A 72,089-nucleotide genomic window follows, 5' to 3' on the forward strand; every position below is an offset into this window, starting at 1 on the left:
TAGAAACATATGGACCCTTAGGTAATAGCACATGTGACTATCTCAATCTTAGCCTTTCTCTTTACCATTTGGTCAACCAAGTTGACTATGGCCAATCCCTTTCCATTGGGGAGAGAATGCATTTCTGGATTTCCTGTGTCACTATTTTCCCTGTCCAAAAAGTTCTGGGAAGTTGATCTCCTAATCAAATTTGATTTACTAGTACACTAAATCATTTCTGATTTAGCAGCACCAAGCAAATAGATAAGATCATTAAGGGTCTTGTCATAGTCTGTTTCACAGGAGTTCTAAAGAAACTCACTATGTGACTAGAAAGTGATTGAGCCACCAACTTTTGCAAAACTTTGACACCTAACTCTCCCGGATTGTCAATATGTGACTACATATCCAATATGTGATCACACCTAGACCTTGCCTTGCCAATAGGGCTTGAGTGTCTTTGAACTTGTGGGTTAGGGAGAATAATTGGAGGAGGTGGAGAAAGTGAAGTTCGAAGATATTAGGGAAGATCATAGATGTCTGGACTTGACATCTCTTGGGAGATATTCAAGATAGTTGATTTAAAGTCCTTAATATAACACCCAATATGAAATATTAAGGCTAGGACCCAACAAACTATTTTATAACTTGGAAGAGAGATGCCGTAATCCAAGCTATAGAATATTTGAAGGTAGGTGAATGATGATTCACCAATTTCCACCAAGATAAACGAAATGTATAAATAGGTTTTAATTGGATTTGAAACTCCTAGATCTTTTGAGATTCACTGAACTGTTTAATGGCATGTTTCAATCTCGAGTGTGGCCTTCAGGTTTTGTGACTGGGATGCCGAGGATCACAAAACAAGTTGTGAAGTAACCATGCAAATTACTTGGTACCCTTAAGTGTTCACCCCTCAATCGATGTGCCGGTTAACCACGCACGCTCCATTGATAATATGATAAACATTAAGTTACCCTTTATCTACCTTGTTAAATACGAGTTAGTGTGCCGGTTAACCACACACGCTCCACTAATCGACTTAAACAAAGTGCAAAGTGTAATTTCATGGATTAGCACCTTATTCACATTTTCCTAAGTAACAAAAATTGGGTATTATTAAGAGTTTAGTTACTTAGTATTTATCATTAATACTTTTAATAAAGGGAGAATTATAGTCGTGTCAAACCCGTTCGGCTAACGACCATCCACCAGTCAAGGAAGCGGTGGGTGAGAGTGGACACCCATTAAACTGCCATTTTATAGGCAGTAACCTTATACCCCCCTTATAGACCGACTTCGTGAATGAGGCCTACTAACGGTAAGATTGACTTTACTCTTTATATATATATATATATATATATATATATATATATATATATATATATATATATATATATATATATATATATATATATAACTTATAATATAATAACATATAAGGGTTGAATTTTAACTTTTAAAATTCTAAGGGCTAACTTGGAATTAAAATATTCATAAGTGAAAACTTTTCAAATTCCAAAACTTGAGGGTAAGTTTTGAAACTATTCAAAACTAATTAATTCCATAACTTATGTGTTTAAAGTAGTTTTAATCCAAAAACTCTTCAAGTTCCATAACTTGAGGACAAGTTATGGAAGACTTTAAACTAATAAAAGAATTAATTTTTCTTTATTTTTATAACTTATGGAATTAATTAAGGTTACACCTTTTTTTATCTATTTATTTATTATTTAATTAAGAGACTCTTGGTCCTCCATAACTTGAGGACAAGTTATGGAGTCATAAAACCATTTAATTAGAACTAGACTCTTTATTTTGTAACCTTTGCCAACTTTTATGTGTTTTATGAAACTTAAATGTGACTTTTCATATAAGTTGAGGGCAAGTTACAAAAACACATTTTAGAATCAACTCTTAGATTAATTTGGATTGAAAACAACTATTTCACTCAAGTTTTCTATTAATCTAAGCAAGTTATAAGAACAAGATAATTCAAATCAAACTTTTTCATGTAATTAGTCTAAACCTTAAACTAATACAAAGCATGAATCTATTGACAAATATCTTTGAAATTGGATTAGCATGAACATTACCACATCAAAAACTAGTTTATAAGTCCAAAAACATTTTAGGGTAATGTTCCTAGTCCAATTCCAGCCAAAAAAGTCGAATTTATGTTGTCTGGGGTTCCAACTTGTCGAGTGCACGAACGAACTCGGCGAGTTGGATGCATTTTGCCTTGGACTCAGCGATTCCATTCATGGACTCGGCGAGTCTGCTGGGCAGACAACATCAAAACTCGATTTTTCAGCTACTTTTGCAAGTATAACAAGAAAACAAGTCTAGGCTCTGATACCACTGTTGGGTCTTGAGCATTTTAACACTCCTATGGTGTACACTCAACCCTATAAATCTTGGATCTATGTTTTCTCTATTATACATGCAAATAAGAACTTTCGAAGGCTTAACTCGTAACTAGCATATTATGACGTTCTTATACTACAAAGTTATAGTTAGATGACATACCTTTTGATGTAGCTTGATGTCTTCAAGCTTTAATAGCTTAGCCCCAATAGTGTGGAAGCCTCAAGTGGAATCACAAATCACCAAAACACCTTGGAAAACTTTAGAGAATATGGATACTTGGTTCTCTCTAGTGAAATCGGCTAGCCCTTCTTAGTGTACCACACTACTGCCAATTTCACCAACCAATGACATCTTTATATAGTATGGAGACTAGGGTTAAACCCATGACCTTTCATTTCATATGATCCATGGGTTAAACACTCCATGGACTATCCATGAAAGCTTAGCCCAACCTAAATGAACTTGGCCCATTTCATATATATATATATATATATATATATATATATATATATATATATATATATATATATATATATATATATATATATATATATATATATATAAGAGTCCATATTTAATTAGTTCATTTTGATCACTTAATTAATTCTTGATCAATACTAATTAAATAATATGATTCCATATTAATATATTACAACTTATAATATATTAATATTAATCATAAATATACTATTCTCAAAATACTATCCATATAAATTGTGTTGGTGAAGTGCAACCCAAATGGACCATGCCTGGTCGGGTCAAGTACATACCAAATACAGTTATGGACTTAGACATTAATCCAACACAAAGATCAAAAAATGACCTCTTCTTCCTCACAAATGCTCTGGATCTCTTATGGTTCCTCTCAGGGGTCTGTTAGCCGCAAATGGTTGCTATAAGCCCCTTTAAATAGGTCCCAAACCCCATGAATTAGGGTTTCATTAAACAACATGGACTCACCGAGTCCACAAATGGACTCGCTAAGTCCGCCATTAAATCAATCCGATCATCCGCGATCCTACTCGGCGAGTATGAGTGCCTACTCATCGAGTCTCTCTCCAAAAACTCAATGTAAAAGCGTAAAATAAGATACATGGGAATCCGGATGTTACAATTCTCCCCCACTAGAATCATACTTCATCCTCGAAGTCTCATTCTGCAAACAACTCTGGATGCTACTCATGCATCTCTCGCTCCGGCTCCCAAGTCAGCTCGGACCCCCTCTGATGTTGCCACAGGACATGCACCAGGGGCACTTCCTTGTGCCTCAAAATCTTGATCTTCCGATCCATAATCGCAACCGGTCTCTCAACGTAGTTCAGACTCGCATCCACCTGGATATCCTCTAATGGTACCACTGCCGACTCATCGGCCACACACTTCCTCAACTGCGATGCGTGGAAGGTGTCGTGAATCTAACCTAACTTCGCAGGTAGCTCCAACCTGTAAGCTAATCAACCCACTCTTGAGATCACCCTAAACGGCCCGATATACTGGTGCCCCATCTTGCCCCTCTTCCTGAAACGGATCACTCCTTTCCAAGGAGACACCTTCAGGAGCACAAGATCCCCGACCTGAAACTCGAGTTCCGATCGACGCCTATCCGTGTAACTCTTCTAGCGACTCTGAGCGGTCAATAACCTCTATCTGACCCGATGTATTTGCTCTGTCTCCTAAAGCACTATCTCTGTACTACCCATCACGCATTGCCATACCTCACCCCAGCAAATGGGGGTCCAACACCTCCTTCCATACAACAGCTCAAAGGGGGGCATACCAATGCTCGAATCATGGCTGTTGTTATAAGAAAACTCGGACAAGGGCAAATATGTGTCCCAACTCCCGCCGAAATCTAGTAAACATGCCCGAAGCATGTCCTCGAGCGTCTGAATCGTCCGCTCGCTCTGTCCATCAATCTGTGGGTGGTATGCGGTACTAAAATGCAGCCTTGTGCCCAACTCCTCATGGAATTTCTTCTAGAATCTGGAAGTGAAACACAAATCTCGATCTGAGATGATCGAGATCGCTACTCCATGCCGCGATACCACCTCCCCAATGTACAACGCTGCCAGTCTTTCCGTAGAAGAGCTCTCACTGATGGCAAGGAAATGAGCGCTCTTCGTCAACCTGTCCACAATCACCCAAATTGCATCGACATCCCTAGCCGTCCTCGGCAATTCGGTGATGAAATCCATGGTAATCTGTTCCCACTTCCACACGGGAATCTCTAACAGCTGCAACATATCATGTGGACACTGGTGCTCGGCCTTAACCATCCGACAAGTCAATCACCTCTCTACGAACCATGCAACATCTCTCTTCGTACACGACCACCAATACTCCCTCTTCAGGTCCAAATACATCTTAGTGGCCCCGGGGTGTATCGAGAACTTCGATCTATGCGCCTCCTCCATGAAGATGGTATGCGTTCCGCCCACACACGGTACCCAAACCCGACCCTGGAAGGTCATAAGCCCCTCGAATGGTGTCCCACACCGGAGTCATCAATTTCAATCTCATGCAAACATCTCGTATTAGGGTGCCCTCCGCTCTACGGCTCAGCGCATCAGGTACAACATTAGCCTTGCCCGGGTGGTACAGGAACTCGCAGTCGTAATCCTTTACCACATCTAACCATCTCCTCTGGCTCATGTTCAGGTTGGGATGATCCATTAGGTACTTCAAGCTTTTGTGGTCCGTGTATATGGTACACCGAACCCCATACAGATAGTGACACCAGATCTTGAGGGCGAACACCATTTCCCCCAACTCCAGATCGTGGGTGGGATACCGTGACTCATGAGGTTTCAGCTGCCTCGATGCATATGCTATCACATGCCCCCTCTGCATAAGCACCGCTCCCAACCCTGATATCGATGCATCATAGTACACCACAAAATCCTCCATCCCTTCTGGGAGTGCGAGCACCGGAGCTTCGCACAATCTCTGGCGAAGTGTCTCAAATGACGTCTGCTGCTCCGGACCCCATGAAAAAGCAACACCCTTCCGGGTCAACTTGGTGAGTGGTACGACGATCTTAGAGAAATCCATGATAAATCTCTGATAATAACCAACCAACCTTAGGAAACTCCTGATCTCGGTAGGTGACCACAACACCTCCCAACTCATCACCGCCTCGATCTTTGGCAGATCGACCAATATCCCCTTTTGGTTAACGAGGTGCCCTAGGAACTGGATCTCCTGTAACCAAAAATGACACTTGGAGAATTTGGCATAAAGCCACTCTGATCTCAGAACTCCGAGGATCTCCCTCAAATGCTCCTGATGCCTCCGCCTAAGCCCCTCGAATGGTGTCCCACACCGGAGTCATCAATTTCAATCTCATGCAAACATCTCGTATTAGGGTGCCCTCCGCTCTACAGCTCAGCGCATCAGGTACAACATTAGCCTTGCCCGGGTGGTACAGGAACTCGCAGTCGTAATCCTTTACCACATCCAACCATCTCCTCTGGCTCATATTCAGGTTGGGGTGATCCATTAGGTACTTCAAGCTTTTGTGGTCCGTGTATATGGTACACCGAACCCCATACAGATAGTGACGCCAGATCTTGAGGGCGAACACCATTTCCCCCAACTCCAGATCGTGGGTGGGATACCGTGACTCATGAGGTTTCAGCTGCCTCGATGCATATGCTATCACATGCCCCCTCTGCATAAGCACCGCTCCCAACCCTGATATCGATGCATCATAGTACACCACAAAATCCTCCATCCCTTCTGGGAGTGCGAGCACCGGAGCTTCGCACAATCTCTGGCGAAGTGTCTTAATGACGTCTGCTGCTCCGGACCCCATGAAAAAGCAACACCCTTCCGGGTCAACTTGGTGAGTGGTACGACGATCTTAGAGAAATCCATGATAAATCTCTGATAATAACCAACCAACCTTAGGAAAATCCTGATCTCGGTAGGTGACCACAACACCTCCCAACTCATCACCGCCTCGATCTTTGGCAGATCGACCAATATCCCCTTCTGGTTAACGAGGTGCCCTAGGAACTGGACCTCCTGTAACCAAAAATGACACTTGGAGAATTTGGCATAAAGCCACTCCGATCTCAGAACTCCGAGGATCTCCCTCAAATGCTCCTGATGCTGCTCTCTGGATCTCGAATACACCAAGATATCATCGATGAATACGATCATGGAACGATCCAACATCGGCCTGCACACCCTGTTCATGAGATCCATGAACGATGTTGGTGCGTTGGTGAGCCTGAAAGGCATCACCACGAACTCGTAATGCCCGTAACGAGTCCTGAACGCTGTCTTATGGATATCTTCATCCTGATCCCTCATATGGTGATATCCCGACCTCAAGTCTATCTTGGAGAACAAGGATGCTCCCTGCAACTGATCGAACAGATCGCCGATCCTCGGTAACGGATAAAGGTTCTTAACCGTCAACTTGTTCAACTCCCAGTAATCAATACACATCCGGTGTGAACCATCCTTCTTGACAAAAAGTATTGGTGCTCCCCAAGGTGAGCTACTCGGTCTGATAAACCCCTTTCCCAGTAGATCCTGAAGCTGTGAGGATAACTCCTCCATCTCGGGCATCACAAGGCGATAGGGTGCCTTGGTAATAGCTGTCGCCCCCGATACCAAGTCGATATGAAACTCCACCTGCCTCTCGGGAGGCACACCCGACAACTCCACATGGAAAACATCAGGGAATTCCCTCACAATTGGGACATCATCAATCGAACTTAGCCTCCCAACGGCCACTCGCGTGTCCATCACATAGGCCACAAATCCCCTACATCCTTGCCGTAAACTCTGCCTCGTCCTATCAACCGAACAAAATGCTGACTTAGGATGGGTACCCTCACTGTATACCATAAGTTCTCCCCCACTAGGGTCTCGAATTGTCACTAAGTGATGCTCGTAGTATATAATAGCTCCAAATTGGCTCAACCAATCCATGCCCACTATGACACATACATCCCCCATCGCAATCGGGATTAGATCGATCGGGAACCCCATACCGAAGATCTCAAGTCTACATCCTCGAATCACCTCCATGGCATACACTGCTTGCTCGTTAGCTATAGAAACTCGCAGAGGTCAACTCAAAGCCTGTCGACAAATACTGATATGATGGCTAAAAGCTAACGACACAAAAGATCGACTCGCTCCCGAGTCAAATAGCACTAAGGTAGGTACAAAATTCACAAGAAAGGTACCTACACATAACATAATATAAGCCTAATATCTCAGACTCAAATAAATAGAGAGAAGAATACATACCGGCCACAACGTCGGGTGCTGTGCGGACCTCCTACGCTGTCAACTGGAAGGCTCTCCAGCGAGCCTTCGGCGCCTCGACCTTTGCTAGCCAAACCTTGGTAGCGCTAGCAGCAGGCACATATCCATGCGTTGATCCCTAATGTAGCTGAGGGCACTCGATCTTCCGATGGTCGGTCTGGTTGCAATGGAAGTAAATAGAAAATCCCTTGGGGTAATCCCCCGTGATATGCCCCTCCTTCCCGCACTTGTAGCATACTCCCGCTCTATACGTCCCCTCGTGACTCTTACCGCACATCCCATAAGTACGGCCCTTCGCGCTCCCAGATCTCGAATCAGCGGGCCTGGCCCGCTTGGCTGCCAGCTGAGACTGTGTCGGCTGCCGATCTTTCCCCTGAGACTCCGCCTCCTCCCTGGCCTGAGTCTCCAACTTTATCTCCCTCTTCCGGGCATTTACGTAGAGCTCGGAAAATGTCAGGTAAGTCGAGTTCGCCATGAACTCCCAAATATCTCTCCTCAGAAAACTCAGATACCAACTCATGCAAGCCCGCTCGGTAGACACCTGCTCAGGGCAAAACACCACCCTCTCATGAAACTTCCTGGTAACAACTGTAACAGAATCCGTACCCTGCTTGAGGGTCAAGAACTCTTGAATCAACCGTTCACTCTCTACCGGGGGAACATACTCGTCTCTGAACATGGCGGTGAACTTCTCCCAGGCCATCTCATAAATCTTTGCTAGAATGAAGCCCACCGTCACGAACTTCCACCAATCCTTTGCTCCGGGGCGGAGCTGGTTCATGGCGAACCATACCCTCAAGTGCTCTGGAAAAGAACACATGTAGAAATATCCATCGATATCAGAGATCCACCTCATCACAGCAATCAGGTCCTATGTCCCATCGAACTCTTGTGGCTTCGTGTTGTTGAACTCCCGAAATAACAACGAATCACCTCCTTGAGGTTTGGCAGTAGCAACAGCAGCAGTAGCTGCAGCAGCCTCATCCTTAGTCACTGTTGCATACCGCTCATCAAAGGTCTCAATCAATGTGTCCTTGATGTCCCCGAACATCTCTGGAATCTCGGCCTGGATGGCAGCAGCCACCTCCTCATGAATCAATCGACGGATCTCCTCGTCACTAACACCTTTGCTCCCAGCTTTGTGTCGTGTCCCAACCATGACGTCTCTGAAATACAACATAAAAATATCAAAGACTCGATCGAGCATACTCGCGCTCGATAATGAAACCCTACTCGTTCTCCAATATCCAAAGGATTCTTACTTGGACTGCTCACTGATCCGGTGTCTTCAGTAGTACGGGCCCTATACTACCGACCACACCGCATCAGTATTCACCCCAAGTCTTCCTCCTTGGATCCCGGATTGCAAGTACTTTTACTCTCGCTATGCATTGGCTACCCTCCGATAGACCTCTCATGAGTTCCTAACTGCTACCTACTCACTCTTAAGGCATCTCATAGCATCAGTAATTTTCTTAGGCTAAGGCATCACAAATCAGGCCACTCTAGTCCTAATATGAATACCTAGCCTACTCTAGCATGCATAACATAACATATTATATCTCATAACACATAATGTAAGGGTATTTTGGGGATTCACCGTTCGGGTGCTGGCTGACCGTACACATTGCTCCGCTCTAGTTGTTTCAAAACCTATTGCTCTTCTTAGAAAAATCAGTTTTTATTTGTTTAAAATTTCTCACATCCTCAGTTTGAGTTCAGATACGCCCAAAGGTGCATCTGAGTCCCTCAAACCAAGGCTCTGATACCAACTTGTAACGATGAGATTTTCAAAACAAAATTTTCATTTTTCAACAACCAAATATACATACATATATATATATATATATATATATATATATATATATATATATATATAATATTCTCAAAAAGTATTCCACAATAGTCATCAAATCAAAACATATCCCAAGATCACAAATCAAATCTCCTATCTGTGTGTACGGGTCACGTTGGTGCCTTTCCACGGTCCTCGCTAGTACCTGAAATACATAACACAACAATGAATAGTAGTAAACAAGCAACAACATCATCCATTGCATTAATATTATAATTTCATACATGTGTGTTCTGTCAAAGTTATAAAAACCAAAAATATACATGTGACATCCCCAAAATCTCAGCCAGAAAAGACCGATTTTCATTTATGCTTTTAAAATAATTTCAGAGTAAATCCATTTGATTTGAAAGAATTGCGGAATTTGTTCCCAAAAACAAAACATGATAAAACAATGTTTACCAAAGCATTTCATAAAAGAAATGTATTTTTTTCATTATATAATCAAAACTCGGGGTGTCATGTTCCGATATAGACCAATAAGCATAAACGATAACATCACAAGTCATTCAACAAATATATACATATACAGACTTGTAAACAAAACAACTTGATGGTTCATCCATCTTACGCCCTTGCGCCACTTCCTGTAATACAAATAAAACTGAGTGGGTCAGGCTTGGGAGCCTGGTGAGCATATAGGGTTTTCAACCCACAATAAATAATTAAATTAATTATTATCAACCAACAATAACCCAGTTACCCATTCCCGTTATTCTCACTTTACGTCCCTAAAATAAATAACACAAGGGACCTAATCTAAGAATATTTTCATCGGGGTGACAACACATGCTGCGGGGTTTCCTCAGCAATATAAGTCAAATAAGGCAACCATGAGGGGGATGGAATACAGCGAATGAACACCCAATTTCATTAACACCTACTGGTTATGAGCCTGCTAGCGTTCCACTAGACTGTCTAGAAAAGTCCGTGGTAGTCATCTAAATTCCGCTAGATGACTGGATCAAAACAACAACGAGGCCTCTCATCTGTTTATTACACACCAACTATCTACCCATGTTCTACCCAACATATTAGTAGATAAAAACATACATTTTTATACATATTTTCAAAACCTGTATAGCATGCTTCATCAATACATTTTCCATATAACAGATGAGGCACACACACATAACACGTATTTCATATAGAAATAATCAGATCTGTAAGATAGAAGAAAGTGAATATACATTCACACACATAACAACAAAATATACACATAACACGTATCTCGTATAAAATACTTCATAATTATACGTTAGGAGAAAGTAACAACGCACTCACACGTATAAACAACAATATACTTAATACACTCAAACCATACTTGTATTATTATTGCGTTTATGAAAGGTAGTATACACTCACTTGATCAGAAGATGATCGGACAGCACTACGACTTGCAAAAGTAGGAATCCTCAGCAGATCTGGAAGATCTCTACAAAAATCGAACTTCTCGCGGACAGAGCTTCGGCTCGGAAACCGCACTTCTCGGGATCTTCGGGATCTCGGGACTTGCTTCGGGACTCGGGAATATTACCGGGGGTTCGGGGTACTTCTGGCACGCAAATCGATGCAAAACGGGAGAGAGAAGAGAGAAAATAGCAACCCTAAACGGCTGGCCCTTCAAATGTATTTAAAGGGCAAATTTGGCCCTTGCCACGTCGTGGCAACCTTTTACCACGTCGTGGGCTTGGTCGTCACTGCATGCGTCATCCCAACTTGCATCTGGGGGCATCCCGGAGGTGTCAGGACACTTTCCACGTTGTAGCACTGCTTTCCACGTCATGGTCTCTGACAGTTTTGGGGTTTCGCGCCCCGAACTTCAGAAATTCATAACTTTCGCATACGAACTCCGTTTTCGATGTTCTTTATATCGCCGTGAAGGTGAGATTATTCTCTACAACTCTCGTTTAGACTCCATTGGCTAATTTTGACTTTATTTTTAATACATTATAAGTATATTACTTATATATTATTTTTAGTAGGCCAGGACAGGAAAACTCCGTTCGAAATTCATAACTCCTTTATCTGAACTCCGATTCCGTCCGTCTTTCCGTCGTTGCACTACTATCGATGAGATCTTCAATTCTCATTTAGATCACTAAGGATAGATATCTATCTACCTTAAATTCACTATTTACATCGCGCTGGGTCACGCTGGGTTGTGCCGGTTCTGTCGCGAAATTTTGACAGGTCATAACTTCTTCGTTATAATTCGGATTTCGGCATTCTTTATATATTCAGAAACCTCGTTTCAACTACTACAACATTATCCATAAATATAGGCTTTATCTAACATTTCATTTTGACGCTTATTTGTATTCTTAATTAAATTAAGACACACAATTTATCACATAACACATAGTACTCAAATAATACACTTCTATCATTTCAAAACGGGTTACAAAGGTTAACCTAGACCATTACATTGCTAAAAATGGCAAGCCCAGAAACACAGGCGTTACAATTCTCCCCACCTTAGAATGATTCTGTCCCCGGAATCACACCTCAACAAACAAATGCGGATAGCGACCCATCATGTCAGTCTCCATCTCCCAGGTGAGATTCGGCCCATTCGTGTGTTTCCATCGGACAAGCACTAACTCGACCATCTTGCGTCGCAACTTGTTAGTCTTTCGGTCAAAAATTGCCTCTGGTTCTTCAATCAACCTTTTGTTCTCATCGATTCTCAACTCCGAAAGTGGAATCATGTCTGGAACTTCCCCCGTGAACGTTCGTAAATAACACACATGAAAAGTGTTATGAATTCCATTCAGTTCTTCCGGTAGTTCGACTTTTTAAGCTTGGTTCCCAATCCTCTGAAGAACTTTAAACGGTCCAATAAACCTTGGAATCAACTTTCCCCTTTTACCAAATCTTATAAGTCCCTTCCACGGCGAGACCTTAAGCAAAATCAAATCCCCAACTTCAAGGAACGGATTACAAATCCTATTCATTAAATCCATGAATGCCGCCGGAGCATCGGTTAGTCCAAACGACATAACCAATAACTCGTAGTGTCCATATCTAGTTCTGAATGCGGTCTTCTCGATATCTTGCTCTCTTACTTTTAGTTGATGATATCCTGACCTTAGATCGATCTTCGAGAAATAGCTCGAACCTTGCAATTGATCAAATAGGTCATCAATCCTCGGCAACGGATATCTATTCTTTATTGTTGCCTTATTCAGCTCTCTGTAATCAATGCACATTCTCATACTTCCATCTTTCTTCTTCGCGAATAACACTGGAGCTCCCCAGGGTGATGAACTAGGTCTAATGAAACCTTTGTCCAACAACTCCTGAAGTTGCATCATCAGCTCCTTCATCTCCGTCGGTGCTAATCGATAAGGTGCTTTTGCTATTGGCGTGGTTCCTGGTAACAAGTCAATTCTGAACTCCACTTGTCTATCAGGCGGTAATCCAGGAAGATCTTCAGGAAATACTTCCGGATAATCACACACCACTAGAATACTCTGCATCACCTTCTTTTCCTTCTTAGCATCAATCACGAATGCTAAATATGATGTACATCCCTTGGTCAAACACTTTCTGGCTTTCATTAGGGAAATGATTCCAGAATTCACTCGACGTTTGTCCCCATACACCATAAACGAATCTTTTCCAGGCGGGTTCACTTTAACTATCTTCTTCTTGCATAAAATTTCGGCATCATTGGCGCTGAGCCAATCCATTCCCAACACGATGTCGAAACCATTAAGTTCGATAGGCAATAATTCCTCACGGAACTTATTCCCATTCAAGTCAATTAAGATGTTTTTCATACGATGGCTAACAGGTACAAACTTCCCATTAGCAACTTCGACTAATAAAGCATCATCCAGTCTATCAACAGGCAAAGCTAGTTTTCTACCAAATCCATGCGATATAAAGGAGTAGTTGGCTCCAGAATCAAATAAAATTTGGGCAGGCAATGTGTTTACGAGAAAGGTACCTGAAGCGACATCAGCTTCATCCTTAGCAGTTTCCAGTGTCATCTGGAATGCTCTCGCCTTTGGCTTTGGTGGAATGTTGGGCTTAGCTACCTCCTTCTTCTTCGGACAGTCTTTCAAAATGCACCCCTCTTCATTACAACCAAAACACATCCTTTTGTTGTTCGGACATTCATTGGCAAAATGTCCAGCCTTTCCACACTTGTAGCAAGTTACATCCTCGCTACATTTACCAAAGTGCTTTTTCTTACACTTTTCACACCACTTCGCTTCGCCTCCTTTTCCCCCACCAAACCTTTTCAAATCAGATTTCGAAAATTTGTTTTTCTTACCGGAACCAGATGTTCCCTCAAACTTCCTCTTCTCACCAACCTCAACCTTGTTGGTGGTTCTCCCCTTTATCATGTTCTCAACAGACTTGGCAGCCCAGATAGCTGCCTCTAAAGTATGTGCCTGACGTACTGGCACCTCGTACTCCCATGGGAGTCCCTTCGCATACCGGTCCACCTTTGTCAGCTCATCTGGAACGATACGCAAGGCAAACTCCATCTTAACGGTGAAGTTATTGGTGTATTCATCAACTAACATGTTGCCTTTCGTTAGTGTCAGAATCTTGTTCTCTAGCTCCAATAGATTTTGAGCCGAGCAGAACTTGCGCTTGAACTGCACCAAGAACTCTGCCCATGACAATTGCAGTGGCTCGTTTGGGCTTACGGTCTTCCCTAAAGTGTTCCACCAATGAACGGCTCCACCTCAGAATGGACGTACTGCATAGATAGTCTGCAACTTGCCTCTGCAGCCACAAGTCATGAAGGCTAACTCCATTTCATAGATCCAATCCATCACTCCTATCGGATCCTCCTTTCCATTGAAGGTCGATGGTTTGAAAGTTAGAAATTCCTTGTACTTGCATCCCATTCCATCATTCCTTCCATCATGGTTGTCTCGCCTAACTATCGGTGGGTTGGATTGACCAACAGACCCACTAAAGTTTCCACCTTCCGAGTGCCCTTCATTTAATTCAGGCTCTTCCACATGAATTGATAGTTGTTCACGATTTTGCTGAAGCAACCGTCTAGTTTCATCCATCTTACGATCCAACATTGTTTGAATCATCATTTGCACACTAGCCATGGTTATTGGCTCAGGTGCTGCTGTTACGACAGGTCTTTGTTCAATCACTGGTGGTTGATTCCTGTTTTCATCAGCATTTCCAACTCCACTTCTTGTTCTCACCATTTTTGATCTACACACCGAATAAGGTGAAATTAGATCCTCATTCACGATAGATATTCAAATCATCCTTATCACTCCGAAACGTTTACATGCTAGTTCTAATATCGTAGACGTACGCTTAGAATCCTAGACACATAAAGTTTCTAGATCCGGTCGGCAACAGACCATAGATCCGAACAAATAATATCATATATGGCAACATATAACATTTAGCACATAAAGCATTTTAGGCAACTCTCCTAAAATAAACTAGTGCTCGTGTCTAAAATATAACAGGCACACATCTCAAAATTTCACTTAGCATTCTAAGTTTAAGTCTAGAAATCCTAAAAATTCCTAGTTCGCTTAAACTAATGCTCTGATACCAACTGTGACATCCCCAAAATCTCGGCCAGAAAAGACCGATTTTCATTTATGCTTTTAATATAATTTCAGAGTAAATCCATTTGATTTGAAAGAATTGCGGAATTTGTTCCCAAAAACAAAACATGACAAAACAATGTTTACCAAAGCATTTCATAAAAGAAATGTATTTTTTTCATTATATAATCAAAAATCGGGGTGTCATGTTCCGATATAGACCAATAAGCATAAACGATAACCTTACAAGTTATTCAACAAATATATACATATAAAGACTTGTAAACAAAACAACTTGATGGTTCATCCATCTTACGCCCTTGCGCCACTTCCTGTAACACAAATAAAACTGAGTGGGTCAGGCTTGGGAGCCTGGTGAGCATATAGGGTTTTCAACCCACAATAAATAATTAAATTAATTATTATCAACCAACAATAACCCAGTTACCCATTCCCGTTATTCTCACTTTACGTCCCTAAAATAAATAACACAAGCGACCTAATCTAAGAATATTTTCATCGGGGCAACAACACATGTTGCGGGGGTTCCTCAGCAATATAAGTCAAATAAGGCAACCATGAGGGGGATGGAATACAACGAATGAACACCCAAGTTCATTAACACCTATAGGTTATGAGCCTCCTAGCGTTCCAGTAGAATGTCTAGAAAAGTCCGTGGTTGTCATCTAAATTCCGCTAGATGACTGGATCAAAACAACAACGAGGCCTCTCATCTGTTTATTACACACCAACTATCTACCCATGTTCTACCCAACATATTAGTAGATAAAAACATACATTTTTATACATATTTTCAAAACCTGTATAGCATGCTTGATCAATACATTTTCCATATAAAAGATGAGGCACACACACATAACACGCATTTCATATAGAAATAATCAGATCTATAAGATAGAAGAAAGTGAATATACATTCACACACATAACAACAAAATACACACATAACACATATCTCGTATAAAATACTTCATAATTATACGTTAGGAGAAAGTAACAACGCACTCACACGTATAAACAACAATATACTTAATACACTCAAACCATACTTGTATTATTATTGCGTTTATGAAAGGTAGTATACATTCACTTGATCAGAAGATGATCGGACAGCACTACGACTTGCAAAAGTAGTAATCCTCAGCAGATCTGGAAGATCTCTACAAAAATCGAACTTCTCGCGGGCAGAGCTTCGGCTCGGAAACCGCACTTCTCGGGATCTTCGGGATCTCGGGACTTGCTTCGGGACTCGGGAATATTACCGGGGGTTCAGGGTACTTCTGGCACGCAAATCGATGCAAAATGGGAGAGAGAAGAGAGAAAATAGCAACCCTAAATGGCTGGCCCTTCAAATCTATTTATAGGGCAAATTTGGCCCTTGCCACGTCGTGGCAACCTTTTTCCACGTTGTGGGCTTGGTCGTCACTGCATGCGTCATCCCAAGTTGCATCTGGGGGCCTCCCGGAGGTGTCAGGACACTTTCCATGTCGTGGTCTCTGACAGTTTTGGGGTTTCACGCCCCGAACTTCAGAAATTCATAACTTTCGCATACGAACTCCGTTTTCGACGTTCTTTATATCGCCGCGAAGGTGAGATTATGCTCTACAACTCTCGTTTAGACTCCAGTGGCTAATTTTGAATTTATTTTTAATATATTATAAGTATATTACTTATATATTATTTTTAGTAGGCCGGGACAGGAAAACTCCGTTCGAAATTCATAACTCCTTTATTTGAACTCGATTCCGTCCGTCTTTCCGTCGTTGCACTACTATCGATGAGATCTTCAATTCTCATTTAGATCACTAAGGATAGATATCTATCTACCTTAAATTCACTATTTACATCGTGTTGGGTCACGTTGGGTCGTGTCGTGCTGTCGCGAAAATTTTGACAGGTCATAACTTCTTTGTTATAACTCGGATTTCGTCATTCTTTATATATTCGGAAACCTCATTTCAACTACTACAACATTATCTATAAATATAGGCTTTATCTAACATTTCATTTTGATGCTTATTTTTATTCTTAATTAAATTAGGACACACAATTTAGCACATAACACATAATACTCAAATAATACACTTCTATTATTTCAAAACGGGTTACAAAGGTTAACCTAGACCATTACATTGCTAAAACTAGCAAGCCCAGAAACACAGGCATTACAATGCATATCAAAATAAAAGATGAGTCTTGAACGAACTCCATCTTCTCAAAAGCCTAGCACCTGTACCTGTCTAGTGGTGACCTGAGAATACAAGTTATTTTGAAAGCGAGTATTAGCTTAATGCTGGTGAGATCATAAGTATATTAATGTCTGAGTTTGCATGAAAACGTTTGAAAGTTGTTTCTGTAAAATGTTTTGTACAATGTTTTGAATAATGTTTGAACTCTCCTAGAAAACCCTATGTTTTCTACTAACTGTAGCCTTCTACCAAGGCATCTCGTGTTCATGTATATGTCTCTTGTTAGAGTGTGTGTTTCTCAAATTCTGACTATTATTAACCAAAAATATAGTTACTACATTACCGTGCATTGTGTGAATATTCACGAAGTGAATGTAATGAGGAAATATTATCGTACCGTAGTATTTGTAATAAGTGACTACCGTGGTACTAACTACCTTAATACAAAAAGGTGTTTCCAAATAACATGTGATCGACCTGCATCCTGCTACCGAATCTAGTAAAACGACGATGTAAGATGTCGTAAGAAATGACATTTGGCACCCGTAGACTTGCAAGTCCCACTGTAGCGAGCAGCAAGGTGTAGGATAGTCAATCCAATATAGATCTATACGCAAACTCATACACTCTCCAATTAAGGAGATTCGGGATACAAGAACGATCGTGGCAGGAAGTGCCATGACCCGCTCAATGGTTCACATAACTGCATAAACGTATATGTAATAAATGTGCTAACTGAAAGTGTAATCTTCCTCTATCTAGCATGTGTGTACTGAAATGTTCTACATGTGCTAGCTGTAATGTACATTCTCTCTATCTAGCATGTATAGTAATGTACTGTGTGTACTACTCCAACTGACTCATGAATGAACTGACTCATTGTATGTTTCTTTGTTCTAGTTATAGTATAAGTATTCTCCTGTGCTAGGCCTATGGTAAGTTACTAATGATGTAACTGGTATGTATGAACCTGGAAGTATACCCTTGCTACCCAAGGGTACTGAATGAACTGGAAGGACATTTATGACTATATATGTACACATGATATATAATTAATATTTAAATGACCTTCGGACGGATACCCGATATCCCACCAGACTACATCTCAAGCGCGAAAAGGAAAATAGGGTGGATAGCCTTCCTAAGTGTGTTAAACATTTCTCATATAAATATACATATATAGGCATGCAACTTATATTATAAAAGCATAAATTAAGTTTTGTAAAACCTTTTGAACATGATTACTATGTAAGAAAAGATCGACTTGATGTCAATCTATAAAACAGGTTGGAGGTATTTATCTAACAAAATAGTTTTAAATACAAAGAAACATTTGTTTGAAACACAATTGTAAATGAGTTTGAAATGAAACATACATTGTATAATGAACAATTAAATCAGGAGTTTTAAACATATAAAACGTATATGAAGATACTTTGAATAACAACTATTTGGTAAAACAGCTAAGGTGTAGTAAATCATTTGAATGCTGCTTATCAATCACATGTGATTTGATATAATAACTAGCATGATTCTACTTGTATCCCCGCCCATAAAACATTTAAAAACATTTAAAACATTGATTAAGGGTTATGAACTCACCTTTAGTGAGTCGTATGGATGAACTGAAGATGTAGGATCGCTAGGTGACAAGTGAAGTCTTGAACACACTTTATAACCCTAGTTAACATATAATACTACATATATGTATCCAATTAGTCTTAAACTACTAATTGATAATGTTAAGACATCCTAGAATATAATAAACACTTTATATAAGTGTTATAAGCCCTAAGGATTGCATCTAAGTTGTTGTGGGACAAGGCTAGTGAGTTTAGGGTTCCAAGGGACTTCATACTTGAGTTTAATCCCCATATATCCCTACACAACGAGCTTACGGTCATAAACCCTTGTGTTTACGGCTGTGAACTCCTAGACTTAGTTTCATTTTGTGTTTTGAAGTCCTAAATGATCCCTAGAAGTATTCCAACTTGGCGGATTAATTCTTGGAAGTGTTTAGGGCATATATACACTCCATTGAGGACCTTACAGCCCAAAAGCCAAATCCCTTTGAGTTTACAACCGTAAACTCTTATGGAATGGTGTTTTTTATGCTTTCAAGTCTCATACACATGTAGGATAGGTTCTAGACTTTTACGCTAAGCAAATGGAGGCCTTAGGCACACTTTGGTGCCTTAATTTGATGTTCACGGCCCAAGCACAATCATAGGGCCGTAAACTATCAAAAGTGGGGTTTTTGGATGTGTTTAAGTCCTTAATTTATGTAGGAGTACACCTAGGTAATTGTCCAAAGCCTTAGGAGTGTTAAAAACACTTTTTGGTCCTTGTTTTTGGAGTTCACGGTCCAAGAACTCCTTGGGCCATGAACACCTAAACTTGGGTGTTTCTTTGATGTTTTCTTGTCTTAAATACACTTACATACCATCCTAAGGTCGTTATTTAACATGCGGAAGGGACTAGGCATCATATAAGCCTCATATTGGAGTTTACTCCGCAAGATGTTCTTGGGCGGTAAACTCCCGAATCTTGCAGTTTTGCTATATAATCGAGGTTATTAAACATGTTATAAGCCATATAATGTAACTAGAGAAGGGTACTCACGATTTGGGATGAAAACCCGAAGATCTGTGAGAGAGAAAATGGCTTTTTCTCTAGTTGGAATTGTCAATAATTAATGAATATGGCTCAAATATCTATATATAGTCTTGAGATTTTTGGAAGAAAATATTTTATTCCCGTAATGAACTCTAATGTAATAGAGTTTTGGAATAACAATGTTGCACCAAACCCTAGTGCATCCACTCTCCTGATATCTCATTAAGTGTAAATCCCGAAATACTCAAACTTATATAGAAAAGTCTGAAAATTTACTGTGACTGTTATAACTTCTATTGACCTAATAAAGTTGGTACAGAATGGAAATTTCGGGTTGTTACATCATCCCCCCGTTAGAAGGAATTTCGTCCTGAAATTAGAATTTAAGAAAATAAGAAGTTACAAATAGCTAAACGAAAAGATGAGGATATTTTAGCTTCATCTGATCCTCTCGTTCCTAAGTGAATTCAGGTCCTCGTTTGGCGTTCCAGCGAACCTTCATTATCGGGATACGGCTTTGTTTCGTTTGCTTGACCTCTCGGTCCATGATTTCTACTGGTTTTCCACGAAGTTGAGGCCCTCATTGATCTCGATCTCGTCGAGTGGAATAACAAGAGTCTCGTCGGACAGAAAATTTTTCAAGTTCAAGATGTGGAAGGTAGGATGTACGTTACTGAGTTCGCGTGGTAAGTTAAGTTTGTAAGCTACTGGGCCGATTCTTGCGAGAATCTCAAAAGGCCCAATGTACCTTGGATTTAGCTTTCCACGCTTTCCGAAGCGAATTAAGCCCTTCCAGGGTGAGACCTTCAATAGAACGCGGTCGCCCACCTGGAATTCCAACAGTTTCCTACGTTTATCAGCGTAGCTTTTCTGTCGGTCTCTGGAGGCTTTCAATCGTTCACAGATCTGAACGATCTTCTTCGTCGTTTCCTGTATGATTTCCGGACCTGTGAGAGTGCTTTCAGGAACTCGTCCCTTAGCTAACTGAGTATTACCCACCTCAGCCCAGCACAGAGGGGATCTGCACTTTCTTCCATAGAGGGCTTCGAATGGAGAGGCCTTTATGCTCATGTGATAACTGTTGTTATAGGAAAATTCGACAAGGGGTAAATGAGGATCCGATGCTTTCCCGAAGTCAATCACACAGGCTCGCAACATATCTTCCAAGGTCTGGATAGTTCTCTCACTTTGGCCGTCAGTCTGCGGATGGTAGGTTGTACTCATGTCCAACCTAGTTCCTAAGGAACTTTGTAATGACTGCCAGAACCTCGAAGTGAATCTACTATCTCTGTCCGAGATAATGGATAAAGGAACTTCGTGTAGTCTTACAATCTCCTTAATGTAAGTCCTTGTAAGCTTCTCCATCTTGTTTGTTTCTTTGATAGGTAAGAAGTGTGCAGACTTGGTCAGTCTATCGACGATGACCCATATGGAATCAAGTCCACCCGTCGTCTTGGGCAACTTGGTGATGAAATCCATAGTTATCCGCTCCCACTTCCATGCTGGTATCTCCGGCTATTGTAACACACTGGATGGTTTCTGGTATTCGACCTTTTGCGCAAGTAAGGCATTTACTCACGAAGGTAGCAATCTCTACTTTCATGTTAGGCCACCAGTATAACTTTTTGAGGTCCAGATACATCTTATTTGATCCCGGGTGTACGGAATAATGAGTGTTGTGCGCCTCGTTCATGACCAAGTTTCTGAAACCACCTAGGTTTAGGGTCCAGATCCGGTCCATGTAATTGTAAGCTCCGTCACCCTTAACCTCCAAGTTCTTATCCATCCCTCTTAGGGATTCACCGGCTACATTTTTAGGCTTCAAAGCATCAAGCTGAGCTGCCTTAATTTGGGTGCAAAAGTGTGAATGGATAGTCATGGTCAATGATTTGACCCTACGACCAGAATATTCCTTCCAACTTAGGGCGTCAACTACTACGTTGGCTTTACCCGGATGATAACGAATTTCGCATTCGTAATCACTGAGTAGCTCGACCCACCGTCGTTGTCTCATGTTGAGCTCTTTCTGGTCGAAGATGTGTTGTAAACTCTTGTGGTCTGCAAAGATAGTGCCCGTCGTTCCGTACAAGTAATGTTTCCAGATTTTCAGAGCAAACACAACTGCTACTAGTTCAAGATCGTGGGATTTGTAGTTGACTTCATGTGTCTTTAGCTGTCTCGAGGCATAGGCGATGACCTTTCCCCGTTGCATCAGAACATATCCGAGCCCTTGATTCGATGCATCGCAATAGACTATGAAGTCTTCTATTCCTTCGGAAAGGGATAGTATTGGTGCGGTGCATAAGGCTCGTTTGAGTGTTTGGAACGCTCTTTCCTGCTTCTCTTCCCAGTCAAAGGCCACGCCCTTCTGGGTCAGTGTTGTAAGAGGTTTCGCTATGCGGGAGAAGTTCTGAATGAACCTGCGATAATAGCCAGCAAGACCTAGAAATTGACGAATTTATGTAGGCGTCTTTGGTGCTGACCAGTTCTCAATGGCCTTGATTTTGGAAGGGTCCACGTGTATTCCCTCTTTTCTAACCACGTTCCCTAAGAATTCGACTCATCGAATCCAAAATTCGCATTTCGAGAAATTTGCATAGAGCTTCTCCAATCGTAAAGTTTCGAGGACTTGTCGCAGATGTTGACTATCCTTCTCTTTACTACAAGAGTAGATAAGTATGTCATCAATGAAAACGATGACGAACTGATCCAAGTAAGGACGACACACTCGATTCATTAAGTCCGTGAATACAGCGGGCGCATTTGTTAATCTAAATGGCATCACTACGAATTCGTACTGCCCATAACGAGTTCGGAAGGTTGTCTTCGGAACATCCACCCCTAGTACTCGTAATTGGTGATATCTGGATCTTAAGTCAATTTTTGAAAAGAAGCTCGCCCCTTGCAGTTGGTCAAACAAATCGTCGATCCGAGGTAATGGATAACAATTTTTGACCGTCAGTTTGTTGAGCTCCCTGTAGTCGATGCACATGCGAAACGATCCGTCTTTCTTCTTGACGAACAAGACTGGAGCTCTCTAGGGTGAGAAGCTTGGTCTTATAAAGCCCTTGCTGAGCAGTTCGTTAAGTTGACCGGACAGTTCTTGTATCTCTGCAGGTGCTAGACGATAGGTCGATTTGGCTATTGGGTAGCCCCTGGAACTAAGTCGATTCGGAACTCGACTTGACGTTGCGGAGGTAATCCTGGGAGTTCTTCTGGAAAGATGTCTGGAAAGTCGCGTACTAATGGAATGTTCTGGATGTCTTTCGTTTCTTGGCTCATATCGACCACATGAGCAAGGAATGCTGTACATTCCTTTCGTAAGAATTTATGTGCTTGGATACTCGAGATGTTACGAAGGTTCGTGTCGGGTTTGTCGCCATAAACTACTAAGGTTTCGCAAGGTAGCAGATTATGGCGAACAGCCTTTTCGTAACACATGATATCGGCACGATGAAGACTCATCCAATCCATGCCGATAATGACGTCGAACCTTTTAATTGAGACCGACATAAGATTGATAGAAAATGAATGGTTATCTAAAGTTAGGGTACACCCTATGAATATACTGCTAGTGCTCTCTGTCTTTCCATTATCCATTTCCACAGTGAACGGTTCATTAAGTGTTCGTGATTTTTGCCTAAGTAAGTGAGCAAATTTTTGGTTCATGAAACTCCTCTCCGCTCCACTGTCAAATAGAATGCATGCATAAGAGTTATCGAGGAGGAACGTACCAGTGACCACTGTGGGGTCGGCAACCACTTCCTCATGGACTATGGCCAAAACTCTTGCCGCTCCACCGGTAAACCCTGCCTTTGGGCAGTTTCTCTAGAAGTGGCCTACCTCGCCACATCCGTAGCAAGTTTGGCCCATTCCAGCATCGGGGGCTTGGTTGATTGGTTTCGCCGGAGCTTTACAGAAACGGGTTGTGTGCCCCTTCCCGTTGCAGTTCAAACACTGCATCACCCGGCAGGGACCGTCGTGGTGGAAGTTGCACTTCTTGCACTTAGGTAAAATTCTAGCATACTGCTTTATCAGAGTAGCAGTGACAGGTGTTATCGTAGCATGTACTGCCACGACCTGCCTCTTCTTAGCAGCCTTTGCCTTCTTCTTACTATCCCAAAACTTCCGCTTAGAATCAACGGTTCTTGGAGGTTTTGAGATGGTCAGGGTAGTTGTTGCGGCCGGGGTACGAACCCCATGGTCTGTGAGCCGCTGTGCCAATCGCTTGGCACTATCAAATGTAGTGGGGTGTGATGCCAAAACATTTCCCTGGTATGGGGGCACCAGTCCCCATATGTATCTTTCAATCTTCTTTCCCTATGAAGGAATCATGTTGGGACAGAGGGCCACCAGTTCACAAAATCTGGCGGTGTAGGAGACTATGTTGGAGCCCTTCATGGTTAGGCTCCACAGTTCTTCCTCCAACTTTTGGATCTTGCTCCTCGAGTAGTATTCCTCAATCATGAGGTCTTTCAGGGTTTCCCATCCCATCGCATTAGCCACTATAAGAGTTAGTGACTTAACATGGCCGTTCCACCATGTTAGGGCTTTTGTTTCAAAGGTGCAAGCAGCATACTTCACCTTGCTCTCCTCGGGACAAGAGCAGATTTCAAAAACCGATTCGGTTTTCTCGAACCATTGCGAGAGGGCAATGACTCAGCCAGTCCCATTAAAGGACAATGGCTTGCAGTTCGTGAAGTCGATATAGGAGCACTCTCTCGAGCGCACAGGAGCTTCAACCTGAACAGACTGGACAGGGGTTCCTCCTCCAGTGGAACTAGATGAATGATATTGGGCCATGGAGGAAGCCACAGCCACAGCTACGACAACATTTAGAGTTGTCTTGTTGAACTGAGGAGTAGGTGGTTGTGGAGGTGGATGAGGTGGTGTTTCGTTATTTGGGTTTCTCCTTGGATTTTTGCGAGGCGGCATCTTTGATCTATAAGTTTATGAAGATGAAAGCATTGATAAGAATTCAATGGAAGAATTGGTGAGAATGACTCATGGACTAACTCCCCATAGCCCAACAATACGATTGAATGAAGATCTAAACTAATAGATGATTATATTTGGATAATAATTCCCATATGATTAGGTACCTATCAATATTACTGGTATTACTGATGTAAAAAGTTCAGGAAAAACGGCCTACAGTAATAGGCCTTACATCAACCAAAATGGGAAAATTTTGACAGAATTACAACCTAACAAAGACCTAACAAGCCTATGATTTACAAGATAGGAAAATAGACCAAAGTTTTACATAACTAGGTTATATCCAAAAAGAGAAGTTGATATGGATCTATCAGCGACGAGAACTGCCAGAGTGAGTCCTTGATCCTGACAGAAGGTGTTCTAGGTCCCTCATACGCCTATCAGCCCTTGCTTGCTGAGCTTGAAGTTCTCTGACTTTAGCTCGCGTTTCAGTGAGTTCCCTCTGAAGAGCTGCATTCTGGACCAGAGTCCTTTCATGAGCAGACTCTAGTTGGCGAATGCGGACAGTGTTAACACCAGTGTTTGCATCAATCTCCAAGATTCGATTGACAGATGATTGACCTAGTATCGTGTTCCGAGAAATCCTATGAACCATGATGGGTAAGACTCTGTTTGCAGAACCTCCATTAGTGAGGTTGTAGAAACTTCTGCCCCATTGTAGGGAATGGGTTGACCCTGTTCATGGCTCCATGTATTCAAGTTTGTTGCCCACAGAGGTGTGGGTCCTTGAAATACCGGTCGGGGGTAGTTATTCACACTACTAGAAAAATAGCCTTTTACGACGCTCATTGCGCGTCGTAAAACGCTCAGACGACGCGCAAATGCGCGTCAAGGAAGGCCATGTCATAAAGAGAGACGACGCGCTTTTGCGCGTCATCTATAGACGACGCGCATTTACGACGCACGTTTATGACACGCAATGCGTATCAAGGAAGGCCCTGTCATAAAGGAAGACAACACGCATTTGCGTGTCGTAACCTTATGACGCGCGTGTTTATGACACGCAATGCGTATCAAGGAAGCCCCTGTCAAGAAAGGCCATGTCATAAATGAAGATGACACACATTTTTGCGTATCATAATTTTAAATGTTAAAAAAAATATTATTTATAGATTTACTAATTTTCAAATTAAATTTTCATTTAATGTCTCAGAACAGAAAATAAAATACCATATACAAAAATTAAAATCCATTGCATAAAATTTATTGTCATATAAATAATCATTCAAATAGTAGACAAATATTTGCACATTATTATTAAGAGGTTTTCCCTAACTATATAACCTAGGACTACATTGCTATTTCCTTAGTTAATTTGTGTACATTGTTGTAAGAAAGTGTATATTGAAGCACCTTCCATGTAGTAGTACCCCCTTGACCAATGCTAGTATCAGAACATAAAGCACCTTTCTGCACAAAAAACAACAATCAGTGAACAAAGAGTAAACATTCTTTAAAATACTATATGAACCTCCTCAAGTGATGCACATGGACCAAGAATACCCTGAATTACAATTTACAATTTACAACAAAAACAAGAATTGATTGAGTGAACCTAGAAGAATAAAATGCTAGTTCAACTTAGCTAAGTATTGAATCCATATGTAATGACTATAATCACAAATGCAAGTGATTAATGTCATTAATGGAATAATTTGTTGCCCTTGTCTTACCTTTACTAGCACCATATATCTTGTCTCATTTTAGCTCCAAAATCAACAAATTCAAATATCCATCATTTGGACCTAAGAATATGGGAATACAAATATACAAATAATATTTAATAACATTGTCCCAAATATAAACACTAAGAGATGGTGATATAAGAGAGCGAAAAATGTCATCATATCTCACGAAGGATGTCTTTCTTCCAACATGTCTTTGTTGTTCAACTTGTAACTTATTCGTATGCGCATAATGATTGCTTTCTGCCATAACAATCAACATTCATCATGTAAACGATATTTTAAAAAAAGCACACAAACATTTCATTCCATGATGATTTATTTATAGTTACCTTGCCATGTTGAGTGTTGGTAACTCGTAATTTTTGTGTTATTGAGCCATTACCATTTGCAGGAAGAGAGTTACTGCTAGCAGGTTCCAAATGCAACTGAAGAATTTAAAAAAATAACTTTTTTTTACCAAAATTTATTATACAATAATAAATAAATAAACATACTAGGTGGTGGAGGGGTAGGACCAAATATGTCTAATAAATCCATCATAGGTGAAGGTGATGAAAGGCTGCCTAATGGAGGAACTGAAGTTTTCATATTATTAGTATTATCTTGATTTATTGATAATATATCATCATGTGGTGTACATGAACCATTTTGATGAGTAGCTGAATAAACATACCTTTAGGTTCCGGGTTTCAGTTCAAATAAAAAAGACTTCACCAACCCATGACCCAACAATTGTGAGATTAAGTCTTTGACAAATCTCTATGTATATTACACTAAGTCAAATTAAGTCATACATCAGAAACTAAGACAACAGTTGTAATTTTGAGTAACTTTTACATGTTTTTATGTGAACAAGGGTGCATTCCATTAAATTAGTGGTGTTTCATATGAACCTTGATAAAACTTCATACAATGATCATAAAAGGTAATGATTTGGTTGTATTAATTATCTAGTTGAGCAAACTGTACAATGTTAAGGGGCACTACTTTTCAAGTAATGCAGAGGATAGTCAACACGCTGGTGGCATTATAGATGTACCTTTAGCACAAACTGGTAAAGGTATTGCAGAATGAGGACTCCTCAAATGGTTTGTCCAAGATTCTGCATGCTCCTGGTGACATTATAAAGGTAAAACACCGGTAGTAGTATTAACAATTTCCATATACATGGTAAAGTTATTTTGATTTGACTTTGATTTCAGGTTGGAGAAACTCTATTACAGTTGGTGGTTGATGATTTTGCAGTTCCATTTAATGATTCTGATGCATCAGTAGTTTCTGATGGGTCAAAGTCTGATGAACACAAGCTAGAGCTTAGAAAGAGTCATGCAAATGACAATTTATCCACCCCTGCTGTTAGAAGTCTTGCAAAGCAACATGGTATTGATTTAGCTTATGTTACTGGAAGTGGTAAACATGGAAGAATATTGAAAGAAGATGTTCTAAAATATGGTGTAGAAAAAGGAATTATTGATGATAAACCTGCTTTTAATCCTACTTCTATCGAACCCATGTCTGGACCTGAAGAACAACTTCAAGAGACGGCTGAATCACTTTATCATGATAAGATATTCTCTCAAAGGTATTATTATTATTATATAAACAATAAAAAATTTCATGAATTTGATTGAAGTAAACATGTTATTAAAGTTGTCAAGTTCTTTGTTGTTAGGGCTTATCAACGTGCAATGGTTAGGTCAATGACTACAGCTGCTAGTGTTCCTCATTTTCATTATGTGGAAGAAATAAACTGTGATGGGCTTATGAAACTTAAATTAGCTTTCCAGAAAGAGAATATTGATCCAGATATTAAATTCACATTCCTTCCCATGTTAATAAATTCATTATCCTCTGTTCATTTATGTTGTAACCTCATATTTTAAAAACTCATAAATAATCACATGATATAACCTTTTAGATATAACCTTTTAGGCATAAATAAATAAGCACCTTTATAAACAAAGCTGATGCTGGTAACCGAACCCAGCCTTTGGAGGAATTATAGCAGGTGAGGCCGGCCCGTAAATGTGAAACTATTCATAAAATGAAGAATAAAAATGTGAAACTTACTACAAGCATCATGAGTACAAATCCGGTCAAGGCCATTACAACTCCTGTAAATCAGTTCAAGATTACCAATTAACAATTAATATTAAGTGTTGTTTGTATTAAAAAAAAGTATATAAATTACATTTTGGTTCTTGTGTATAGCTGATTTTTTTCAATTCTAGTCCCAACATGTTTTCTTTTGTATTTTTGGTCCTAATTTTTAGGTTTTTAGTTTATGTTCCAACTAAAATGACTAAAATTTTGGGACCAAAAGTAGTCATTTACTTGGTATAGGGACCGAAAAATGTTACAAGAAACCTCAAGTAAGACACAAAATTGCATAAAAAAAAAAGAAACAGCTTTAATTAAGGACGAAAAATGTGATTTAGTTTTAATAAAAAACAGTCCGTCACCAAAATATGGAACTATTAAAACTACAAGTAGTGTGAAGAACACCAAAATAGAATCACAGTTGCCAATGTTACAACTCCAAAAGTTGCTCAAAAAAACCTCTGGAATTAGTCCCTTTATTTGAGTCAGGGGTAAAAAAGTAAAATTACTGAAGGATATAGAAATTACAACCTGAAATATAGGAGAGTAACTGAGGTTTCTCAGCTAAACTGTTGGAAGGATAACAAGGGTGGATATAATGGCACATAAGTAATGAGAAAGCAAAGAAGCTACCTTATAAATGGAGTCAGATTACTAAAATCCCACCGAACAACATTACACCATTGGTTAAGTTTCTAGGGCAAGTCATGGTGAATAAGGAGGGCATTGACGTCTTCACTTGTTGGTCTAATTGCAATTGGTCTAATTGCAATTGGAACTTCCAATTCATAATCCCCCGATCTCGTCAACCATGTAACCTGAAAGGGGAATAAGGAGGGCATTCATGTCTTCAAGAGAATAAACAACATGAGATAATGTATCAATGATGCATGTTTTAGTCCTTCCACCAGATGAATCACGAAGAAGACTAGTTAATTTGCTATCCCTGGATTACCTAAATGATAAAACCTAAAAATCAAAATCTTGAACCCATGAATGTTAAGTGTAAATTCTGTATTTAGATGAACAAACACAAGAACATAATCAAAATCTGAGACCTGTAGACATCAAAATGATTATGCACCAAAAATCCACGTGACCACCAAAGCTTAGAGTTATAACTAAGTATGTATGTCTTATGGAAAAGGAGGTACCTGGTGAGGTTTAACAGACGATAATGGAGTACCTGGTTAAGTTTCTAGGGGAAATCAAAGCCTCTCTGATACCATGATAAAAAGTGTATTTTTGTATTTCATTTCTCATCAATTCATAACAGAAATGAAATACTTTATAAAGGAGCATAAGAAGCTAAAAAAGGACAGAGGCTAATCTACTCCTATAATCAAGGAATTTACATAAAAGAATTTATTCCTAAAATACCCTCATGACAGCTCATGCCAACATGTGTGTGGTGTGGTGGGTTGCTTCATCTTCAACAGAGCAGCCAAATGTCGGACAACCACCATTTGAAACTTTCCCTGCATTTGTCCTATCGTGAGAGCCCTGGTACAAAAAATTACCATATTACCCTTCCACCAAGAAATAATATTGACTTTTTATTTAAAAATTATTATATATTATATTGTGAGGGCCCTGGTACAGTCATATTCTTAATTAAATTTTAAACATCATTTATCCAAACAACATGGAATGGGAAGAAAAAGAAAGAACATGTCAAGTCTATCTGTTCCAGCCAACAGCAACAGCTTTGGGACATATTCTTAATTAAATTTGAAACTGATTTTGTTAGCGATTCTGTCGGATACAAGTTTTTTGTTGAATAGAAAAATGTGTTGCATTTATGTTTTATAAACTTGTGGTGTATTATGAGTTTTGGTACAATATAGGGGCATTATTATATGGCATGAAAAAAACTATGGAGTGGCACTGGAAATCAACATAGTATAAAATTTGCATGAACAGGTAAACTTTATTTGTTGAGTACCTTGTCACCAATCCGGATGTCTAACAAAAATTTTGTAAAATGAGCTTCTCTAACTTCACTTTCTCCTAAATTTTTCTTCAGCATCCACGGTTCTAAATAAAACAAGAACAAAAAAAATATGGTGAGACAGGCCAAACCAATCTATCACTCACTTTTGATTTGCATTTTCTTTAATAGCAAACTGAAAGCCATGGAATTTGAGGTCCTGAACATAGATTCCATTAACTTTCTTACGATGGAACATGGAAGCACCTATACAATGTTACATTGCAATACAAAAGCCCAAACTCCAACAGCTTGTATTATGATCTTAAGTTCATGGTTCGATGGATTAGAGTTAGACTTGTTCATTTCAAACCTATTCAAGCATAACTATTGCAACATTTTCATGTAGGTATTGGTGGTTATATAAAAAAAATGCCAATGTCATTCAGTAAAAGATTCAATAACAAATCCATGTAAAATGCAGATGGATTAAACATACAAAAAAAATTTGTTGCAGAAATAAGAACATCTACCTTCAAATTTGAGGCTCTTAAATCTATGTACATATATATTTATGAAAATAAGCATGGATTAGTAGTGAGATGCAATGAAACATAGCTTACTTTTCATCGAGCTTCTTGAGCTCTTCGGCAATCCAAGACCTTCTAGTCGAGTTCCAGCACGTAATTCACGGATAGGGTTTCGTACAGCGGCACCATGTCTTCAAAATCAAAAATCCACACAACATGAACAAAAATTAATGAAAGTTCATAAAAAAACTATGAGATCCAATCAGTTAATGAGTGGAGATGATTACCATCGGATGTCTTGTCATTCATGGCTGGATTTTTTTCCGGAGCGATGATGACGGTGGCTACGTAATAGGAAAGTACAACTTGTGATCATTAGGTCACGATCTCCACAACATCGTGTTCTTCCCCCCTTGAAGTACAGCAACGATAATGGTGCCCTAGGGATCCCAATGTCAATTTTATCAATCTGATCAGAGAACTCTGTATTTGTCTCCCTTAGATCTGCCAAAACCCTTTGGTTTAGTGAGGAATGGAGTATACCGTTGGGGTTGATCACCAGAGGAAATGTCGATGTCTGTAGTAGACCAATGGCACAACTCCGATTTAACCTCCTATTGGTGTAGCTTTCCTTGAGATTCTTGGGATCACTGTATCATCTTCTCAACAGATTGAGGCATATCATTGAGTAGCTCTTTCATGGCTCTCGAGAGGTCCTTCATCTGTTTATCTTGAGGAACTGAAGATTGAGAGAAGTAAATGGAGGGTATATGAACTGAAACCCTATTTCCAACAATAGTCGTGGTTTGATTTCAATTTCATGGCCTGGTGGCCAAAAAACCTTGGATTTCACTAAAAACGGGAACCGATTGAAGGTTTTTTTGGTATTTGATTGTGTGTGTGTGTGAGAGAGAGAGAGAGAGAGAGAGAGAATAACGATTGAAAGAAGGTAGAGGAGAACATGGCGGCTTTTCAAAATTTTGGAATTTCATTTCCCCCGCGAGCTTCTAAAACGCGTGTTTATGAAAAAAAAATATAAAGCGACGTGCGCACACTCCAAAAATATCAAAGGGAGGAAGAGTTACAGCCGCATAATGAGGTCTAGGGTTTACAGAGAAAAGGAGAAGCAGAGAGCGAAGGTTGTTGGCTGGTGGAGAGGATGAATTCGTTATTCCTTCCCGAACAGAAACAACTTGATAGAACGAAACCTGCAAATGAGGTATAGGGTTTACATGGAATCCATAAAAGATGGATGAAATGCGGGGTTTTTAATTTTTTAGGATTTCATTCCCCCCCCCCCCCCCCCCCCCCCGCTATTAAAGGATGGAACGCGCGCTTCCGTTAAAATTTATAAAGCGACATCCTTAGATGACACACATGTGCCCTCCGTGTTTTTGATTTTTTACTTTAAGACACTAGTCTAAGGGCGCGCAATAATGCATAACCTAAATGCTTAAATTTTTTGAAGAGACGACACCATTTTAAAGTCACTCCCTTTTGCGTAACATAAATCACTGAGCGTCGTGGATTGCGCGTCGTAAAAGGCTATTTTTCTAGTAGTGTCGGGGCTTGACCTACTTGAGGTAGGTTATTGACTTCGGGCTCAGAGTCAGATCCATCCGAGAAGCCTTGTGCTTGATGATCATCCAAAGGGATTTGATGCTCATCATCGGACTCTGCCTCAAGCCATCTAGCATTTCCATTGGGTGGAAAGTACAGGTCTCCGGGAATGTGGAATCCAGCCATTAAATCTACGCGAGAAGCGAGGTATAAGAATCTAGCACATAAGTAACTAATAGTAATGTAAAATACTCCTATAGTATTTTAAGTTTAATGTTATGTTCTAGTGTTCTCAGTGTAGGGTTGTTGGTAAGATTTTAGACTTGTTGCAACCACACAACTACACTTAGGCACATGCTAGTCAACTCTCGGATAATATAGTTGATCAGGCTATATCTTCCCAGTTTTGACTATATGTCTCTAACTCCACCTGCGTTGTTCAACAATCGTAATTCTTTTGTACTATCCTTTTGACACTGATTTTAGTATGAATGAAGACTTGTATACTTAATTAAATATTTTAGTATTTAAAGTATAAACTCTTGGTCAGAGTATTTTAATCCCAATGTATTTATAGTTAGTATATCTTTTATGGGTTGATATACTCAATTCACTATAAACAATGCTCTGATACCAATCTATCACACCCCAAAACCATGAATGGCAGAAACATTCTGGGGCGGATGACGTCATGTAAAGTATCACAACAATGAATAGTAGTAAACAAGCAACAACATCATCAATTACATTAATATTATAATTTCATACATGTGTGTTCTGTCAAAGTTACAGACACCAAAAGTATACATATCAAAATAAAAGATAAGTCTTAAATGAACTCCATCTTCTCAAAAGCCTGGCACCTGTACCTGTCTAGTGGTGACCTGAGAATACAAGTTATTTTGAAAGCGAGTATCAACTTAATGCTGGTCAGATCATAAGTATATTAATGTCTGAGTTTGCATGAAAACGTTTGAAAGTTGTTTCTGTAAAATGTTTTGTACAATGTTTTGTATAATGTTTGAACTCTCCTAGAAAATCCTATGTTTTCTACTAATTGTATCCTTCTACCAAGGCATCTCGTGTTCATGTATATGTCTCTTGTTAGAGTGTGTGTTTCCCAAATTCAGACTATTATTAACCAAAAATATAGTTACTACACTACTGTGCATCGTGTGAATATTCACGAAGTGAATGTAATGGGAAAATATTATCGTACTGTAGTATTTGTAATAAGTGACTACCGTGGTACTAACTACCTTAATACAAAAAGGTGTTTCCAAATAACATGTGATCGACCTGCATCCTGCTACCGACTCTAGTAAAACGACGATGTAAGACGCCGTAAGAAATGACATTTGGCACCCGTAGACTTGCAAGTCCCACTGTAGCGAGCAGTAAGGTGTAGGATAGTCAATCCAGTATAGATCTATACGCAAACTCATACAGTCTCCAATTAAGGAGATTCGGGATACAAGAACGGTCGTGGAAGGAAGTGCCATGACCCGCTCAATGGTTCACATAACTGCATAAATGTATATGTAATAAATGTCCTAACTAAAAGTGTAATCTTCCTCTATCTAGCCTGTGTGTACTGAAATGTTCTGCATGTGCTAGCTGTAATATACATTCTCTCTATCTAGCATGTATAGTAATGTACTGTGTGTACTACTCGAACTGAATCATGAATGAATTGACTCATTATATGTTTCTTTGTTCTAGTTATAGTATTAGTATTCTCCTGTGCTAGTCCTATGGTAACTTAATAATGATGTAACTGGTACGTATGAACCGGGAAGTATACCCTTGCTACCCAAGGGTACTGAATGAACTGGAAGGACCTTTATGACTATATATGTACACATGATATATAATTAATATTTAAATGACCTTTGGATGGACACCCGATATCCCACCAGACCACATCTCAAGCACGAAAAGGAAATAAGGTGGATAGCCTTCCTAAGTCTTTTAAACATTTCTTATATAAATATACATATATAGGCATGCAACTTATATTATAAAAGCATAAAATAAGTTTTGTAAAACCTTTTGAACATGATTACTATCTAAGAAAAGATCGACTTGATGTCAATCTATAAAACAGGTTGGAGGTATTTATCTAACAAAATAGTTTTAAATACAAAGAAACATTTGTTTGAAACACAATTGTAAATGAGTTTGAAATGAAACATACAGTGTATAATGAACAATTAAATCAGTAGTTTTAAACATATAAAACGTATAAGAAAATACTTTGAATAACAACTGTTTGGTAAAACAGCTAATGTGTAGTAAATCATTTGAATGCTGATTATTAATCACATGTGATTTGATATAATAAGTAGCATGATTCTACTTTTATCCCCCCCCCCCCCCCCCATAAAACATTTAAAAACATTTAAAACATTGATTAAAGGTTATGAACTCACCTTAAGTGAGTCGTACGGATGAACTGAAGATGTAGGATCGATAGGTGACAAGTGAAGTCTTGAACACACTTTATAACCCTAGTTAACATATAATACCACATATATGTATCCAATTAGTCTTAAACTACTAATTGATAATGTTAAGACATCCTAGAACATAATAAACACTTTATATAAGTGTTATAAGCCCTAAGGATTGCATCTAAGTTGTTGTGGGACAAGGCTAGTGAGTTTAGGGTTCCAAGGGACTTCATACTTGAGTTTACTCCCCATATAACCCTACATAAGGAGTTTACGGTTGTAAACCCTTGTGTTTACGGCCGTGAACTCCTAGACTTAGTGTCATTTTGTGTTTTGAAGTCCTAAATGATCCCTAGAAGTATTCCAACTTGGTGGATTAATTCTTGGAAGTGTTTAGGGCATAGATACACTCCAGTGAGGAGTTTACGGCCCAAAGGCCAAATCCCTTTGAGTTTACTGCCATAAACTCTTATGGAAGGGTGTTTTTGATGCTTTCAAGTCTCATACACATGTAGGATAGGTTCTAGACTTTTACGCTAAGCAAATGGAGGCCTTAGGCACTTTTTGGTGCCTAAATTTGATGTTCACGGCCCAAGCACAATCATAGGGCCATAAACTCTCAAAAGTGGGGTTTTTGGATGTGTTTAAGTCCTTAATTTATGTAGGAGTAAACCTAGGTAGTTGTCCAAAGTCTTAGGAGTGTTAAAAACACTTTTTGGTCCTTGTTTTTGGAGTTCACGGTCCAAGAACTCCTTAGATTTAGGGTTTTTTTTTTTTTTTTTTTTTCAAATTTAGGTGCCAAGAATAGTACATAGCAGCAAAGTTTCTATTTGAACTTTTTTTTTTTGTTTTTTGCGATTTGTTTTCAATTCCTTTTCCAAAAACCAAAATACATTGCCATTTGGTCAATTTTCCATTTTTAATTGACAGCTACACTAAATAGCAACGTATTTTGAATTTACACGTTTATTTGGTTTATGCAATTTGTTTTCATTTGTTTTACCAAAAAGAAAAATATATTCCTATTTGTTAGAAATTTAACCACTATTATCAGCTAATCAATATGTTTTTTAATATTTGATTAAGTAGAACTTTATTTATTTATTTTTTCTGTTTGGTAAGTCATTGAAATATAATGTTTGCAGTTGCTATTACAACAGATTTGGCCACATGGGCAACAATAGATATTGTTTGATGTCTAATCTTCAACTAAGAACCAGGTAAATAAACCATACTTGAACATCCGATTAATTTTTATTTATTTATTTATTTATTTTTTAAGTTATGCATGAACTTTAGATTAATTTTCAATTTTAGAAGTTACCTAACAAAGCCGACGATTGAACATCCCAAAGTTTTGATATGTTTTTTTTTTCTTTTCTTTTCTCAGGGCTCATGGAATCTAAGAAAGCCGACAATTAAACTTATTAACATACCGTAACACACACTAATCAACAAATTGATTTTTTTTTGTTTGCTGTGGTGACTTTGCTTTTATCAGATACGTGTGTTGTCATTTTATCAAATGTTTTTTGAGCTAGCAAATGTTATGCTTAGACAGCACTTAATGAGGAAAAAACCATGAAGTATTTGATCCGTGGAATCTGGCTCTTCGGTTCGATCCCATCAACCAAAGGATAAACCCATGAAGTATATATTTAGATAAATAGTTTATCCGACAACAAAAAAATTATCAATGACGAAACAATATTACTACCCCATAACAATACTCAAACTATAAACAAATAGTTGATCCAACAACATTTACAAAGAACAAACAACGGAAAAAATTGTTGCATCCGACCCCCGCAACGTGGGGCTCCCCATCTAGTTACCATTAAAAATGTGTTTTTTTCTTTAAAATTATATTTATATATTTAAAAATATATGTATGCATTCAGAAAGTTATATAATAAGAATAAATAATAAAAATAACTATTATAATAGTAATTATAATAATAATCATAAAATAACTAATAATAATGGTGTTAATTAGGTTTATACTTTATATTCAAATGTTTAGGATTCACAACAAGAAAAGGCACCTTTAGGAATGATAAAAAGCGTCGCAAACAGTCAAGAAAGTCGCCCCTAAAGGTATTAGGGACGATATGTCGTCTAAATTGGGTCACCGCAAATACCTTGTAGCTAATACTCCAAACTCGTCCCTAAAGACATCGTCTCTAATACTTATCGTCACTAATACTAATCGTTGTCCCTAAAGGTGTCGTCCCTAATAATATTCCAGCCAACCCCAGTATTATTTCGGCCATATATTCCGGCGAGATGTATCGTCGCTAATGCTTAAGATCGTTCCTAAAGGTGTCGCCACTAATGATTGTTTTTTTAGATAAAATTTATATTTTATATTAGTTTATAGTACAAAAATGCAGAATTTATAAAATTATAAAACATATATTTTAAAAATATGCATTATACAAAACATCAAATAACATAAACAAAGTATATCACATTAACATCATCTAAATTCATAATAACATCATCCATAATATAAAACAATATATACTAGTCGTCTTCCCTATCATCGTTTTCATCGTCGTTGGTGATCGTATTGTCGACTTGCTTGCTAAATGAACAGATAATATCTCAAATTGCCATCACAAACGTCGGGTTTTGAAGAAAAGCATTAACATCCACATCTTACAAAGTAAGAATATAAGTTAAAATATATCATATAATAAAAACAAATGGTTCTTACTTAACAATTAAGTCACCCTACAAAAGTTTTATGCGGTTCTTTTTTTCTATTATTCATACTGAGCAAAAAGTTATTATTTAAAAATGTTGCACTGATGTTATCTTTACATTTGATTTTTTTAGTTTATTTGTAACAATATTTTATATTATTGAAATTTAAATAATACATACTCCTATGTAGTTGCACTGATGTTATCTTTACACTCACTTTATCTTAAATCAAACCATATACATATTTGCAATTATAACATCGTATATACACTAAATTAATACAATCAAACACAGTTTCTTGAAACAAATTTTCAAATGCACATACATACATATACACTTACCAAATAGACATATACACATACCAATTCAATAACGAATACAAAATACCAATTATACATATACAAATACACATATACAAAATACCAAATAGACATATACAGATTCCAAACATACCAAATAGACATACATATTCCAATCATACATATACATATACACATATAGACATACACATATATCAAACACATTTTATTGAAATACATTTTCAAATACACATACACATATATCAAATTCCTTATACAAAATAAACATGCACACATATATCAAATTCATACATACACATATACACAAAAATTGAACGCACCTGTGGTTGAAAAGCTGAAAACAGTGGAGAAGTTCGTCGGAGACGGTGGATGTCGGCAGAGACATTGGTCGTCGACAGAGACATTGGTCGTCGACAGAGACAGGCAGCAACAATGGCGTTGATGTGGTGGTTCTAAAATCCGGAGATTAGAGAAATCTCCTTAAAACCACCAAAATCAACAAAATTAGAGAAGAAAGAAAGAGAAAGAGAAAAGACGGTGGAAATGAGAAAGGGAAACGCACCTTCGCCGTGGACAAGTTAGTCGGAGACGGTAGCGAGCTGAGGTGATGATAGTCGTCGGTGGAGCAACTGGAACCCGGTGAGAAGCTGCAAATCCCTCCGGCGGAAGAAGTGGGATGCACTAAAATTCGTCGAAAAATGCTTCCTGATTGTCGTCGGAAAAAATGAGAGGGAAATGGAAACTGGAAAGTAATCAGGTTCTGCAACCTGATGGGGAACAAAAGGTGGAACCCTTTAGGGGCGACACCTTTAGGGACGACTTTGAATCTTTAGAGACGACAATTTGGAGGGAAATTCATGTGCTCATATTTTCGCCACCTTTAGCGGCGACAGCATCGTCGCAAATGGCGTTGCCCCTATTGGTGTGAACAGTAACTAACCCCATCCGTTGGATCAGGATGCAATCGTAGGGAAAAAATTGATCAGGAAGCATTTACGTGGATCGTCGATCAAACCCTCTAATGACGCCCTTATTAGCAATGATGTGAGGCTTTAGCGATGACAAAAACGCGTATTGTCGAGTGTCATCCCTAAAACTCCGTGTCGTCTCTAATGGTGTTGTTCCTATAAAATAACATGTGGAAAAGAAATTAATTCAAAATAATCAAAAAATAATATTTCACAAATTAAATGAATGTGACATGTTAAAAAAACATGCATTAATAGAATAGATATATGTATACATTTAGAAAATTATATAATAACAATAAATAATAAAAATAATTATTATAATAGTAATATTAATAAAATAAAAAATAATAATAGTGTTAATTAGTTTGTACTTTATATTCAAATGCTTATGGATGTATACACAAAATTAATTTTAGCTAAGTGGTAAGGCGTTAGACCATTGTGCACTTTTCTTGTATTGAACATTATTCAAGTATAGTATATTTTAAATGTGCAATTACCATTAAAAACGTTTCTTTTTTCTTTAAAATTTTATATATATATATATATATATATATATATATATATATATATATATATATATATATATATATATATATATATATATATGTATGCATTCAGAAAGTTATATAATAAGACTAAATAATAAAAATAACTATTATAATAATAATTATAATAATAATAAAATAACTAATAATAATGGTGTTAATTAGGTTTATACTTTATATTCAAATGTTTAGGATTGTATACACAAAATTTGATGTAGCTAAGTGGTAAGGTGTTAGACCATTTCATAGACACTACAAGATATTAGAGGATTATCCGTGACGGGCGTCGCCGCTAAAGGTCGAACATGTCGCTGCTAAAGGTATTAGTGACGATCTTTCGCCGCTAAATTGATTGTCGCTAATGTTCCACTGGTCGCCGCTATTGTCTTCTGTCGCATCAAAAGGTGCGTCGACGCTAATACTAACTGTCGCCACTAAAGGTGTCGTCGCTATTTATATGTATTTTTATACATACAAATGCACATACATACATAATACACATACAAAATACATATATACATACAAAAACATATATAAATACAAAACTCACATAAAAAATACATATATACATACAAATTAACATACAAAAACACAAATGTATACATAAAATACACTCAAGATATACATCTGCATACAAATGCAAATACAAATACATATCCACATCTACAAACACAAAATACACATCTAAAAAATCAAAATTATCAAAATTTCATCATGAACAGTGGTGGTGGCGGTATACTCTGGAGAGAACGGTTGGAGATCTCAAAATCCCGACAACTAACTACATTACAAATGTAGTAGGGAGAAGAGAAAAGGAGAAAAAATGGAGAAGTAGAGGGGTGAAATATCGAAGATTTCGGTAAATTCCTGATGAGGTCGACATTGGTGAGCAGAGAGAAGCAGGGAAAACACAGAATATCAGGAAAGAAAGTGAGGACGAAGAGGATTTTATTGTCGACGCTCTTTAGCAGCGACGAATAACGGTGACACATTGGAGGGAAAACAATTCGGGGTTTCCTACGTTGTTGGGTCATCGCTTAAATCGACGATGGGGTTGAAATGACGCGGATCGCCAGAACAGACAATAGCGGCGACTTCATCCTTTAGCGGCAACACACCGGAAAGAAAACAACGTGGGGTTTTCTACGTCCTCGTAGTCATTGGATCATCGCTTAAATCGACGATTAGGGTTGAAAAGACACGGATCGCCAACATAAGCCTTTAGCGGCGATAGACACTTTTAGCTGCGACAACAAAGAAACGTTTCTTTGTTGTCGCCGTTATTACCTATTATTCTTGTAGTGACCCAAAGGAAGTTGTGCACTGTTTGATGAATCCTGTAGCGCACGATATTCATATATTTTTTAATCAATACGAATAGTTGCCGAGTCAGTGTCAAAGTCATCAAAAAAAGACACGCATGGCACGCCTACAAATATTTTTTAATCAACATGAATAATTGCCGAGTCAGCAAAAAAAGGAACACTTGGCACGCCACGTGTTCGGAGTACCTGTAGATTACCGTCTGACTTATTAAAAGGGCAAAAGTGCAAAAAAGTTTACAGATTTTCGGTTTTACTAAATCAAAAAGTTCTCAAATGGTTAAACCGAATATTTCCTGAAAAGGTGAAACAAAAATCAAATCACTAGCTTTTAATTTTTCAATCTACAAAAACAATTTTTTATGTTAAAAAGTTCAAACTCATATCATCTTTCTCTCACAACCTCCCATTTCCTTTAGCTCGCCAGTAAGCAAATACAACTTTCCACCATCGATTTCTCTTCAATCCCGTCGACATAAAGATAATTTAACTAGAGCCATTTAGTTGACTATTAGGGATCAACATCATTGAATTTAACTTAACCCACGTGAAGCACTAGTAGCACACAGATTATAATTTATCAAACAAAACTATTACGAAGCCTAATTCCTCAAGTTCTTTCAAACATTCTCCAATAGACAAATTAAAATGATATATATCAATTTAGAAAGCAAAAGTTAGAGAGCTAAACGTCAATGTAAAAATCAAAGCCATGCCTTGTATAAATTACATTACATCATTTAAATTTTTCAAGATTCGATTTTAAAATTTTAATTAAAATCATACGAGCTAAGTTATTAACAAATTTTAAAAACATTATACCATTGGTAACGGATTTGCCAGAAACCAAAGCAGTTAAAGTATTTTAAATCGCATCCATTTTCTCCAAAAACTCATTGAAATTTCACCAGTGGAAAAAAACTAATACTATTCGAATTAAAATTGCATCTTTTTTTTTTTTTTTTTTTTTTTTTTTTTGCCATGAAAACGTCATTGATGGAACTAAATTAATATCATTTTACTCTGATTTTTTCGAACACAAGGTGTGCAGGAAGGAAAAATCTAAATTGAACTGTATCACCTATAATTTTATGAAATTGCTATAAGAAATTAACAATATCTTAATTTGAACGTCAACAAGATTAGAACAACGAATCATAATTATTTTTGAACAATATAGGCACGAAAGGGAACAATTTTTATTGAGGAATATTAGATGATAAACTCAAGAAACCAATATGGAAGTAATTCTTTTATGAAAAATGGAGCACGGATGACCGGCATTACTGATGTTATTCTTCGGTGGTAGTGCAGTCTAGTTGCAGTTGTAATGAATATGTGGTTGTTCGGTTCTCAATGGCGGTGGCGTTAGTGTCCGCCGAAGGGGGTGCCAACGGTGGTGGGGGGAGGAAATGATCAACGAGGGTGGTGATGGCAGCGCCGGTGGGAACTCTGCGACGGGGCCAGGGTGCCGATGGTGGCGATGGATTTGGTGCCATCGGTAGCTTCTTCTCATGGATTAGGGTTTTGCTTGAAAGTAGGGAGATGGTCATGGTTACAACCGTACATAAACAAAAATTACCAAAAACTCCATAATTGTTTAAATGTATTAAATAGTTAATTAATAATTATTAAAAATAAATCATATTAGGAGGTGCATTCCTATAGGTCGTTTTATGAACATTAGAAGTTTAGAACATAGTTTTTGTCCTTTTTTGAATTGATACATTTTTTAATTTCTCTTCTAGTTAATTATAAGTACATAGGAAATGTTGAATATAGTTTTTTATAAGCATAGTAAATAATGAATATAAGTTTATTTATTAATAATAGAATAAGATATATAATTGCAGGACCCATCTATAAACCTTTTCCATATTCGGAAATAATGAATGTAAGTTTATGAAATTTACAAGTTTATTTACCAATAATAGAATAAGATATATAATTGAAGGACCATCTGAATAAGGTCCGTCATCTAACATTCTTTACTAACCATCCATTATCGTTGAAATGGCTTTGTATTGAGCCCCCATCCTAACTACTAGAATAGGTGCTTTTTAAAATAACTCTTATTAAACCATTGACAAATTTTGCACCGAATATTGAGAGAGAGAGAGAGAGAGAGAGAGAGAGAGAGAGAGAGAGAGAGAGAGAGAGAGAGAGAGAGAGAGAGAGAGAGAGAGAGAGAGAGAGAGAGAGAGAGAGAGAGAGAGAGAGAGAGAGAGAGAGAGAGAGCTGTTTGTTTTTTCAAAGCAAAAATTCAAAAAGTCTACGGATCATCTCTGCAAACCTCTACCGCATAAGAGGTGGACCAAACGGCTGCAAACTGTAGTAAGAAGCGTGGTTGTTTTTGTTAACATCTGCAGACTGCTGCAGATATTAAAAAATTAAAATAAACTAATTTAATAAACCAAAAATTATTTTTAAATACAGAAAATTTAATAATTATAGTCTTAAAACATTGAAATAATAAAATATAATATGTTATATGTTTTGTTACAATCTGTTTTTCCATTTTATTTTTTATCTTATAATTAAAACAAAATAATAGACACTTATTTAAAAAGAAAATAAAAAATGAAATTCTAAACACTCATTTAAAAAACAACATTAAAATTAATTAGCTTATGTAAATTAAATGAGAGAAAAGAGTTAAACGGATATAAATTTAATGTATTAAATATTAAATGGATGAAAATGGAATTTAATATATAAGTAAAGGACCATAAATGTAATATTAAATATACACCATTACAAAATGTGTTTTTTTGGGTTGAATATATTAGGTTTAGGTTTGAAGGGGTGGGAAGAGGTAGGAAGAGGTATAACAAGTGCTTCCCCAAGAAGCACACAGGCAGAGGTTTTAAGCCCCGAAGACTTCCGAAAAACAAACTGTTGCGGGACAAAAAGTGTTACGCGTGTGCTGCGCCGCGCAGCAATAAGAGTTTTGAAGAGCTTTTTTAAGAAAAACAAACAACACCTAAATTAATATTCCATAATTGGCCAAATTAGCCTTATAATACATTGTTTATGTTTTATTTAAGGTATTAATATAAGGAAAAAAGATGATTTTTTTAAAAAGAGTAATTACAATAGTCATTTTTTAAAACTTTTTACCAACAAATAGTCACAAAATGTAAAATGATCCAAATAACTATAATTTTTACAGAAGATCATCTACGAAAAAATTTATATTTTTTTAGTCAAAATGATGTCATTTTGGAGACTTTAACTGTCCCTATTAACTGCAAAATCTAACTAGATTTTCGCAGATTATGCTTAAGAAAATCTAGTTTTTTTCTTTAACTTTGAATCAAGCTCTTTTGTATGAACTTCTTTTGGGATGATTTTTTTTCATTATGTTCTATTTAGTAAGAGTTATCCATGAAAGTATCATACTATAAGTATGCATGATGAGAAGGCATACATTTTTATGTCTAAAGTTGGATCTTTAGTGAAAAATATGAACAAATACCCAACTTTGAACCTACAAAACTCTTTCATATGAAGTTTGTTTGGGGATATTTTTTTTTCAGTGTGTTATATGTAATAAGGGCGATCCATGGACATATAACACTATAAATTTAAAGGGAAAATGTCTTACCTAGGTAATCATTTCTTTCGTTTTGTTCACATTTAGAGAACTTTTTTAATATACATTTGACCATTTAACTTGTTAAATATATTCACATATTTATCTACTAACTTGTTAAATATGTTCACATATTAGTATCGTTACCTACTATAGCATATGACAATGGTAATATGTAAATATATTTAACAAGTTAAATGGTGAAATATATACAAAAAAATCTAGTCTAAATGCGAACAATTTTATTTTTTTTTATAAATTTCTTAAGACTTTTTATAATATTTTTATGATCTTTTTTCCTATAATTTTTTCTAATATAATGTTGATCAGTTCTAAACATAATTTTTTAATTAATAAATATTTTTTTGTGAAATATTTTATATAACCTCTTATATTTTTTTGTGTAAGCATATGCAATATTTTTAAAGTAAATAGTATGTGATAATAAAATTAAATAAACAAAATATTTAATAATATGTATGCATGGTCTTTAAAAAAAATAAAAGAAAATATAATATACCAAATAAAAAAACTGTATAATGTAAATATTTAAAAATTAGTAAATTTTTTTATACTTTTTAATTAGAAGTTTATAAACTTTTTAATTTTTTAGTATGATGTTCTAAACTACTATTTAACAAAAGTATTTTAAGTGTTATAAAAATACGAAATTTATGAAACATTTTAGAAATATTGTAAAAGGAAGTTTAGAAATAGTTATATCAAAGTTATAAAAAATTGTATGAAAATGTAGTAAAAAAAAGTTAAAAGCTTGTAAGAAAAATTTTGAACACTTAGAAAATGTTTGGTTTAAAAGCACCAAAATGATATGAAAGTATAAAAAAAACTAAAAAATTCATAAGGAAAATTTAAGACTTTTTATTAGAAAAAAAGACAAGACTGGAAATTTAGTCCCTGTGGTATTTAAAAAACTTTGGATAGCTTCCAAAAAGTTTCCAACTTGCATAGAATGTCAAAAATAAAGAATTTTCTATGATTTTAGTCCATAAAAATTAAAATGATGGTTATGCCCTTTATTTATTTATTTATTTATTATAATTATTTTAATACTACTTTGATTTAAAAGAAAAAAAAACAAAAATAATTTCTCTCTCTCTCTCTCTCTCACACACACATACACACACACTCTTTACGTCCTCACCAAAAAAGAACCTATTTAAAAAAGAATCTGAAACGAAAAATACCGATAATCAAACCCTAAGAAATGCTATTGGTTTTGAAGTATTTGGATTTGAAGAACCCTCCACTATTTTTCACTCGATTACCCCCGTGAAAGCAAAGAGCCAAAGCCCACATCAGCCAAGACAGAGGCGGTGGCTACATCTATGGTAAACCATGTTCATGTTGCTACCAGCACCAATAAGCCACCTCCTAAGCCTAAAGCTATCGTGCCCCAGCCAGATATCACAAAACATATTCGATCTCTGATTCAAGGTAGCAAAAAAAATCATATTCCAATGTCTCAAGGGTGGGATGAAAATGTAGTCGCTTATCCATCAGCCTCATCTTTAAAGACACAATTGATGCATCCAAATCTCTTTCAATTTTCCCTTATTTTAGTTCCAACTCCTTAATTTTGTATTCCTATCTCTATACATCTTCATCTATTTGTTGAATTGGATGTCTTAGGAAAGAAAAATGGAATCGTATGCTTCTAAATAAATCAGAAAAGAAAGAAGGAAAACAATGCACTCCAGATGCTCGATGAAACACTTGAAAGAAAAGTACCTTTACTGGGGTTCTGGAAACGAAATACTTCTAAAATACAAACACATATAAGAAGAGAGAAGTGAAGGAATCAAGAATTATTTCATTATTCAGCCAAGAAGGAATCTAGAGTGAGAGCATGTTGCAGTTATCAAAGATAGATCGGAAGAAGTTTAACCTTATTGAACATGTTGAGAAGAATACAATTGGTTTTTGAAGCTGGGAAATTAATTGAAGAATTTGATTTTTTGGGTTCAACTTATGTGTATATTCTAGTAGCAAAATTGTAAAAAATATGGGTATTTTCCTCGATTTGCAGATGAGATATATATATATATATATATATATATATATATATATATATATATATATATATATATATATATATATATATATATAGAGAGAGAGAGAGAGAGAGAGAGAGATTGGTAGCAAATTCTTTTTGTTTTTTTCTTTTAAATCGAAATAGTATTAAAATAATTATAGAAAAAAGAAAAAAGAAAATAAAGGGCACAATAATCATTTTAAGTTTTTTTGCACCAAAATCACAGAAAATTCTTGATTTTGGACCTTCTACGCAAGTCAGATGTAACGACATGAAAAGTTAAAACAATTTTCCATTTTTCAAACATAAAATCCCTCATACAAGTCATCTCAAAACTTAAGTGTATCCAATGTTCTCATGGTAAAACGTATCCCAGAATCTCAAATACAAAGTCCTCTATCACTGTATACAAATCATAACGGTGCCTTCCAGCGATCCTCGCTAGTACCTGAAACACATATCACATAACACGGTAAGCATAAATGCTTAGTGAGTTCCTCAATATACCACATACAACACATAAGCCACTCGAGCCTATAACTCGGTATGACCCTCTGGTCTATGTGTCTCAGCGGGACCCTCCATTCTCGTAGCTTGTTGGACCTTCCGGTTCGGTCTAGCTCGTTGGACCCTTTGTCCAGTCTGATCGAGGATCCTCTGGCCTTATGAGTCATTGGACCCTCTGGTCTGGTCTACATAACACATACCATACATATAACACAATGCACATAAATCTCAAGCATACACAAACAGATAAGACCCTTCGGTCTGCACATGGATACCATTCAAGGTAATGTATAGTGAGAAGACTCACCTCGGGTAATCTAGGAAAGTCTCGAACTCGAAATACTAATCTAGCATCCGCCTAATCACATAAAGTAATTTACCTCTAATTAACAACGATTCTCAAAGGCTAGACTAATCCCTTCCTATAATTTCACAGAAGGGGAAAAGACCATTTTACCCCTTCGATGGTCCAAATGTCCAATTGTTGACCAAACCCTAAAAGTCAACGAAAGTCAACTCCAGTCAACGGTCCAACTTTAACCAGACTCGTCAAGTGCACTCGGGTGACTCGGCGAGTCCATGCGTGTCCTCTGAATCCTCCTAATGCCTCACTTGACTCGTCGAGTTAACCTTTCACTCGACGGGTTACCACTGATCACGAATCGCGGAGGAACCCGATACGACTCGTCGAGTCCTTCCATGGACTCGGCGAGTTTCCTCCATGGAAATGCTCAAATAACCTCCTGAGGTCAGATCTATTTCTCTAACTTATAGATCTGATCATCTAACACCCAAAAGTCGCGTAAAGCTCCCATATTTATGTTCATGCATCATACACATGGCTTTATTTAATGAAATAACTCTTATAATGGTAACCTAGACTCAAAACTCTTATGGGAATGCATAAAGCTGGATGATTGGGACTCTCTAGACCTCTCAAGGTTCAGATCTAAGGTCTATGCCTCAATGGGTCTCCACATGCTCCATATTCCAACTAAAGAAAGGGGTAAAGAAACGCTAGATTCATTAGATCTACTATATACACAAAAATAAGCATGGATTCATACCTCAAACAACAACCTTTGATGAAGTGATAGTAGATTTAAGCTCCTCAATAAGCCTAGATTGAATCCCCTCCTTCCTTCTTGCAAGAATGCACTAATGGTGATGAAATTAGTTCCTTCCCTCACTCTCTATGCTCTATGGTTCGTTAGGGTTTCTTAAGTGTGTGTGTGGCCGCAAATGAAGGCCATAAGGACCCTTAAATAGGGCGCATGCCCAAAGATTTAGGGTTTCTATCCACAGCACGGACTTGTCGATTCGACTTGCCGACTCGTCGAGTCCACTCATTAATACGAGTCATCAGTTGCGATCCTACTCGACGAGTTTAGGTGTCAACTCATCGAGTCCCTCTTCTTAACTCAAAATAAATACTTAAATTATGATACCTGTAAATCTGGATGTTACATCAGAAAGTTTTTGGACCATATCCAAAGTTTTTTGAATACCACAAGGACCAAATTTACTATTTTGTCTAGAAAAAAGTATAGGAAAAAAGTACCAAATTTTTTTTGTAAAAAATTATAAAAAGTCTTAAGAAATTTGTAAAAAAAGTTGTTATATATTTAACCATTTGATTTGTTAAGTATCTTCATATATTATAGTTGTCACTTGTTACAACAGATGATAATGGTAATATGTGAACACATTTAACAAGTAAAATGGTCAAATATATACAATAAAAAGAAGATGCCTAAATGTAAACATGACAAAAATGTAATTACTGTTACAACTCATTTTTCGAAATTTAAATGTCAAGAATGCATATTTTTTAGGGCCAAAGTAGTCAAGTTGTCATGATAACTCTCTGTTGAAATGACAAGTCACTAGTAAAGTGAAAACTCCTACCAAATGTTTGATTTCTGTAGTATTTTCTCATAGTCATATTGACATGAAAATTTCTGATGAAATGAACATTCACTATTGAAATGAAATTTCTTATTCAATGTTTGAATGTTGAATTGTACATTTCCATACTCAAATTGACATGACAACTCCCTGGTGAAATGAAATGGTTTCCAGATTTCATATTAAATATCCAAATTTCATATTCAAAGTGTACATCTTCGTAGTCAAATTAACATGAAAACTTTTTTGTGTCATTGAAAAACATGTGTTTTGGGAATATTTAATAATACAAAGAACTTAATTTAATTCACGGTTAATAGTATTCCAAACAAATAAAAACATAATGCATGTTCCTGTGAAAACGTATTCAAATCACATGTTGGTAAAACAGTCTAGCATTGTGACACGCCACCTCAAGGATGATTCGTACTTGATGCACCTTTTTTGCTTTATTTCCCGGTTCGTATAGTTTCTTCTTTGGGTGGGGAAAACTTGGTGTAAACTATTATTGCACATCTTTTAACCCTTTTATGCGTCTATTTAGCACAATTGTACTTCATATGTCTTGCATTTCATCATATTCATGTTAGTCTCCAGAACAACCTTAAGGTGCACATTTTCATGTTTTTTCAGGTAAACCGGAGGTTGAAATGCGCTTTTGGATGTGCCGGGAAGCATTGGTGAAGATTTCAGGATGATCGGACGAAGAACGAAAAAGTTGGAAAAATCAAGTTTGGATTAGGAGTCAGAGGAGTACACTGCCGTGTTGGATTTACATTGCGGAATGGGTACGGACCGTGTTGACCAAATGGGAGCTATTGACTTCACTGAACACGGCTCGTGTTAGTTTAGTCTATTTTGACACGATCCGTGTCGGCCCAACTGAGCAAATTTGAGCATCGAACTTAGGGGTTCGAATCGAGGATTGAAGGCCAAATTTCACTCAACACGACTCGTGTTGATTTGTTCTATTTTGACACGGGCCGTGTTCGACCCAAAAACTGCCTTTAGGCAGTTTTTCCTATTTTTCATATCTCGGGATTTGGGTCATTAGGATATACACTCAACATATCAGAGCACATTTTGAGAAGGATTTTCAAAGGTTTTTGCAAGGGTTTGATCAATAATCATTTGGAAACATTATTTCTAGTATTTGTAAGTTGTAATTGTGCATTATTTCCATCTTTTAAACTTGTGATCTTGTTCTAGCCATGTGTGGCTAGAACCCTAGTTTCTCCAATTTCATGTTTGGACTTTTTGGTTCTAACTTCAATCATATGACATGATGTTTGCTCTTAATTTCTCTCTAGTGAATTCGATTTTGCTTTAATCAAATGTTTGATTCTAATTGTGATTCTAATTGGCCATCTGAATTAGGGTTAGGTCATTCAAGTTATCTATTTTGCAATATCTGTATTTCTTTTGTGAATTGGACTAAGTAACTAGCAATAAACTGATTTCCATTGAATGAATTAGTGTAAATCTTATTCACACATTCTTACACTCATGAGCTTGTGAGGAGTATTGGGTGTTGTTGGGAACATTGTAACACCCAAAGTCTGGAAGGCCAAGAAAGGAAAGAAAACCCTAATTTCAAGGGGCGACTCGGCGAGGCCAAGGAGGAACTCGGCGAGTCCGAGCGGGATCCGGGTCAAGGAGTAAGTGACCGACTCGGCGAGTCTGGTCTGAATGAGGAAAACCCTAATCTCGGGAGTTGTATCCTATTTAAAGGGTGTTATGTCCCTCCCTCAGCCCCCATATCATCCTAGAGAACCTGTAAACCCTTGATTTCGTGTGAGCTTCCATCATTTGAGAGAAATAGCTTGGGAGGAAGGAAACTTTTGAAAGGAACTTGAAGATCAAGAAGGTTGCTTCAAAGGGGGAGGTGTAGATCCAGGATCTACTTCAGTTGTGTTCATCTTGGAGGTAATAAGCTGCTATCTTCCCTCCTTTGCATCTAGATCTACTTTTGTTATGAGATTTGGGGGTTTTTATGGTTGTTTGAGACCTAATTCGAGTTTGGGGCCTAGATATGTTGTTGCCACTTCAGATCTAGTGTTGGGATGGTCTATTATGTCATAAAGCATCAAAATATTAGTAGTTGGTGAAGCCCTTTTGTTCCTAAACCTAGTCCTAGAGTGTTTTGAGCCTAGATCTCTTTAGTTATACGTAAAGTTTGCAACTTTACGTGAGGAATGAGCTTTGGGAGTATGGATCTATGAGTTGGAGCCCCTGCATGGCTCGAAAAGCCACTGTATGGATTAAGAAATGGTGAAACTCGGCGAGTCACATGGGTGGACTCGGCAAGTTGGATGAAGTTGGGCAGGAACTCGGCGAGTTAGAAGAACAACTCGGCGAGTCGGTTGAAGATTACCTTGTACTCGGCGAGTCTGTTTTTGGACTCGGTGAGTCAGGTCGCGATACCCCAAACCCTTCAAGATGAGACTCAAATCAGTGAGTCGAATGGAGACTCAGTGAGTTGGACAAGTTAGGACTCAGAAATCGGTAGACTCGGCGAGTCATGGACTGACTCGGTGAGTCAAGACGCGAATGGAAGGACTCTGAACATATGAACTCGGTGAGTCAGTAGGGTGACTCGGCGAGTAGGATTGAACTGGAAAGTTGACTTTGACCAGAGTTAACTTGGTTGCCTCTCGGGGGTCAGTTAGACTCAATGTTCCATTGATATTGGTTGTTCGGGGAGCAAGGGGAGTAGGAGTTCAGAGAGTTTCCAGGCAGCAGCTAGTGAGATCATCAGCAAGTTCAGCCAGTGCAGGTGAGTTTCCCTTTGTGTGAATGAGTCTAAGGCCACAATGCCGGCCCATGTAGTTATGAGTAGAAGGCCCGGGGGTTAGCCCTAAGCATAGTACGCTAGTATGATATTCAGGACGTGGTCCATTAATAGCGGGCGGGTGCCCAAGGATTTGTTTATATGATAGTTTATACTTGTTGTCTGTGTGATACATGTATGTGTCTGTTAGGGAAGTGAGTGTGGGCGAGGTCTCGTATCTCACCAATAGTAGAGTGTGGATGGGGTTCCACATTTCATTAGTAGTAGAACAGGGGCGAGGCCCAAGTTAAGGAAGGAGTGAGAATGGGCTGGGCCCGTGTCTCACTACCAGTAGGAGCGTGGATGGGGTTCCATGACTCATCACTAGCAGGACAAGGGCGAGGCCTTACGACAGGATCAGTCGTATGAGTTTAGCTTATGTGTTGTGATATGTTTATGTGTTATTATTTGTTGGCGGGCGAGGCCCTGTGATATTTTTATGTGTTATTATTTGTTGGTGGGCGGGGAACTGTGACAGGCGAGGCGTAAGTGAAACAGATCTGTATCCGAGCGGGGCTCGAAGCCAGGTGGGGCCTGGAGCGGCGAGGCCGTTATAGTGGGCGAGGCCCGAGGCAGGGGGTGAGGCCGAGGATAGCAGGCGTGGCCCAGTATGTGCAGTATGTGGTTATGCATGGTATGTGGTAGGGTGGGGAACTCACTAAGCTTCGTGCTTACGATTTTCAGTTTTAGTTTCAGGTACTTCCAGTAGCGGAGGGAAGACCTCGGGGTGATCGCATGGCACACACCATAGATTAGACAGCCTGGGAATGTTTACTCTGATAACGAACATGTGTTTTGAAAATTTATACTCTGATTATGTTTTGGATCGATGACTTTACTTTAAGTAATGTTTTATTAAAAGAAATTTTTAGTCTTAAATTTTGGGACGTTACAAACATTCACATAAAGTTTAAGGCAATATTTTAATCAAATTCTAAGAGCTTGTTTAGATTAGGTTAGTACGGTTAGGGTTAATCAAAGAGCTTATTTTGGTTAATTAATATGGTGAATGGGAAGTGTTATAGCTTATTAAAACTTTCAAGTACCAACTTAGATAGAACTGAACAAATATTGAGTCATCTTTGAATCACATTGCTAAGTTGTCATACATGAAGTTGGAGCCCTTACAAATTCTAAATTTAATTCACTCATTTAGCTGATTACTTGTGTTTTTAATTTGTTTGTTTAATCATTGCATTCAAAACACCCCCCTCTTTAATCTTTTGTGAACAAGTACCTTACGCAAAGAGGTGCTAGACCGATTGTCCCGTGTCTTTGTGGATCGACCCTACTTGCCTTGTACTACCTCTTAGTGCAATATAGTAGTGTTATTAGGAGTATATCATACCCCTTTATTTGTTGAATTTGACATGCGTAAAAAATTGGCACCGTTGCAGGGGACATGGTGTTACTAATTGTTTATGCCTAGATCTTGTTGTACAGGTACACCACTGCCAATTGATTCGGAGATAGAGAAAACTACAAAGAAGTTAAGGAAGCAAGCCAAGCTTCGCAAGAAGCAATCGGGCTCCGGGACTTCTTCATCATCTAACCATCCAGTAATCAACATTTGGGAGGATATACCTCTCTCAAGTGTGTCCGCATCCGAGGCAGAAATCCTATCACTCTCATCTCAACCATCCTCACCCAAAAATACCACTCCACCCTCTTCACCTACCTATAATACCCCAAACACTACATGTAAGGGTTGAAGTCTTGTAAAGAGTCGAATAGTGTTTAGTCTATTTCCGTATGTAATGTATTTACTAAGTCTCTTTTGTACGAAGCGTAATGGTTCCAGACTTAGTATTTTTATACTCTCATGTTCCCTATAAATAGGGAATGAGCTTTGGTTTAGACTAACGAGTTTTTCCAGATTTTGTAGTCTATGTTTTTGTAACTGAGTTTGTTTAGAGTAATAAACCTTCAAAGACTTATTTACTTTCTGAGTTCATAACATTGATCAATCTTATTTCTAATCGATTTCTCATATACAATTTCTCTAAAATTGGTATCAGTGCAAGGTCTTCAATGATCAACGTGATTTTTGAAGAACGATTCTCAGTTTGGCAACTTTTGTCACAATTGAAGCAATTTTGGTGAGTCTCTCTCAATGATCTCTCTTAATCTCATTGAATTCATGCATTCCGTTTTTTATTTGTGATCATTTGACTCGTTGCATCAAATTTTTCTTGTAAAACCCAATTGTTATGATCCAATAATTCTTTTGTTGATCAAGGTCTGATCTAATCATATTTGTTTGTTTGAACATATAGCCCAATCATGTGTGTTACTGTTCATTGATTCAAGCCCAAATAAATCTCATTGATTCGTTACTGTTCATATAACCAGATTAAAGCCCAAACGGTTAATCCATTTGTTATATTCGCTGTATCTGATTCTTTTCATATGTCCAACATCTATTTTCTCATTCTAAGCAAATAAATAACCGTGAACTTTTGTGTTGAATCGAAATTCAGTTGTATCAAACTATTTTTGATGATCGATGTTAATAATTCATTGATTCTGCAACTTATTCTTGATTATCATCTGTTCATTGATAATCTCAAATTGTTCTTGACCGTATTCAATTTTTTTCCACAAAATTTATTTTGATGAACTCAATGATAAACTGATGTTATCTTCTTGAGATCGAATAAACTTCTTGTTCGCATCTTCAATGAATTTGGGAAATCAAATGATATTAAGGCCATGAAATCGGTTGATATTGTGTATTGACGATCGAGTATTCATGACTGAAAAGTGAAGAACAAAAGTTGGAGTCAAGAATCTGTATTCGAAATTTTTTGTGAAGAACATTGATAGAACGGATGTTTGAACACTTTTTGATATGATATTGGACATTAGAATTAACAATTTCGTGTTTATTGATTCTTGACTTAGAAAAGCCAATCTCAGAAAAAGTCAAACTGTGAAATATTCAAATCCGATTTTATGGAGTTGATTTGTTAAAATTGAACAGAGGCTAGGAATGTCGAAATCATATTCAATTTGGAGGTTAATCTCGAAATCAATTGGATTTGTTGTTCTTGTTTGAGTCGTTTGGGACGTCAAACAGGAAGTGAATGGATTCAACTTGGAAATCAAATTTAATGGTCAAGGATTCAAAGTCGATATTAGGAGTAGATCAATGTTAATGTTTAACAGCGGAGGGTTGAACTTTGCTGTTGATGACAACGATTTTTGGAATTGGGGCATATGATCAATTTTGGAGTTAATGATTCTATTTTGGAACCGGAAAATGAAATTGGTTCTGAGTTTGTTTCTTGATGACGAAATGATTTTGGAAGCGATTGACATTCAAATGAAGTGTTTTGATTTTTGAGACACCGATTGTTGGTATTGACTGATTTCCAAAAATAAGATACAAATAACGAAAGATGGAATTCAGTTTTGCAAATGGTCGAATTGTTCATGATCAAGGTTTGGAATTGTAGTTGTGTTTGGAGTCGATTTCGAAAGTTTGGAACTGAGATGTAAAATCTTGAGTCGGTGAATCAATTAACGCAAATGGGTGTTTGATTTCGTAAGAAGGGTCAATTGATGTGTTGGGATCGTTATTTGGACTGAGAAAAAGATTCGATTTTGGGGTCCCTGTAATGAAAAGAACGAAGACTTGGGTCGAGAAAATTGAACGAAACATTGTTGTTGATGGTTCGGGAAGAACTGTAAGAACGAAATGTCAATTAAGCATCTGGATGATTAAAAGGTTACTGTTCATTAAGAGGCTTCGTTATGTTTCAATTTCGTATGAAAACATTTCGTGTGTTTGGATAAAGTTTAGTACGAAGTGAAGCATGGATGATTTCGTATGAAGGGAATTGTTTGAGAAACGAAATTGGGGAAGAAAGAAGAAAAAGTTTCGTATATGACCCTTAAAGGTTTGTTAATTTGACAACCCTTGGTATATTGAGCAACATTTCATATGAAGACAAATAGAAGAATTTACGAAATCAACCCCTAAACTTTTGTATGTATATACAAAGTTTGGTACGACAAAAGTTTAAAGTTTAGTTTCGTACCTATGGAATGAAAAAGAAGAAATTTCAAAATTAGTCCCTACAACTTTCAAATGTTTGGCAGTTTGTACCCAAATTCGAGAAATGATTGATTTTGCTAAAAATTGAAGAATATGCATTTCAAACCCCTGCAGTTTGTGCAAATTGACGCTTTCCACTCAGCTTTGGAAAAGGGGGAGAGTTTTGCATATTTTGCTGTTTTGGGTGCATTGGGCCACTGCAAAATTTTGAAATTGATAATTTCTACCCATTTTTGAGAAATTTGGTCAAATGGGGTCCGTGAACGAAGCTAAAAATTGAATATTTTTTTGGGTTTTCCGAATTAAAGCACAAAGTTTATGCCACATGTTAAGGGGGAGTTTTGACACGAAAAATTACGAATAGGGTCTGTTCTTTTTCCTTGGGAGTTTTATAATCAAATTTCGATTATAAAAAGGGGAGAAGTTTTATATGGAAATTCGAACTTGAATTTTTCATATTACACGGATTTGAAAACCGAAGTGATCTTGAAGTTTTGAAGCTTACGAGATGATGCAATTGGAAGTTCGGAAATGATGTATTGGAAATGAGTTTGGTTTTATTGAAGATTTTGGGGTGTGTTTTTATGCTCAACTTTAGGGTGATTATTTGGAGTTTCGGATACTCTTAATCATTCGTTGATGCTCAGTTTGTATGGTCTCACATCCAAGAGCCCAAATTGAAGAATAATGGAAGAATTGAAGATTGAAGTTGTTTCAACATGTGTCACCTTTGAGACTTGAACCGCGTAGTTGCTCGATTTTGGAAGATTTGAAGTGGGTCATTCATTCCTAACTTTGAGGGGGAGAATGTTGGGGTGCAAAGTTATTCATGATTGACTTTTTAATTGTTTGACTTTTGTAAAACCCACTTGCATGTGGTGCATTAGCCTTTAGACCGATGAGTTAGTGAGACTGAGAGAGAGACATGTAAACACCTATATATAAGGTGGGTTTGTCCACTTGTAGAGGTGTGCTTGAGAGATGTAAAAGTTGAGTGTGTAAGTGTTTTATTTATGTAGTCTAGATCTATATCTTTTTGTAACACCATATGCAATCAATACATCTCTTCAACACCAAAATCACCATGTTCATTGTGCAATCTTTAATTTCGCATGTCAAACCATGTTCTTATGCCACTACAATTGGTATCAGAGCAGGAATCAAATTGCATTGATCTGATTTTCTTTCTGAATCATTTGATTTTGAGTCATTTTTTGTATCAAAAGTTTCCGTGCTTTTGTTTCTAAAAATCACGTATGATCTACATAGTTGATTAGATTATGTATTCAAATTGTATAATCAAGTGATCGATTATAAGTTTCTGATCAATTTATTTGATTAAATCTTAAATTCATCAAGTTTTCTGTGATTTATGAATTTTTTTCTTGTGTGTTCAACAATGGCAAACTTCAACATGAACACAATGAATTCGTATTCTCATCTGCGGGGATCATCAACCAAAATCCCAATGTTGATTCCAGAATACTACGATCAGTGGGCTGATCATATGGAAGACTACTTGAATGGTCTGGATGAAGAGTTGTGGAATTGCATCAAAGGAACAGTTCAACCTCCATAAAATATTCAAAATATTGGTTCATCTGGAACTACTTCTGCTATTGGAGGGCAACAAACAAGACTGGAGAAACACGAAAGGCGTTGTATAAGAGAATTGAGAGGTGCTTTGCCACTTGTTGTTTATAACTACATTCGTGGTTGTAAATCTGCTAAGGATATCTAGAATACTCTCAAGGAAAAGTATCAAGGAAGTGAGAAGACTAAGATCAATTTTGTTAAGCAAAGTTTGGTTGAGCTGAAAGAGCTCAAAAAGAAGGAAACTAAAACAATTGAAGTTTACTATGATCGTCTGAATAAGGTGATCTATAGATGTAATCGCTATGGAATCACAAGGTCTCTAATGGAGTATAATCTTACTTTTGTTATGGGACTTAGGAAGGAATCGAGGAGTGTTAGTATGATGATCAAAAATCAACTGAGCCTTGATACTTCTTCATTGAATGATATTTACAATCAGTTGAAGACACATGAAAGTGAAGTGTCTGAGATAATGGAAGAAGCAAAACTGAGTTTAGGAGGACCACTAGCTCTTGTTTTGAAAGTGTCTGAAGTAGAATTGGCTGAAAAGGAGAATTTAGATGAAGAAGGTTTCCTCTTGAATTTGGATGATGAAGCTATTTCTTTTTATTCGAATAATCGAGTTAAGAAGTTTTTCCAAAAAGCCTTTTAATTTTAAGGGAAAACAGAAAGAGATGAAAGGAAATCTTACGAAGTTTGGTGTGGAAGAGAAAAAGAAATTTGAAAAGCCTGAGAAGAATGATGATAAGGTGAAAGAGTTGAAGGTAGAAAAGTAATTGAAAGGAGATTCTGGTATAGATTGTCATTACTGTAATGGTGTGAATCACTTTGCATTTGATTGTATGCTTCAAAAAGAAAAGGGGAAAAGAAGAATAGAGTGAAGGACGAAGAATACTCTGCTAAAAAACTAGAGGAAGTTCGTGAGAAGGCCAAGAGTGTGTCTCTTGTTGCAAGAGGAGAGAATGAAGATGAAGAAAGTGGTACTTATCAGATTTGTTCATCCAGGTCTGATGATGAGGAGATGAGACATCCTACTCATGGTGCCATGTTTGCAGAATTCGAGGATGGAGAAGAAGAAGAGATATCTAGACATTGCTTTGTTATGAAGTCAAGTGACAAATCTCCTATGACAACAAAGGTACGCTCTATACTCGAATATTTTAATATTCCTTTACATGCATATGATTTTGAAATAATTGCTTTTGATGATATTGTTGCTTAGTTTGATGCTATTATTGTGTCTACTAGTAATGAGGCAAAGAAACTTAATAATCAATTGCTTGAGACTCAAAAGTTGCTAAAGACGAAACGGTGCAGGGTAGAGTATCTAAAGTTGCAATTAGGAAATGTCAGTCATGATAGAGAGAATCTAGATAAAGATGTAAGAATGTTGTTGACTCAACGTAACATCTATTCCAATTCTGCAAAACGGTTGTATGCAAAATTAACATCATTACATCATTCTTTTGAAATTAGCAAAGAACAACATCATAGACAATTCCGTTTTCTTTCATTTGAAAGAGAAAAAGTTGATGTTATGTCATATGATTGTGGAAACACAATAGTTGATTTTAACAAAGTACCAGATGATAGGTTTGCTTATGGTGTTGTTAAGATAGATGAGTTTTTAAATGATGATGAGTTGGTTAATATTGTTAATGAAAGTTTGACAAAGGATGAACAAGTGAAAATTCTGAAAAGAACTGAACATTTGAAACTTGATTCACAACTCAATTTTGCTGATATCGATGAGAATTCGGATAATCTCAGTGAAATCGGTGAAATTGAAGAAGAAGAAAGTATTGATTGTTCTCAGTTGTCTATCATTAACATCACATCTAAGGAAAAAGGTAAAGAAATTATTAATGATTTGATGGTTAATGATGACATTGGAAAACCCTCTACTTCGAATTTTTTTAACTTTGATGATGTGGAAGTTCAAGATAGTCAGACCTATAGTAGTGATGATGAGGAGGACGAAATCAAAGCTTCAAATGTTTGTAAAATAGAAAAGAACGTTTCAAATAAAACTTCAATTTCAAGAGTTTTTGTTGAACAAGTTTATGGTGAAACTGAAAATTTTGAAAAGGTGATGAATGAAAAAGGTGCTCACTATTTGGAAACTCATATTATCGTGTATCCGAATTTTACATGCACATATGATGTAGTTTTTCCAAATCAAGTATTTGTCACAGTTGAGAATGTTGAGAAAGTCAAGCCCGAATTCAACAAATTGGTAGAAGAAGACAATAAGCATTCAACTGATGAAGGATTCTTTTCAAATTAAAACACAGTTGAAAACAATCTCACTAAGAATTCGTATGTTTTTCAAAAATGAAACTCAAAACAAAAATGGGTTGTAAAATCAGAAAAAGAAAAAGATGTTGTTCCAAAAGAAGTTGTTTATTCAACTCTAGTTGTGAAACTCAATTCAATCGAATTCAAAGTGCTTGATAAATTTTTTTCAAAAGAACACAAAGTTTCAAAAAGAAAGGCACGAAAACTAATTTTTTGGCAAGTGGTGTCTAATGAAAAACCCGCTCTGACTATATCCAAAGTTTCGTATGAGACAGTCAGTGTTTCAAAGCCTAATTTCTCAAATTCTTCAAAAACTAAGAGTTCTTAAAAACCAATTGTCAAAGAAAAGCAAAAAGACACGTCTATTCATCATCCAATGAGTGTAATAGACAAATTTCCAATAAACCAAAAGGTTGAACATATTCGAAAATTTGATAACATTCTAAAGTATGAGAAATCACACAAAGTTGTTAATAATCAAAAACTTAACAATGTTCAAAAATCAACGAATTGTCAACAAGTTCCAAACAAAACTTTCAAATCTAAAATTACATTTACTCCACAAAAGCCAAAATTTCCAAGTCCTTCAATTACACAAACAATAAACATTTCGTGTTCAAATGAAAAATCAAAAATACATTCTATCAATAATTGGCTTCAAGGACAAGGAAAAAGGTATTAGTATGGGCAGTTTTCTCAAGTTCAGATCAAAACAACTTATGAAAAGTATTTGACTGAGTCAACCACTAGAAGTTTATCTTCTCAAGATTCAGATATTCTGATACAGAGATGGAAACCAATCAACAAATTAACAAGAGTTGAGAAGCCTGAGGTGCAATCTAATGAAAATCCAAAACTATCAAAAAATTATATTTCAATATCTTCAGATAATGATGTTGATTTAATTGATAGTATAACTGAAAAAAGTCGAACTTGGGCTTTTAGTTCTAAAGTTCACTCCTTGTTTCAAACTAATAACCAAGGACCCAAAAAGCCTTCGGTACCTAAATTCGTTAATTAAATGCAGGTACTATGTGACGAGCAATATGATACGAAGTGGTATATTGATAGTGGTTGCTCACGTCACATGACTGGAAGGCACCAAGGTCGGGCCTTTATTGGATTGTAATCCGGGTATCGTGTTATGTTGTTGCTTTGCTATGTTGCATCCTAGTAGTTAGGATGGTATATGTTAGAGACCTGGTTAACGTCGGTATCCTGGTATATAGGATGATGTTATGCTAGTGACCGGTTAGGTCGGTATACTGTTTAGAGCATGTTATGTTATGTGATCTGCTAGATCGGTTTGATTGGATGTGAATTGTTATATGATTCTATGTTTATGTGCACATGGTTGTTTTACTGGGGTTGGGTTGAGGTGAGTCCTACTTTGTGCTGTAGGCCAACATACCCAAGGCGGACCGATTATCCCGAATGCCCAATGAGCGGTCCGGATAGGCTATAGGCCCCACGAGGGCGGACCAGACGTGCCGAGGCTTGGAGAGTGGACCAGGCCGACTGAAGGCCCGACACGGGAAGACCAGTCATACTGTAGACTCATAGAGTGGACCAGGTGGGTTGAAGGCCCGGTGATGGCAAACCAACCACAATGTGGACTCAAAGGATATGGCTAGACTCAGAGGGTGGACCAGGTGGACTGAAGGCCCGGTGCGGTGGACCAGTCACACAGTAGACCCGAAGTGCATGGCTGTTCTGTTCGATTATGATATGTTATGCGTGGTATATGTGGTTAGTAATTTGGGGGTATCTCACTAAGCTTTCGGGCTTACAGTTGTGGTTTAATGTTTTTCAGGTACTTCCGGAGACTGTGGCAAGGCGAAAGCGTGATCGTACCGATCCTCATGTTTATGTTTTATGTTACGGTTCTGGGCATACTCTAATAATAAATGTATTGAAAACCTTTTTGTAATAACTTAATGAAATTGGGATGTTTTTGAAAAGTTTAAATTGGCTTGAATTTTTAGAGTATTACAGCCCAAGTGCACTCGACGAGTCAGGTCAAAGTTTGACCGTTGACTTTTAGGGATTGGTCAACAATGGGGTCTTTCAGTCAAGAGAGGGGTAAAATGGTCTTTTAACCATCTGAGGATGCTAAGAGAGGGTTGGATGTAGTCTCGAGAGTTATATTTATGAGCGTATCTTACTTTATGTAATTAGGCGGAGGCTACACTATACTGCTACCGAGTCAGGGATTTATCGAGACATCAGAGGTGAGTCTTCTCACTATACTTTACCTTGAGTGGTAATTAGACGGAGGCTACACTATAGTGAACCAAGACCAAGCAGTAACAGCTTCTACATGAAGAAACAAACATGTTTCCATTGTGGAATTCCTGGAAATATGGTAAGAAATTGTCCAAACCATGCATATGTTCCATACTATGCAAAAGGTAGGTAGATTGAATCACGAGAAAGATCTCTTAAGAGAAAGTCCTTGAGATCACGTTCATTTGATGGTGATTGGAATCTTAATAAAGACAGAAATCAAGCTGCTAAACTTAAAAATGACAAATAGGTTTTGAACAAAAATCCAAAAGATACTATAGCGAAATCGAAATTCTAACACCCAAAGTCTGGAAGGCCAAGAAAGGAAAGAAAACCCTAAATTAAGGGGCAACTCAGCGAGTCCAAGGAGGAACTCGACGAGTCCGAGCGGGATCCGGGTCGAGGAGTAAGTGACCGACTCGGCGAGTCGGCCAAGGGGACTCGACGAGTCTGGTATGTGCAAGGAACACCCTAAATTCGGGACTTGGAGCCTATTTAAGCGCCTCATTCTCTTCCCTAGGGTTCCTTTACTGCCTCTCTAACCTAGAACACCAACCCTAGCCGCCATATCCATTGTTTGAGCCAATTGTTGCCTTGAAGAGTGCATTAAAGCTTGGAGAAGGAAGAAGGATCTTGGAGCTGCAAGAAGGGACTATAGATCTGGGATTGTGAGGATATTTCTGAGAATTTGGAGGTAATAAGCTAGTTCTTGGACTCTTTTGCACCTAGATCTATGTGTGGGTGTTGGGGCATAATGGTATCCATTTGAGTTACAAGCCAGATCTGAAGTTGCTACTTCGGATCTAAGCATATTATGGTCTTGAGAAGCATAAAATATCTGCTCTTGAGTTGATTATGGAGCCTCTTTGCCTTAAACCCAAGTTTATGGTGTATTTTGCCTAGATCTCCTTCTCTACATGTAAGTTTGCAACTTTACGTGAGCAATAGGCTTGGGAAGGGTAGATCTACAGTTTGGAGTCCATGCATGACTCAAAAGTCCTCTGGATCAGCGAGTCCATTGAGTGGACTCGGCGAGTAGCATGAAGATTAGGAGCAACTCGACGAGTGGGATGAACAGCTCCTCGAGTCAAACGAAGATTGCCTTGTACTCGGCAAGTCTGCTCTTGGACTCGGCGAGTCAGGCCGCGATACCCCAAACCCTTCGAGATGAGACTCAAATCAGTGAGTCGAATGGAGACTTGGTGAGTTGGATAGGTCAGGACTCAGAAATTGGTAGACTCGGCGAGTCGAGATGCGAATGGAAGGACTCTGAACATATGAACTCAGCGAGTCAGTAGGGTGACTCGGCGAGTAAGGTTGACCTAGAAGGTTGACTTTGACCAGGACTTTGACTTTTACTTTGACCAAAGTTGACTTGGTTGTCTCTCGGGGGTCAGTTAGACTTAGTGTTGCATTGATATTGGTAGTTCGGGGAGCAAGGGGTGCAGGAGTTCAGAGAGTTGTCGGGCAGCAGCTAGTGAGTTCATCAGCAAGTTCAGCCAGTGCAGGTGAGTTTCCCTTTGTGTGAATGGGTCTAAGGCCACAATGCCGGCCCATGTAGTTATGAGTAGAAAGGCCGGGGGTTAGCCCTAGGCACAGTATGCTAGTATGATATTCAAGACGAGGTCCATTAATAGCGGGCAGGTGCCCAAGGATTTATTTATATGATAGTTTATACTTCTTGTCTATGTGATACATGTATGTGCCTGGTAGGGATGTGAGTGTGCGTGAGGTCCCATATCTCACCAATATCAGAGTGTGGATGGTGTTCCACATCTCATTAGTAGCAGAATAGGGGCGAGGCCCAAGTTAGGAAAGGAGTGAGAGTGGGCCGGGCCCGTATCTCACTACCACTAGGAGCGTCGACGGGGTTCCATGACTCATCAGTAGCAGGATAAGGGCGAGGCCCAGGATAGGTGAGGCCTTAGGATAGGATCAGTCGTATGAGTTTAGCTTATGTGTTGTGATATGTGTATGTGTTATTATTTGTTGGCGGGCGAGGCCCTGTGATATTTTTATGTGTTATTATTTGTTGGCGGGCGGGTCCCTATGTGTGACATCCCCAAAATCTCGGCCAGAAAAGACCGATTTTCATTTATGCTTTTAAAATAAATTCAGAGTAAATCCTTTTGATTTGAAAGAGTTGCGGAATTTGTTCCCAAAACAAAACATGATAAAATAATAATTATCAAAGCATGCGTCATCCGAAGCCACTTGCTACGAATGTCGACACCTTCGGAGTACGCGGGGCGTACTTCGGATCAGATTGCTGACTCCCCTTCGGATAACGCTGAATTTAAAGATTTAACTTAAATACAAAATATTCAATAAACTTCGGAAATTTATATCTTCTTCATACGAACTCCGTTTTCGACGTTCTTTATACCCACGGGAAGGTGAGACTACGCTCTACAACTTTCGTTTAGACTTCGTCGGCTAATTTTGAATTTATTTTTATTATTTATTTTTAATAGGCCGGGACAGAAAATTTTGTTATAAATTCATAACTTCTTCGTTTGACGTCCGTTCTAGCCTAATTTTTTATCGCTTTGATACTAACAACGAGATATTCGACTCTCGTTTAGATCGCTAAGGCTAAATATCGCTCTAACGTAAATTTCACTTTTTACGTTATTCAGCGATGACGGTTTTGTCGTGAAACTTCGACAGGTCATAACTTCTTCGTTACAACTCGGATTTCGACATTCTTTATATCTTTGGAAACCTTGTTTCAACTACTACAACATTATCTAAAGATATCAAGTTTATTATACACTTAAATTTTGATGCTTAGTTTTATTCTTAATTAATCAAACCACATAATTAAGCAATTAAGCACAAAACACATAATACTCAAATAATACACTTCTATTATTTCAAAACGGGTTACAAAGGTTAACTTAGACTATCACATTGCTAAAAATGGCAAGCCCAGAAACACAGGCGTTACAATTCTCCCCACCATAGAATGATTTCGTCCCCAGAATCACACCTCAACAAACAAATGCGGATAGCGACCCATCATGTCACTCTCCGTCTCCCAGGTGAGATTCGGCCCATTCATGTGTTTCAATCGGACAAGCACTAACTCGACCATCTTGCGTCGCAACTTCTTAGTCTTTCAGTCAACAATTGCCTCTGCTATTCAATCAACCTTTTGTTCTCATCGATTCTCAACTCCGAAAGTGGAATCATGTCGGGAACTTCCCCCGTGAACTTTCGTAAATAACACACATGAAAAGTGTTATGAATTCCATTCAATTCTTCTGGTAGTTCGACTTTGTAAGCTTGGTTCCCAATACTCTGAAGAACTTTAAACGGTCCAATAAACCTTGGACTCAACTTTCCCCCTTTACCAAATCTTATAAGTCCCTTCCACGGCGAGACTTTAAGCAAAACCGAATCCCCAACTTCAAAAGTCATCGGTCTTCGCTTTTTGTCAGCATAGCTCTTTTGACGATCCTGAGCCGCTAACATTCTTTCCCTAATTATTTTCAACTTTTCAGCAGTTTGATGAACCATCTCCGGTCCCATAAACTGTTTTTCCCCAGCCTCAAGCCAACAAGACGGCGTGCGACACTTTTGTCCATACAAAGCTTGGTAAGGTGCCATCTTAATGCTCGAGTGAAAACTATTGTTATAGGAAAATTCTACCGATGGTAATCTTTCATCCCAATTACCTAGGAATTCCAAGGTACATGCTCTCAGCATATCTTCAAGTGTTTGTATCGTTCTTTTACTCTGACCATCAGTCTGCGAATGGTAAGCTGTACTTAAACATAACTTGGTACCCATTTCCTCTTGTAGACATTTCCAGAACCTTGAGGTGAAATGACTATCACGATCCGACACAATTGTTAGCGGAACACCGTGAAGTCTCACAATTTCCTTTACATAATAATTCGCAAGCTTTTCCATAGACCATTCATCCATGGCTGCTATGAAATGCGCACTCTTAGTGAATCGATCGACGACCACCCAAATCATGTCGTGACCATTCTTTGTTCTGGGCAGTTTAGTGACAAAATCCATAGCAATGTCTTCCCACTTACCCATAGGCACAGGTAAAGGTTCTAAACTCCCATACGGTTTCTGATGTTGTGTCTTGACTCTCGCACAAGTCACACACTCAGCCACATACTTTGCAACATCAAGCTTCATCGTCAGCCACCAGTAGTAGGGTTTCAGGTCCCTATACATTTTAGTGCTACTGGGATGAATTGAGTACATGGTCTTGTGAGCTTCTTCCATCAGAAGATCTCTGATTCCCCCTGACTTAGGTACCCAAATACGATCTTGGAATACCTTCAGTCCATGACCGTTGGTACCAAACACCAACGTTTTGCCCAAACGTTCCTCCTTCTGGTCATTCTTCTTAGAAGCTTCGCTTTGAGCTTTCTTTATACTTTCTAAAATAGTCGAGACAACTTCAATTCTCAATGCTCTTGGCCTTTTCCTTTCAAGATTGACTTTCCGACTGAGAGCATCAGCAACAACATTAGCTTTATCGGGATGGTAAAGTATCTCACAGTCGTAGTCCTTGAGTAACTCTAGCCAGCGTCGTTGCCTTATATTTAACTCTTTCTGATTGAAGAGATATTGGAGACTCTTATGATCAGTGAAATGTTTGAACTTTGTGCCATAGAGGTAATGCCTCCATATTTTGAGAGCGAAAACTACCGCTTCCAACTCCAAATCATGAGTCGGGTAGTTCTTTTCATGCTCTTTCAGTTGTCGAGACGCATATGCTATCACCTTTTCTCTTTGGGTCAAAACACAACCCAATCCAACCCCAAACACATCACTATAAACAGCGAAGTCTTCAACTCCATCGGGTAGAGAAAGTATCGGTGCCTCGCATAGTTTCTTCTTTAGCTTCTCGAATGCTTCTTTATGCTTCTCACTCCAAGCATAAGTAGCTCCTTTGTGGGTCAAAGCTGTCAATGGAGTAGAAATCGAAGAAAAGCCTTGGATAAACCTTCGGTAATATCCGGCTAATCCTAAAAAGCTTTGGATCTCCGTGGGACTTTTCGGTTGTTCCCACTTCATCACAGCTTCGATCTTCGTTGGATCAACCATTATCCCTTCTTGGTTGACCACGTGACCCAAGAATTGGACTTCACGAATCCAAAAATCACATTTTGAGAAGTTAGCATACAGCTTCTCCTTCTTCAAGACTTCTAACACTTCTCCCAAGTGTCTGCCATGCTCCTCCTGGCTTTTTGAGTAAATCAGAATGCCGTCTATGAACACTATCACATATTTATCAAGGAACGGATTACAAACTCTGTTCATTAAATCCATGAATGCTGCCGGAGCATTGGTTAGTCCAAACGACATAACCAAGAACTCGTAGTGTCCATATCTAGTTCTGAACGCAGTCTTCTCTATATCCTGCTCTCTTACTTTCAGCTGATGATATCCTGACCTCAAGTCGATCTTCGAGAAATAGCTCGAACCTTGTAGTTGATCGAATAGGTCATCAATCCTTGGCAACGGATATCTATTCTTTATGGTTGCCTTATTCAGCTCTCTGTAATCAATGCACATTCTCATACTTCCATCTTTCTTCTTCACGAATAACACCGGAGCTCCCCAGGGTGATGAACTAGGTCTAATGAAACCTTTGTCCAATAACTCCTGAAGTTGCATCATCAGCTCCCTCATCTCCGTCGGTGCTAATCGATAAGGTGCTTTTGCAATTGGCGTTGTTCCTGCTAACAAGTCAATACGGAATTCCACTTGTCGATCAGGTGGTAATCCAGGATGATCTTCGGGAAATACTTCCGGATAATCACACACCACAGGAATACTCTGCATCACCTTCTTCTCCTTCTTAGCATTAATCACGAATGATAAATATGATGTACATCCCTTGGTCAAACACTTTCTGGCCTTCATTAGGGAAATGATTCCAGAATTCACTCGACGTTTGTCCCCATACACCATAAACGAATCTTTTCCGGGCGGGTTTACTTTAACTATCTTCTTCTTGCACAATATCTCGGCATCATTGGCACTAAGCCAATCCATTCCCAACACGATGTCGAAACCATTAAGTTCGATAGGCAATAATTCCTTGTGAAACTTATTCCCGTTAAGGTCGATTAAGATGTTTGTCATACGATGGCTAACAGGTACAAACTTGCCACTAGAACTTCGACTAATAAAGCATTATCTAGTCTATCAACAGGCAAAGCTAGTTTTCTACCAAATTCATGCGATATAAAGGAGTAGTTGGCTCCAGAATCAAATAAAATTTGGGCAGGCAATTTGTTTACGAGAAAGGTACCTGAAGCGACATCAGCTTCATCTTTAGCGGCTTCCAGTGTCATCTGGAATGCTCTCGCCTTTGGCTTTGGCAGAATGTTGGGTCTAGCTGCCTCCTTCTTCTTCGGGCAGTCCCTCGACATGTGTCCCTCCTCACCACAACCATAACAAACTTTCATAGTGAGGGTACATTCATTGGCATAGTGACCTGGCTTTCCACACTTGTAGCATGTGGTCACTACCTCACACCTTCCATGATGCTTCTTCTTACATTTGTCGCTCCATTTCGCTTCGCCTCCACTTCCCCTCGAACCAGACTTCGAGAACTTGTTTTTCTTATTGGACCCTGAAGTTCCATCGAACTTCCTCTTTTCACCAACTTCTATCCTTTCAAGACCCTTTTCCTTCTCCTGGGCCTCCACATACTTAGCTGCACGAACAGCCGTTTTCAGAGTAGTTGCCATCTTGACTGTCGGACCAAAGTCGGCAGGCAGTCCATTGGCAAACCTCTCAATTTTGGAGAGTTCCGTTGGCACTAGGTACGGAAATAATTTCATTTTCTCAGTGAATGCCATAGCATAGTCGTCTACGCTCATTCTCCCCTTCTTCAAGTTTTGGAACTCATTGTTCAGATCAATCAGATCTATCTCTAAAGAATATTGCACCCTTAACTGTCCCAAGAACTCCTCCCATGACATTTTCACGGCTTTCCCTTGTGGCATAGTATCTGCCAACAACTTCCACCAACTTAATACTCCAGTCTTCAATTCTCTGACTGCAAAGACAGTCTTCTGTTTGTTGCTACAGTCGCAACTTTCAAATACCATCTCCATTTCGGAGATCCAATCCATTATTTCAATAGGCTTTGGGCTCCCAGAAAGACTTGGCGGTTTAGCGCCCAAGAAATTTTTGTACATTCGCCCATCGTTGTTGTTTCCCCTTTCCGGATTGTTCCTTCGTTCTTCTTGAGTCCCATCTTGACTCAAAATGCGACTATTGTTCCCTTCCTCCGATTGCTCGGGAATCAATTCAGGTTCCTCAATAGGTATGATAGGTTCGTCCCTATTATTATACAACATTTGTCACATCTCATCCCTTTGTTCGGCTAACATAGCCCGAATCATGGCTTGTACTCCAGCCATGGTGATTTGTTCTGGTGCTGCTGCTACAACAGGTATTTGCTCAATAACTGGCGGTTGATTCCTATTTTCATCCGCGTTCCAACACCGCTTCTTGTTCTCACCATTTTTGATCTATACACCGAATAAGGTGAAATTTAGATCTTCGATCATGATAGATTTCAAATCATCCTTATGACTCTGAAACGATTACATGCTAGTTCTAATATCATACACATACGCTTAGAATCCTAAACACATAAACCTTCAGATCCGGTTGGCAACAAACCGTAGATGCGAACAAATAATATCATATATGGCAACATATAACATTTAGCACATAAAAGCATTTTATGCAACGCTCCTAAAATAAACTAGTGCTTGTGACTAAAATCCAACATACACACATCTCAAATTCCACTTAGCATTCTAAGTTGAAGTTTAGAAATCCTACAAATTCCTAGTTCGCTTAAACTAATGCTCTGATACCAACTGTGACATCCCCAAAATCTCGGCCAGAAAAGACCGATTTTCATTTATGCTTTTAAAATAAATTCAGAGTAAATCCTTTTGATTTGAAAGAGTTGCGGAATTTGTTCCCAAAACAAAACATGATAAAATAATATTTATCAAAGCATTTCATCAAGAGATGCATTTTCATTATATAATTAAAACTCGGGGTGTCATGTTCCGATACAGACCATTAAGCATAAACAATAACATTACAAGTCATTCAACAAATATATACATATACAGACTTGTAAACAAAACAACTTGATGGTTCATCCATCTTACGCCCTTGCGCCACTTCCTCTAATACAAATAAAACTGAGTAGGTCAGGCTTGGGAGCCTGGTGAGCATATAGGGTTTTCAACCCACAATAAATAAATTATATTTAATTTCACCAACCAATCACTATCCCGATTACCCATTCCCGTTATCCTCACTTTACGTCCCTAAAACAACATCTATCTCAAGGGACCTAATCTAGGATTTTCATCGGGACGGACATTACTGCTAAGGGGTTTCCTCAACAATAGATATCCTAAACGTAACCATGATGGGGATGGAGTACACCGGTGAACACATCGTTCACAACACCTACAGGTTATGAACCTGCTAGCGTTCCACGAGACTGTCTAGAAGGAGTCTGTGGTTGTTATCCATACTCCGATCAATAACTAGGTCAACAACAACAACAACATCGAGGCCTCTCATCTTTTTATTACACACCAACTATCTACCCATGTTCTACACAACATATTAGTAGATAAAAATATATGTTTTTATACATAGTCTAAAACCTGTATAGCATTTTCATTCAATACATATTTCACATAACAGATGAGGCATACCCACATAACACGTATTTCATAGAAAACAAATCAGATCTATGAGATTAAAGAGAGTGAATATACATCCACGCACATAACAACAAAATTATACACATAACACGTATTTCGTATAAAATACTTCATAATTATGCGTTAGAAGAAAGTAACTACACACTCACCTGATCAGAAGATGATCGGACAGCACTACGGCTTGCAGAAGTCGTAATCCTCAGCAGATCTGGAAGATCTCTACAAAAGTCGAACTTCTCGCGTGCAAAGCTTCGGCTCGGAAACCGCACTTCTCGGGATCTTCAGGATCTCGGGACTTGCTTCGGAACTCGGGAATATTACCGGGGCTTCGGGGGTAAAAACGCAAAGCTTCGGCACAAAAATGAGAGGAAATTAGCAAATAAACCTGGAACCCTCGCATCCTATTTATAGGAGGCTGGAGCCTCGGAGTACGCGGGGCGTACAAGCGCACGCGGGGCGTATGCATCCGAATTCGTCACTGCATGCGTCATCCGAAGCCACTTGCTGCGAATGTCGACACCTTCGGAGTACGCGGGGCGTATTTCGGATCGGATTGCTGACTCCCCTTCGGATAATGCCGGATTTAAAGATTTAATTTAAATACAAAATATTCAATAAACTTCGGAAATTCATATCTTCTTCATACGAACTCCGTTTTCGACGTTCTTTATACCCACGCGAAGGTGAGACTACGCTCCGCAACTTTCGTTTAGACTTCGTCGGCCAATTTTGATCTAGTTTTGTTATTTATTTTTAATAGGCCGGGACAGAAAATTTCGTTATAAATTCATAACTTTTTCGTTTGACGTCCGTTCTCACCTAACTTTTTATCGCTTTGATACTAACAACGAGATCTTCGATTCTCATTTAGATCGCTAAGGCTAAATATCGCTCTAACGTAAATTTCACTTTTTACATTATTCAGCGATGCCGATTTTGTCGCGAAACTTCGACAGGTCATAACTTCTTCGTTACAACTCGGATTTCGGCATTCTTTATATCTTCGGAAACCTTGTATCAACTACTACAACATTATCTAAAGATATCAAGTTTATTATACACTTAAATTTTGACGCTTATTTTTATTTTTAATTAATCAAACCACATAATTAAGCAATTAAGCACAAAACACATAATACTCAAATAATACACTTCTATTATTTAAAAACGGGTTACAAAGGTTAACTTAGACTATTACATTGCTAAAAAT

General features: G+C 38.1%; 1 protein-coding gene and 1 long non-coding RNA gene across 2 annotated transcripts; one reads left to right on the forward strand and one right to left on the reverse strand.

The window, feature by feature from the left end:
• Window positions 1-27,070: 27,070 nt before the first annotated feature.
• On the forward strand, window positions 27,071-36,529 carry LOC145029519 (lipoamide acyltransferase component of branched-chain alpha-keto acid dehydrogenase complex, mitochondrial-like). Its single transcript, XM_078978031.1, has 6 exons — window positions 27,071-27,130; window positions 27,620-27,679; window positions 27,753-28,132; window positions 28,223-28,381; window positions 36,269-36,343; window positions 36,514-36,529. The coding sequence occupies exons 1-6, from the start codon at window positions 27,071-27,073 to the stop codon at window positions 36,527-36,529; spliced, it is 750 nt and encodes a 249-aa protein (XP_078834157.1).
• A 1,083-nt stretch (window positions 36,530-37,612) lies between these two features.
• LOC145028756 (uncharacterized) lies at window positions 37,613-38,960 on the reverse strand. Its single transcript, XR_013676168.1, has 3 exons — window positions 38,715-38,960; window positions 38,473-38,631; window positions 37,613-37,783 (listed from the first exon to the last, which is right to left on the reverse strand). It is a non-coding gene; the product is annotated as an uncharacterized LOC145028756 (long non-coding RNA).
• Between the last annotated feature and the right edge of the window lie 33,129 nt (window positions 38,961-72,089).

The sequence above is a fragment of the Lactuca saligna genome, chromosome 2, assembly GCF_052625555.1.
Source record: "Lactuca saligna cultivar CGN05327 chromosome 2, ASM5262555v1, whole genome shotgun sequence".
In the NCBI taxonomy this organism is placed as follows: Eukaryota; Viridiplantae; Streptophyta; class Magnoliopsida; order Asterales; family Asteraceae; genus Lactuca; species Lactuca saligna.

Excerpts from the sequence above, each read along its gene's own strand:
- LOC145029519 (XM_078978031.1), top strand. The coding sequence starts at position 27,071 with ATGTCTAATAAATCCATCATAGGTGAAGGTGATGAAAGGCTGCCTAAT. Across the intron at positions 27,680-27,752 it reads CTCCTGGTGACATTATAAAG|GTTGGAGAAACTCTATTACA; the intron begins GTAAAACACCGG and ends CTTTGATTTCAG. Across the intron at positions 28,382-36,268 it reads AAATTCACATTCCTTCCCAT|TTGCTATTACAACAGATTTG; the intron begins GTTAATAAATTC and ends TAATGTTTGCAG.